This window comes from Gymnogyps californianus, chromosome Z (genome assembly GCF_018139145.2).
Source record: "Gymnogyps californianus isolate 813 chromosome Z, ASM1813914v2, whole genome shotgun sequence".
In the NCBI taxonomy this organism is placed as follows: Eukaryota; Metazoa; Chordata; class Aves; order Accipitriformes; family Cathartidae; genus Gymnogyps; species Gymnogyps californianus.
This window is the reverse complement of record NC_059500.1, coordinates 41,657,125-41,729,213: the sequence shown is the minus strand read 5'-3', so window position 1 is coordinate 41,729,213 and position 72,089 is coordinate 41,657,125.

Here is a 72,089-nt window from a genome sequence, read left to right as displayed (position 1 = left end):
GGCATGGTCCTCCACAACATCCTTCTCTCTAAATTGGAGAGATATGGATTTGATGGGTGGATGAAGAATTGGTTGGATGGTTGCATCTAGAGGGTAGTGGTCAACAGCTCAATGCCAGATGGAGACTGGTGACAAGTGGTGGCCCTCAGAGGTCTGCATAGGGACCAGTACTGTTTAATATCTTCATCAATGACATAGACAGTGGGATCGAGTGCACCCTCAGGAAGTTTGCAGATGACACCAAGCTGAGTGGTGTGGTTGACACGCCTGAGGGACGGGGTGCCATCCAGAGGGACCTGGACAAGCTCGAGAAGTGGGCCCATGTGAGCCTCATGAGGTTCAACAAGGCCAAGTGCAAGGTCCTGCACCTGGGTCCAGGCAACCCCCAGTATCAATACAGGCTGGGGGATGAAGGGATTGAGAGCAGCCCTGCAGAGAAGGACTTGGGTGTACTGGTGGATAAAAAGCTGGACATGAGCCGTCAATGTGCACTCACAGCCCAGAAGGCCAACCATATCCTGGGCTGCATGAAAAGAAGTGTGGTCAGCAGGTTGAGGGAGGTGATTCTGCCCCTCTACTCCGCTCTCGTGAGACCCCACCTGGAGTACTGCGTCCAGCTCTGGAGTCCTCAGCACAGGAAAGACATGGACCTGTTGGAGCAGGTCCACAGGAGGGCCACAAAAATGGTCAGAGGGCTGGAACACCTCTCCTATGAGGACAGGCCAAGGGAGTTGGTGTTGTTCAGCCTGGAGAAGAGAAGGCTCCGGGGAGACCCTATTGCAGCCTTTCAATACTTAAGGGGGGCTTACAAGAAAGATGGGGACAGACTTTTTAGTAGGCCCTGCTGCGATAGGACAAGGGATAATGGTTTTAAACTAAAAGAGGGTAGATTTAGGCTAGATATAAGGAAGAAATTTTTTACAGTGAGGATGGTGAAACACTGGAACAGGTTGCCCAGAGAGGTGGTAGATGCTCCATCCCTGGAAACATTCAAGGTCAGGCTGGACAGGGCTCTGAGCAATCTGATCTAGTTGAAGATGTCTCTGCTCATTGCAGGGGGAGTTGGACTAGACGACCTTTAAAGGTGCCTTCCAACCCAAACTATTCTATGATTCTATGACTTTACACATTTAAATACTACTCTTGCAGCTGCCTTCTTGGTTAGATTCTTATAATGACGTCTGCAAAAATTAATCTCAAAGAAGAATTAAGTCCAATGAGAGGAAGCACATATACTTATTAATACATGGAGTAATATTTACAACATCTACAACTCTCCAGATACCTGTGTATGTTTCAAAGAGATTTTTGAATTTTTTTTCAATGCTCTGAAATGAGGAGCAGATCTGTGGGACCACAGGATGTCAGCTCATGCTGTGCTGACCATGACTAAAAGACTTGGAATAACTCTGAGCATGCTAATCTGAAACCCCAATCTGAAAAACATGAAAACCTTCCAGCATCTTTGAGAGATTTACAAGACCTGCATATGTAAGAGTATTTCATCCATCAGATTCTTCAAAGTAAATGACACTTGGATGCATCTTAAAACATGCATGTTACTTCAGGACAAATTTTTAAATTTCTGTTCAGTTAGCTGATATTATTTTGTAGTAAGCAAAGTTACTCTTCAATTAATTTCAATTACTGTTAATAATATTCATACCTAATATAAATAGGTGCAACTTCACAGTTGTTCCTAACTTTAACCACCTGAAATCCTGGTTAAATAAAGTAAACCTCCCATTAGACACTGCAATCTGAAATCTCCTTGCTTCAGAAGTTAGAAGTCCACAGTAAACCTTGCAAAGAGGACAACAGTATACACTTTGATCTGCTAACTCTTCTGAAAAAAATAAAATGCTTTATCTTCATTAGGAATCAATAATGAATGACGTATACATGTCTCTCCCTTTTCCAAAGATCGGATCAATCTTAGATCCCTGAAACTTAGAGAATTTCTGACAGAACAATAATTATTTGATATTGGCATAGGAAGAGCAAGCTTGGATAATATTATTTCAGTCTTGCAACCAAAGCCAAAGCAAACTTTCCCAAAGCTTCAGTCTTACTCTCCTGGTCTACTTTTAACTGTAATTCAAAGTCCTACACTGTTTATTTCTGTTTGAATGGATACTGAATTGCGAATGTGTCATGAGAAAGCCTGATTCTCAAGCTGAGAAAGGGTGTTCCGCTAAATTTCTCTAATCACAGTGAGTAGTTTTGCCCAATATGAAGCAGATTTGACTTATCCAAAACCAAGCATCACACAAAAAAATGAAACAAGGAAAGCTCTTTTCCTAACTCTCTTTTTTTTAATGTACATACACAGCACCATTAAAAAAAAAATTCAGAAGTTATTTTTTTATAATGGTTTCCTGATGATGAAGAAATTGAGATTTCAGTTTTGATCCCACATGAAAGACAATTCCAGTCTTTGCTGCATATTAAGAAAAGTGACACTCCTACCAAACCTGAAGTGAAAATTTTTTTGGAGGTAATAACATTGCATGTAATTTAAAAAGGAAAAAATATATTTCTACATCTTTTGTAGGATCAAATCTCCAAAATCCCTTCCAGTTAAACAGACAAATAATGGGAGGGCAAAGCATTGCTCTTCGCACAGTAACAGGTTGCCCAGAGGTGGACTCTCCATCCTTGGAGACCTTCAAAAGCTGTCTGGACACGTTCCTGGGCAACCTACTGTACGTGAACATGCTTGAGCGGGGACCTTGGACATGGTGACCTCGGACATAATGACCTCCAGAGGTCCCTTCCAACCTCAACTGTTCTGTCGTCTCGGGGGCTTTCCCTCCAGTGACAAGGGGCAGGTCCTTCTGCCTTCAGAGGAGCCCTCGGAGGAGCTGAGTTGGGGCACTCCGTTGGCACCAAGGAGCTCACCAGGGCTCCTGCCCTGCATTGCTGGGCTGTCCATTGCCAGGTCTTTGTGCTCGGGGCATCAGCCTCTCATCACAGGACCTGACAAGCCTGAGGTTAAAACCCACTCACAAGGCCACAAGAAGGCGGCAAGCGTCCTGCAGAGCAGGCTTTACCACTATGAAAGGGTGTCAGCCTTCCTGGCTGGGTGGCTGTTAGGGGGCAGGCCCTGACACCCCGTGATGTCACCGGGGAGCGGCTGTGACTGCCCGTGACCTCACTGCTTTTCAGCAGCTGCAGGCTCTGTCCCCACGCATTTTGTCCAGAGCTCCTGCAGGTGCACACGCAAGGCGTGCAGGCTCCAGCAGGACCTTTGGCTTGCTCTTTGAGCTTTGGCATGGGGGAAAGCAGCAGCTGTGGCCGCTGAGCAAAGGCAGCCCCTTCCAGTGCTCCTCTCTCCTGTACCTGGCTGCACGGTGCTGCGGGGCCCGTCGGTGCCTGTCCCGGGGCTGTGGGAGTGACGAGAGTGCCAGGGACGTCAGCAGTGATGAACACCCCTGAGAGTTCCTCCACCTTCCCTGACCGCCTCCTGCATGTACCCTGTGCTAACCCAGGTGGTGTTTGAGGGAGAGCACAGGGACTCTAAGGGACCAGGCACACCACCTCTTCCCCCAGGGCCCACCAACAGCTCACGAGAGCTCACCCCAGGCGGCTTGAGGACTGGGGAGGTGCGGAGGAGATCCAGGTGGGCTTCCCCTCCTGCTCTCCATCCCTCCCTCCCTGGAGCCCACCTCCAAGGGGGTGCAGAGATAGGTGCACATCCCGGCCCGGCCCCACATCTCTCTGCCCTGCCCCAGCTCCTACTAAGCCCCAGCTGGAGCCTCTACTACCCAGAGACACACATGCTCCCCCTGCCCAGGGCCCTTTGCCCAAGCTGCCATGGACGCAGGCCATGCTGACAGCCCCAGCCCTGATGTGTCCTCCTGCTGGTGCCTCCGCAGGCAGACGTCCCCTATCATTCTCCAGTCACACCAGTCTCAGCCTTTCTCTCTCACTCCACTACAACAGCAGCCTGACTCCTCCAGCCCAAGACCCCATGGCTGTGCCTGGCAGGCAGGTGGGGCATGCTCTGCTCTTCTGGGGACATGCTGGCTGCCTAGCAACACCCGTTCCAGGGGAACGAGGCCCTCTTGCCGATGCACATGCCTTGGCTTGATCTCTGTCAGGAGAGCAAAGCTCCAGACTACCAGCCTCCCGGGTTTCCAGGGGCAGCCCAGAAGCAGACTGCCATGCAAGCCCAGCAATTTGGCCACAGGCAGAAGCACTTCATGAGTGGGCGTTCAGGAGCAGTGCCTGAGAGCCTGCGTTGAATGGGAACCCTGGGCAGCCTCTTTCCAAAAAGAAGCCACTGGCAAATTCCCAGTAAATAGCTTTGGCCAATCACGCCCTCACCAGAAGTTGCGCACACGTGCAGAGGCACTGAGTAGCCCTGAGCAAAAATGCTTCTGTAGGTTTAAGAAAGTATGGATCCACAAATTCTCCAAACTTGAGTCTCCCTTCTAAAAAACTTGCAAGGGATGTAAGCCCCCAGGCACTGACATGGAGGTGAAGCTGGAAGCAAGGAGCAACAAGACACGGTTCTCCTCGAACTGTGGCTGCAGACAAAGCCTGCTATGAAACCGCTAATACAATTTTTAAGTAATCATTACTTAGTATAATCCCTTGTGATTTTTGTCAGCATCTGGTCGTCGTTAACAGGATTTAATTTATCAGACGAGTCATTTTGCTTAATTAGGTGGCTAACTGGTGAGGCTATCCTACAGAAAACCTGTGATATCATCAGCAATATCCTCAAAAATATCTTGTGTGTACAGGCAAAGCTCTTTTATCAGGCTTTCCTAGCATTGTTAAGCAGTAAGTTTTACCTTTAACAGGTGAATGATTCTGTTTCTATTGTTATCAGATATAGCATAAAATAGGCTACAGAATTTTTAAACAAAGGAAATCGTGCATTTCTTTACCTTGAACTGACTTTAGAAGTCTAATCCTTAATATTATGTGCAGACGATTTCTATTTGCATTCCTCATTCTTCATTTTCAAGGCACAGAACACTGGTCAAAAGCTACTCTTGAAATGTGTTTCATAAATATTTGCATAATTTAAATGAGCAAGTGGACTTTATTCTAGATTTTGAAGTAAACATCCAAGGTTTTTCCTACATTTTCTCTAGGGACCTTAACACTCAGTGACATGTGTGTTTCTCCTAAAGTAAATGGATAAAGGATAGAATGCAGAACTTTTATCTAATTAACATAAGATCAATGTAACAGGAAGGATGACTAAACCACAAAAAAAGAAAATTTAAATCATTTTTTAAGAAGTCTAAGTTTTGCTGAGCAAACCTGATGTGGCTCTGACTTACCAGAACTGTCTTCTATAAAAGGCAGCTGATAGTCCATGGTCTCTCTCCTCTCATACTATCCTTTGAACTGTCCTCATTCTATCCAAAACAATGAATAATTTCTTCAAAGAGTAGGGAGAAAAGAGAGTTTTCTTCAGCATCAGCATTGAATGACTCCTTGTTTCTATCTGTTTTCTTAAAGAAGAGCACAATGCAGTCTATAAATCAAATGTTTGGTTCCCCCTACAGACTGCTTATGATGTTATTTTCCTTCCTGAAAAAAAAAGTGATCCCAAGCCAACTAAACTGAAGTCTACATTCCCCAGAGTTCTATTTCCAAGGTATTATGTGTTTTGAAACTCACTTAGCTTTACAGACAGATTATGCTGTCAATGTCAGGACAACAAAACTCGTACATTATTTGTCAGGTTACTGTGAGCAACTCAAATCCAGTCAGTGAGATTCAATACAGAGGGACAAAGTTCTGAAGTTGTCAGCAGTGCATCAGTGGCATGCAGTGCGGTCCTCATGTGGACAAGTATATAACCTGCAAAGGAACTCTTTGGTAGCAATATGTTTCTCTGTTCCAGAATCCTTATAAAATAAGTATATCATACAGCAGTTGTATGGTAATAGTACAACTGCTACAGGACATTATTCAGTGAAAGTTATACCACTTCTGTGCTATTTTAGAGGGATTTTTCTCACAAAAAGTGTGTTTGGGGGAGTGTTTTTTCTCTCAGAGCATGATACTGCAGCATGTTGTGCTCTTCCCTGTTGCCCAAGGGCCCATCAGCAGTACCATGGGAATTGAAGTGAGCATGGGAATTGAAGTGTAAGGAATCAGAGAGAGAAAAACAAGCAATGTCTACATGCAACACTCATTACTAAACATTCTCAAGCTGTTGCTAAGTTGCTTAGTGTAAAAAATGTTCAACATGAAGATTGTTAACCTCCACTTGGGAGAAAAAGTCTCTAGTGCCCATTTATAACTCCACCTATAAAGAATGTAGGTGGCTGAACTTGACACAGATACTGTTCATGGGTGAAAACAATTGACATTTTGAAGACATTGTGCTGTCTGGTAGATTAAGCAGATGTAAATCTTGGAATTTAGAACTCCCACCAGAGTCTGAATCACCCTGAGCAAACTTTGCAACAGATCCCCCCAAAGTTCTTGAGATCCTAATTCCCAAAGTCAAGTACCTGGAAAGCTGAGTCACTGACAGCTGGAGAACTAAACCCCTTTGAGGATCTAAGCCTTTATCTCTGGTCTATATTCTGACTTAATATAACACAAGTCTCACTGAGAGCAGTAGAAATAGCATGCACCCGCTTCTAAAAGGCCCTTCTCTCTTGTGCCTCCACTAGCAGTTAGGCAGCTGTGTGATGGACCATATTAGAGAGATGATCTGGCTGACAGCAAAGACTTGTTTTCCTAGAGTTAATTTTAATTTGGAGCTGTTCCCTGATCTAATTCACTGTGTGACTGCACTCAAGTCATGAATGAGCATCTAGAGATGCTGAGCAGAATGGAATCACCTCTTTTGTTCACAGCAATGAGTTATACAAGACTAAACTGCTAACGGAACTGCAAAGCTATGCATCCCCCTCTAAGGTGGATAAGATATTTTTGTTATTTAAGGGATAGACAGAGAAAATTAATACACATCTTTATCACTTTGAGCACATGAAATAATGCAAGCAAAAAAAATATTACCATTAGAAGTTACAGCTAAATTAATTGCTGAAAAAGAATTTATCAGAATCCATGTCTTCAAGAAACTGACATATATTCTCTAGTTCCTCACTTTAAATTAATAAATACATGAAATCAATAAAAACTTGGGGTTTATTTTCATATTATGTAAATGCATAACGTGAAAAACACTGCCCAAAAATGTGTTTCATTAATGCACCCTTCATCCCATTAATTCTATAATTCAGTGATTTCGTTGTTTATATTTCAGGTCTCCTTTTGCAATAATAAATTTGAACAGGCTTTTACTGTAAGGGAGAGACATATCTGAAAATAAGGCTTGAAGATCAAATACCTTTCCCTGTTTCATAGAGAATCCTGAAGTCAATGCAAGTATATACAACTTTTTGCAGAACAGGTGCTTCTCTGTTTTGTTAGCTCAGCATTTTTTATCCATATGCTTCATACCTATTCAACTAAATTTGTATTCTGCTAAGAGCAGTCAGGTGTAGTTAGATGCAGCGAGGTACATTCAATCAGATGCAATAAGGTAAATTACACCGCATAATACAATTTACAAGATACTCAGTAACTAAAATCAAACTTTTTCCTTTTGCTGTTTCTCTGTGGACCACTGCAATTTTCACACATTCAAACAGAGAGAAAAAATGTTAGCCATAAAACAGGAGCACTGTGAATCCACAGCCTCATGTGCCTTAGTTTCATCTTAATCCTACCATATAAACCAAAATTAAATTTGTAAACAGCATGAAGGCAACTACAGAAATAATATTGGGCTGTCATGGTTCATCTCATTACTGGCAGCATTGGCTGGGACCCCTTCCATTTTTGCAGATGTGTCAGCTAACACAGTCCTCCAAAGAGGAGAGATTTCAGACTTTCAGGGCTACTACACCTGTGTTGTGCGTGAGGTATCTATGAAAAGATCAAAAGCTTGCCAACACTTTCTAATGTTTGTAAAATGTTTGCATTTCTGGACATCAAACAATCAAGAATGTAAAGTACATCATAAGTATGTCATATGAATAACTCCCTAGCAATAAATCATTGTAATCATAAATTATTTGAATTTATTGAATTAATTTCTAAGATTTCCTCTGTTATTTTCCTGAGCACTTTTCATTGGTCTAGACTCAAAGTTTCTAGCAGGCATTCAACAATTAATTACAGTAAGCATACTCTTGAGCCTGTGCCAGCCGGCCCAATCTCTTTGCTGAAAAAATGGAAAACTTTGGTAGTTTGCTAATGGATCAATTTAAGATGGAGCCTCTTGTAAGATGCAGAAGTGGTGGCTGGTAGCAGGGGACTAGGCTGTTTTTAAACAATTTTTTTAAAATAAAAAAAATGAAGAAAAATACTTTAATCTTCTCAGATACAATGAAATTTATTTTCTGCTTTACTGGGGGTTTTTTGCTTGGTTGACTATTTTGTTCAAATCAACCCCAAATTTTTTCTTAACCTTTTGCCATTAATATTTTTTCATTTTTGTGGTACTCTATAAATCTAAGTTTTATAAGAAAAATACCATTTCAAGAAGTTTTGCCGCACAAATGAAACTTTGTAGCAATTGTGAAACAATGCCTTAATTAGGAAAGTAAGTATTTTGACATTTTGAGATCACCAGTTTGAGTGCTTTGAATTTACTAATTGTTTCAATCTCCTGAAGCTGATAAAAGTTTAAAGAAATGGAAATACTTCTAAAAAAACTGATGGCAAAGGATGTAAAATGACCGACAAGGAGAAGTTTATCAAAGACGCTTTGCATAAAGAGTAAAGCTGCACCTTTACTCCCACAGTAAAGCTAGAGAGATTTTGCACCAGAACCAACCAAGGTTAAATAAGGCACTGTCAAGTCAGCTGAGATGGAAAGATTTCATGCAGCAACACTCACACACTTTTTTTTTTTTTTTTTTTTTACTTATATCTACAAATTTACACTTGCTCAGAAAATGTGTTGGAAGCCTGTTGGCATCTGTGTTTACATCCAATACATCTCTTCTGTGCTTTTGATGGATAAACAACAGGCAGAGAGTGAATGTATAATTAGAATTCTCATAGGCAAAAGGATACTGCCACTGTATCTTCAGGGTCAGCACTGATCACAGGGACCCATTTTTGTGTAATGGTAACAGAGTACCATGTTCCTTGAAAATGCCAGAGCAAACCCAGGGAGGAAGATTACTCCTATTCTTTCCAATTCTGAGAAGTTTAGAGCTTAAGAGCCTAAGGAAACATCCATACAAAGCAAGTGACCCTTGCTTTCTAAACTCCTTTTGGGGCCTAGGTGCAGCTGGATCCAATCTCAGTCTCAGACTAGGTCAAAGGTTTATGTCTAATGGAATTATCCATACAATGTTTATAATGATATTGAGTAGCTACATGGATTAGTAATGTTTCACAGTATTAATTCAGCATGCTATCAGTCACGTACCAAGGATCTGTCATGGATAAGAGATCTCTCTGCCTTGGGTAAGGAAGGGTCTCTTAGTCTCAGGTAAGGAATCTCTAACCTTGAGAGGCATCCCTGCTCAAGGGGAGAGTCACCTAGCATGCAGGACAGCTGCAGTTCAGGGAGAGCTCCAATTGGGCCCATCCTGATGGTAACGTTTATAGAGTGAAGAAGTTGGCTGCTAGTCAACAATACAGACAAGACAGATGTCTTCGTTTTAGCTCTGGTATCTTGTTCTGTACTTTGGTTACCTTGCAGTTTGGAGTTTCCAAACCACCTTTCAAAATGTTTTTAAAGACACCTTCACTCCCTTGTACATGAGCCAGGGGCTTTCCAGCTCACAAGTTCACCCCAAGGCTGTGAGGCCTGTTGCTCCTTAGTCAGCCTGGAACTGAAATACAGCTAGGAGTCAGGTGTATCCATCACAGACCCTTGTTACACATTCATATAGCATTTACCATGATGGAACTTCAGATCCTTGAAATAAGTGAAAAGTAAGCATATAAACCAAATTGAGGCTTTTGACCTCCTACAAAAATTGATTTTCAGACAGCTGTGCTTCCTAGTCGATCTTCATCACTATTTTGACCTTTTAAAGCACTTAAATAAAGCATTTTTCACCCCTGCACATTAATCACTCAACTTTTATCATTTAGCTGAAAACATTATATTCAGATTTTCATGATGCAATAAAAAGCTGGGTCCTACCAGGAGTAAAAATGCTATTCTTAAACTTATTTTCCTAGAGGATTTGATGGAGGAGGAGGCAGTTTACCTGCTCTGAAGAGAATAAAGACTTAAGCCTACAATTCATTTCTACAGCTGGGTTATAGATCAATGAAAATCTAAATTGGCAGTGAAGATGTTAACAGACACAAAGTATAGATCCAGCACTACTAGAGATAAACAGTTGGTATTTACATTTGCAAATATTCATGCTGCATTCTAGATTATGTTTGCCCTATTTACTTCTTTGGCAGTAATGCATCAAATATCCTATAACATAATCCTTCTCTCAGCACTTACCAATGAACTATGAAATAGTATTAAATAGAATTAATTAGAAGTTTTAATGAATCATGTCTGTCCTCATTTATTATACAATGTAATTTTCAAGGAGTGATTAATTATAAGCTACAGATGAGTGAATGGTTAATGTAGTTTGTTAACCTTACTAAGGAGCTACAGTACACAGTGCAAGTTAGTTCTCCTCTGTTATTAGCACACTTATGTGCTTGCCATCACTTCAAGTGAACAAGATTTTCATGACTTTGCCATTAAGATGCAGAATCGGCGAGTTGTTGACCTTCCTCCTATATTATTTTTACAGCCTCTGATAGACCAATACCTTTTCCTTCTCCTTCCTTTCCTTTCAATCCTAATTTTCAAAGCAGATGGAAGCCATATGCCAAAAATCCTCCCTCCCATCAAAGTGAATTTGTATGCTTAATTTCCAATACACCATTTAGCCCATTTTACCTAACAGTGTCCAAAATTGCTAGGTTATGCTATGTTCTCAGCATGCAATATTACCATAACTATAATTTCAGCATGTGCTTTTCCTCACAACTGGGGTTGATAACATACCAGTGTCTCAGGTATTGCTGAACAGTTTTTTCACAGCATCAAGGTCTTTTCTTTTTCCTGCTCTGCCCTGCAGTGAGTAGGCTGGGAGTCCACAAGAAGCTGGGTGGGGACACAGCTGGGACAGCTGAACTCAACAGACCAAAGGGATATCCCATGCCATACGACATTGTGCTCAGCGATAAAAACTCAGGGAAAGGAGGAGGAAGAGGGAAATAACCCTTTTGGGGTTATAGCATTTGTCTTCCCAAGTACCTGTTATGTGTACTGAGGCCCTGCTTTCCAGGAAGCAGCTAAACATCTGCCTGCCCATGGGAAGCAGTGAATGAATTCCTTATCTTGCTTTGCTTGCATGTGTAGCTTTGCTTCACTTGTTAAGCTGCCTATCTTGACCCACAAGTTTTTCTTGCTTTTGTCCTTCCTATTCTCTCCCCCACCTCGCTGGGGGGGAATGAGCGAGCGACTGGGTGGAGGTTTACCTACCAGCTGGGATCAGCTCACTACAGTTCCCACTTGGACTTCTTTAAAAAGAAATCATACAGCATGGGTGACACTTCTGTGGATATATGTTTGAGGCAATTCTCTTTTCCTTTTATTACCTGGGAAGGATGATGGCATTTTCTGATGCCCAAGTTCTCAATAACAATATAAGTTAATGAGACCCCATATTTGTCATACAAACAGAAATCAAGGAAGGACTGCTCCACTTATCCTTTTTGTTGTTGTTGTTCATTCACCATAAAAGTTTTCCTCATTATTTTGGAGTCTTGAAGAGGCTCGTACTTCTTTTTATTTACCAAATGGTATTAGCAGTAAGCTCATGAATATGCAAAACCATCAAAATACAGGGGTCATCTTTTTAAACTCTGCAAGTAGTCATAGACATGGATCTGGCCCTCAGCAGAGCAGGTTTCCTTAGTATGCTTGATTCAGAAATGACTGCTTAGAACATGGCTTGAAAGGACTCTTTCTACACATACCTTCTTCCCATGGTAGGATCCAATCCTCCATGTCCACTGTTTGCCTACAGCAATACCCTGATCTTTCGCTAGCTCTCAGAAGTCCTCTCCGTACCTGAGAGCTTGAGGTCACAGAATAGGACTAGTCCTGAGCAGGACAGCTCAAGGCAGCCAAGACTCCACTGGACCCTTGGGGCACAAAGTAGTTACTGGGGTTCTTCATGTCTAGAGTTGGCCTTACATTGAGTTCCAGGACAAAATGAATCCCAGAACTGCTCTTAACCAATAAACTGCAGAAGGCAACAGAAGTTCACCCATTTTTGCAAATCAGGAGGAAGAAAGAAATACATTCTCTCTTCTTCAATATACAAGGACCATGAAGTTTCTGACAGGGCAGAGACATTTTCCATCTGAACACACAAAACAGAAAGCCACTTTACTTGGATTGCCCCTAGATTTACATAAGTAAGCCTTGATATTAAGTTTAAACAAAATCAGTGGAAAGATAAGAGTTCAAGTCCTTGCTTCAATGATAATATGAAGTGGATCTTATACACATTCTCAGTCAACTGCAAATGTATTATGGCTCTTGTAAGATATTCAACAGCTCAAACTTTAGAAAAGCAGACATACACCTTACTAAAATGTTTCTGTTGATGTATAAATGTGTTCAACGGTGTTTTCTTTTCCTTAGCCATACTAAAAGCATAGCAAGATAGTTGTGATTCAATGCTTAAATTCCTAGACTTGGAACAGCAGACAGAAAAAGTCATTTTTTTCCTTTAACAAAATAAATAACTGGGGTTTTATAACAGCTTATGTATTCAATGATGTCGAGGCAGACAGGGTTAGCCACATGTTGATATATTTTTGCCCAGGTTGAATGATTTGAGCAGGACCTTTATTAGATGGCAGCCCTCAAATACTGGTTAGATTATTTGCACTGAAGTCAAAAGACTTATCCATAAATAATTTCTTTGTGTTTGTGTGTGTGGTATGCATGTATTATTCTTAAAAGCAAAGGGATTCTATCATGAAATTTATCCCAGACACTTCCAACTTTGCGTTCTTATCCTATTAATATCAAGGTAACTTAGTCAGTGACAGTTCCTTTCATTGATTCATAATTCATATCCATACTAAGGGGTATCTGATCAAATGAGTTATACATATTTCACTGTGTATTTGCTAACACAGTCAATTTAAACAGCCACCAAAACAAAACAATGTTTCATTTCTTCTCCGCATTAGAAAGTTTAAAAAACATCGCTTTTTGAGAAATTAGATGCCCAAAATACTCCTGGTGATCACAGAAGATCCATTTGAACCGAATTTTATGGCTATTTGTCACCACTTGTTGCCTGGTCATGTTAATGTTTAGTGTCTCCCCTCTGGCAATATATAATATATCTCAGGTGTTAACTTGGCAGAAGTCATTGTAAGCGTAGTTCTGAACTTCAGGAGAGTCAACCTGAAAATACATTTCGATAATTAAATAAATGCAACACAGAATAACCTCATGGCATGAACAGGACACATCAGTCACAAAACTTAAGTCAGATGGAAGGATTTCATTAAAGCAAAAGAAATATCTGTGGCATGAAGCTCAATTTGTGAAGAGCTCAAACCGCAGGACTCCTGTTAAAGAAAGGCTGCTGCTGAGACACATCAAAAGATCATCTTTATTGAAGAACAATTGCATGACCTAGTTTCCTGGTCAGCAACAAGCTTTTGTAGAAACTTCAGGAGCTGATAAAAAGCTCCATAAAGTTAGCATGTGTACTTTTATCTTTACTCCAGTAGGAAGGAGGGATTTGAAAAGATTTTCTGCCATCTTACCTTACATTTAATTCTAAAAGTTACATAAACTTAGGAACAAAGGAAGAAACAAAAGTAGTATAAACTAGATGTTCAAAAATATTTACTGTACTAGGTAGAAGAAGTTTAAGATCTAGTTGGTATGTGTGAAAATATTTTTCTGTTTGTGTAAGTAGTAGAACAGTAGAGTAGTAACAGTTTACAGCAGAACAGTAAAGTATAAGGAAGATATGATTTGACTCAACTGTTAATATCCACAAAGCAGGCTTAAATGATACAAAAATGGTCGACAAGATTCTTTGAAAGGCATTTATGACATGTAGTGGCTGTACCTAAGCTGTATGAAAAGAAAACAGAAGTGTGGGATTTTGTGACCTGTCTAGGTTTTTTTTTAGTGCTTATGCAGTTCCACCTACCCATTCTAAGATCCAGTCCCTAATACCCAGCTAGTTAAATCAACATACCTTTAGGCTACACTGCTTACTTAACTCTCAGTTCTGTCCTGCTTTGCCACATATTCACTTTATCTCCCCACGCAAGCCCAGCTTTCTAAGGTACATCTAGACTGACAGACATACACTGTAGAGGATGGGCTCCAGAAACAGGCAGCAGACCAGAGCAGTAACTCTGGATCAGACTTGAGAGAGGTTTCAGTAGGTGATGAATTTTGCAATTGCTTGTCCCCCAACTAGGGAGAGTAAATGTGGAGGTGGTTGGAGAGGGAGAAGGAAGAAACACTTCTTTGCAGTTCTGACTTTTTTCCTGAGAAAGACTAGATAGGAGAGTGAAAATTTTCAAGTCTAGAGCATGCTTTTAACGAGATACTTAAAAGCTTTAAAGTGCACTCTATATATGAGTATACACTACAAATCTTCTCCCTACCACTCCACAGAGGACGTGAGATAGTATAAACACCCAGCTCTACTATTCCCTAACCCCAGCGTGCTAGTTCAGAAAGCTCATTTGTTTTCTTTAATTCCTCATCTGTTAGCCGAGGCAGTTCACATGGGGTATTTGTAAATGGCATGTGTGCTTGCAATGATGTTGGTGATTCAGTATTCCTGAGCAGCAAAGCTTACATTTCTCAAGGCATTACAAAAGTCATCCTAGTAGCCCTGGTTGCCTAGAACTGCTGGTTTCGGAATCCAGAATCTCCTGAATACAATTGAGTAGCTTTATACCTTTTTATCAGACGCTTCTCAAATAAACAAGTGGAATGTCAGTAAAAATAGAAAGCAAATTAAAAAAAAAGATTAACAAAAGCAGATATTAATAGGAAAAAAATCTCAGATTTATAACAAAAAAAAGTTTTATAAAACTATTTAATCCACTTTTTTTGTCAAATGCACCAGTTTTGCTTTCACTATGAAGCATGTGGTGCATGATCTCTTCTTGATATTAACTGTTCAGGTATTTTCTTCATGATCCTGTACGTTCTTTGGCACTGGAACCGTCCAATAGCATTTTTTGTTGTTCCAGATAGACTTTTCCCACCTTGTGTACAAGTAATAGGATACTTCAGAGCAGTGCTCTCAGGCACTTTTGTAGGGAAAAGTATTAGATCATCAGATGGATTAATAGTAGAATCAGTAATAGATTTGGCAAGACTAACACCTTGGGAGCAAAAGATTTTAGTTCATATGAAGAAAATTGCCAGGAGGGAACCACATGATTTTAAAAGCAAGCAAAGACAGAGGCTGATGTTTGCACAGCTTACCATACTTTTCAATGCCATTCAGAATCTCAATTGTTTTACGGAGATAATTGTAACTGAGAGGCCTGTCCTACAATAAAGTCAGACCAAAGCTCACTTTTATAACACATTAAGAGTTGTAAAGTATGTTTGCAATGAAAGTCCAAACAGGTTTAAAAATTTCATAAATGTCCCACTGGCACCACCAGGAGTGCAACAACAGAGACAGAGACACAACTTTCACATCCTCCTCAATCTTTGGGTGAGTGGAAAGGCAAGTTTGTACCTGGCAGCCATGAAAACAACATTTCCAAAAAACATTAAACTGAATGCATATCAGAAGATCACACCATGTTGTCCTTCATATCCACTCTGTCGGTCATATCCACTCTGTGTCACTGGGTATGCTTCAGGGCAAGACTGAAGGGAAACATAGTCTTGGTAGGCACCATAATACGGTTCACTGAATTCAGACACACTCTTTCCAAAAGAAAGATTGCAAAGAAAGTTACAAAGGAACTGTTTCTGCCTTTATGTGATCACAGAAATGGCCAGTACGCACCATCATCAAGAATTAGACTGCTGGTCTGTGACAAGAAGACAGGGTCCACAGATGTTCATCTTTCTTGTACCTGTAAGGAATGTTAGAAGCTATGGTGGAGGACAGAGTCGCCACCACCACCACTGTTTTAAGAGGCATATAGCCACTTATAGAAAAAGATATTAAGTTCTTCCTTAGGTAGAAAATTTCTTAGTAAGTTTGGTTTTGTGTGATGGGACAAATCTTGAGTTTTCTTCTCAGCTCTAGCAACAACTGCCTAGGAACATTCTTATGAAAAACATGCACCACATTGTAACTGGTGCTAGTTCATTTCTTTCAGATTGTGGTACATAATAAAATATGGAATACATAAAAATTATTGATATTCCCTGTCATGGTTTAACCCCAGCCAGCAACTAAGCACCACGCAGCCGCTTCCCCCTCCCCCCTCCCAGTGGGGTGAGGAGGAGGAAATAAAAGTGAAACTCATGGGTTGAGATAAGAACAGTTTAATAACTAAAGTAGAATAAAATACACTACTAAGAATAGTAATAATAATATAATCATAATAATTTTAATGAAAAGGAATATAACAACAAAAAAAAAGAAATAACACCCAAGAAAAGACAAGTGATGCACAATGCAATTGCTCACCACTTGCTGACTGATGCCCAAGCAGCGATCTGTCCCTCCCGGCCAACTCCCCCCTGTTTATACACTGGGCATGACATTCTATGGTATGGAATACCCCTCCGGCTAGTTCGGGTCAGCTGTCCTGGCTATGCTTCCTCCCAGCTTCTTGTACACCTGCTTGCTGGCAGAGCATGGGAAACCAAAAAATCCTTGACTTAAGATAAGCACTACTTAGCAACAACTAAAACATCAGCGTTATCAACATTATTCTCACACTAAATCCAAAACACAGCACTATACCAGCTACTAAGAAGAAAATGAACTCTATCCCAGCCAAAACCAGGACACTCCCTCATCAAGTGTTAAAAGCCAGTTATTCTCAGTCACTGACCAACAAAAAAGTGAAACACCACTGTTGATCTTAATTATAAAATCACCCATACTTGGATGTTACTGCCTCAACCTTGGCAGCTCCACAGTTAAAATTTGTAAAACAAAATATCTACAGCACCGCATGTGTGTCTCATGAAACCTGGCAGGCAGGGGCTGCAGACTACTGAGGATTAAGCAAAAGGCAAGTCCTGCTGGAACTGCATCACTGCAAAATCTTAGCTCTCAGCTCTTGCACGCAAACTCACAACCACCAGAATGCTGCATACGTGCTTATTTTATAAGGTAAAAGGTTGCTTCAATAACTGGACACCAAAACCACTATGAAATTAGAGAGGGAAATCAAATCAATAGTAGGTCCAGGAGGAGACTGTGTTCTATCCTTGGATCTGTTAGCAGGCGTGCTGGGTGCATACAGATTAGCTGATAAATGGCTGATTCAATAGACTGGTAGCAAACACATGCTTTGCTAGAGATGACTTTTTAAGTCACCATACATCAAACAGACAGTGTCAGCCTTTGAGGATAAACCAGTGATGGTTTGTTGTGCTCTTTGAACTGCCTCGGAGACCCAGAGACTAAAAATGTGCCTGAATGTTCCCCTGAATCCACTGGGAGGATTGAAACCTTCAAAGAGGAACACTATCACATCCAAGGGGAAATGCATTGATTGAAGGAACCAGTGTGAAATAGTCTTTAATAATTACCAGAATGCTGGAATCGACTGGTGTTTTGCTGAGCTATATTTTATCTTTATTGGATTAACTGTGACACAGTAGGTTATGTCAAAGGGAATCTGCATGAATATTAAAAGTAAATGTGGTGTGAATAATAGATAACTTACATTAGATGCAACAGCATGCAGCAATTTTTATTCACCTATGTAATTAGATTAAAACAAATCTGCTGAATAAAGTATATTGTCTTATTATAATTCAAATTCAAAAGTATCAAGAAGTTATGAAACGGGGATAATTGCTGGTCTTTAGAAGATGTGTGTGGTTATACACATATGCACACGACAGGGAATAATTTTGAGAAGAGTTCTAGAGAAAATGGTTTGGTAATGAACAGAAAACTGATTTAGTCTCAAATTGTTAATAAGTGTTCCACATATCTACTTAGAACTTTGGCAGCAGGTATTTGCTGTTTATTTAAAAAAAAAAATCATTTCAGGGGAAATGTAAGGAACAGAAATTAGGTAAGGCAGCTGAGCTTAGTGGTAGGTTAGTACATTAAATCCTTCTGGACATTTTAAATTTGTATACTCAGCATTGGGTCTTCCAGTTTCTTAAATGACCAGTTATATGTTCTTTAACACAACGTTTTCTTATGTATGCCACAGAAATATACATTGGTTTGGAATATTTAAGCAGAGAGTCCAATTTTTGCAAAGCTGAGCACTTGAAAATATGAATTTCAGTGATATCTGTGGAATCACAGCATAATTTAGCTTGGAAGGGACCTCCAGAGGTCATTAGACAAGCTCTTGCTCAAAGCAGATCTAATTAGATCAGACTGCTCGGGGGCGTGTCTAGTGGAGTCTTGAACACCTCCAAGGACAAATTTTCTACAATCCAACTTGTGTCTGTTGCTTCTCAACCTACTAGTATGCACTTCCAAAAAGAGCCTGGCTCCATCTTCTCTCTATCCTTACATTACATAGTTATAAAACAGCAATAAGGTCTCCCCTTTGCCTTCTCTTCTCTGAGCTGAACAGACTCAGTTCTCTCAGCGTCTTCTCCTATGTTGTGTGCTCAAGCCCCCTGACCATCTTGGTGGCCTCCACTGGACTCACTTGAGTACGTCAATATTCTTCTTGTACTGGGGAGCCCAAAACCAGACACAGCATTGTAGACATAGTCTCACAAGTGCCAAATAGAGGATCACTTCCCCAGACCTGCTGGCTGCACTTTTCTCATATATCTCAGGATGCAAGTGGGCTTCTCTGACTCACGTTCAACTTATTGTCCACTAGGACCCCCAGGTCCTCTTCTGTAGAACAGTTTCCCCACCAACTGGTCCTCAGCCTGTATTGTTGCATGGGATTATTCCATCCCAGATGCAGGACTCGGCATTTGTTACACTCCATAAGACGCCTGCCAGCCCATGTCTCCAGCCTGTCCAGGTTTCTTTGGCTAGGGGCCCTGCCTGCTGGTGTACTGACCACTGAAGTAATTTGGTTTTGTCCACAAACTTTCTGAGGATGCACTCCATCTTATCATCCAAGACGTTAATGAAGACATCAAACAGTTTTGTTCACAGTATTGATCCCTGAGGGATGCCACTATTTACTGGCTGCCAACTGGAGTTTGTGCCGCTGGTATCAACTCTTTGAGTTCAGCAGTCCAGCCAATTTTCCAATCACCTATCATTCACTTCACCAGCTTGTATCTCACCAAGTTGGTGATAATGAGACTGGGAGACTGACAAAAGTTTTGGTAAAATCAAAGTATACAACACTCACTGCCTTGTTCATGGTGCCAGTCACATCATCATAGAAAGCAGTCAGGTTGGTCAGGCATTATTTACCCTTGGTAAATCCATGTTGGCATATGACAATAGCCCTCTTGATCCTCAAGTGTTTAGAAATTACTTCTAAGAAGATTTGCTCCTTAACCTTTCCAGGTTGCCTGTAGTTGCCTGGATCCTACATCTTGCCTTTCTTGAAAGTGGTTGCAACATTTGCCTTCTTTCAGTCATCAGGAACCTCCCTTCAAAGGGTTGCTTTATCCTTTTGAAGATGACAGAGAGCCACCTCACAATGACCTCAGCTAGCTCCTTCATCACCCTTGAATGCATCCCATCTTGTCCCATGGAGTTGTGTATCTCTAATTGACTTAGGTGATCCCTAGCTTGCTTCACTCCCACAGACTTTGCTAATAGGCCTAGGGGCCCGGGAGGCAGGTAGGTAAACCTTACCAGTGAAAACTGAGACTGAAAAGGCATTGGAGCATTACAATGAGGAAAGAAGGGCCCACTTGCTTTGAAAATTCTAGCTTTTTTTGACATATGTATTTATACATACATACATGCACACATACAGACGTGTACTGCCTGTGAAAAAGACAGGGCAAGGATAGAACAAGTTTTAAGGAGCGTCTGCTCTGCGTAGTCTTAGCTATGTGTCTAATGCTTTAGATTTTGTAGAAAGCCATCAAATAAGTCAAAGTTGTGGCAGGGTTTTATTTTATTCTTAATCTAATCACTCTTTCCCCTACATAGTAGCAGTTAAAGATGAAGTCAGTCTTCATTTACCTTTAAATGTGTCAGTATATGCTGAATAAGTCCCTTTCATTTTCAGGCTTTATCGATCAAATCAAGCTATTCACCAAGTGCTGAAGAGCTAGCATTACATAGCTGCTGAGGCAAACTCATTTTTGACAATGGTGCATTTAAAGTCAATGAACACAGTCCACACAGACCAAACATAGCCCATAGTTTCTTTCCAACACTGTTTGCATCACATCACACTTAGAATGATTCAGAGTTTGACATTTTAGCCGTTAAAGGAGCCATGAAAGTGCAGAGTGGGCAACCATTTTTGCTACACAGATTGTAGAAGAAAGAAGGAATATTCCCTATTGTCTTCAAAGCTACCATTGGGGAAAAAGGAAAAGGTTTTATGCCATTTCCCCTTCTTCCCAAAGAGCTGACCTATGTTTAAAAAGTTTTATTGTAAGATTTGTGTTTGACATGTCCTGGTTTTGGCTGGAATAGAGTTAATTTTCTTCCTAGTAGCTGGTATAGTGCAGTGTTTTGCATTTAGTAGGAAAATAATGTTGATAACACACTGATGTTTTTAGTTGTGGCTAAGCGGTGTTTATACCAAGTCAAGGATTTTTCAGCTTCTCATACCCAGCCAGCAAGAAGGCTGGAGGGGCACAAGAAGCTGGGAGGGGACACAGCCAGGACAGCTGACCCAAACTGGCCAAAGGAATATACCATACCATATGACGTCATGCCCAGTATCTAAACTGGGGGCAGTTGGCCAGGAGGGGCGGACTGCTGCTCGGGAACTAACTGGGCATCGGTCGGCGAGTGGTGAGCAACTGCATTGTACATCACTTGTTTTGCATATTCTAATTCTTTTAGTATTATTATTGTCATTTTTAAATTATTACTATTTTCATTATTATTATTATTTTCTTCCTTTCTGTCCTATTAAACTGTCTTTATCTCAACCCACGAGGTGGGTTTTTTTCGATTATCTCCCTCATCCCACTGGGTGGGCAGAGTGAGCAAGCATCTGCGTGGTGTTCGGTTGCCGGCTGGGGTTAAACCATGACACATGTATAGTGTTATTTTTAAATATACACAGAACTCTCAAGATGACACAAAAGAGGCAACAAGCACCAGAACTGCCTATAGCAATGCAGAAAGCGTACCTAGAGATTACCTCTTCCAGCCCCAACTCTTAAAGGCACTTCCAAATAAGGTAGTACACAAAATACATGAATCTCATATGACAACAAAAGGCAATTTTAGTGTGTCAACTAATACTTTGAAGAAGTCCAAACTCTTCATTTAGCAATGTTATGAGCACAAGCATGCTTGACTGTCCTGAGAAGAAGGGCACTAGTAGGACAAATCAATAACCAGCTGCAGAACTGGTGTTGGTGACAGGGTTTTGGGTTCTATGACCATGAGACCCTGTTTGTGGATCAGTGTCTGCTTGGGAGAGATGAGATTCACCTCACTGATCTGGGCAAAGCTATTGTCACCAATGAGATGGCTGAATGTCACCAATGAAGATGACTTTGAACTAAGAGTGGCAGGGAAGGGGGAGAGTAACCAGGAGTCCTGTGAGGGAGAGACCAACAGGATCACTAAGCAAAGGGCATGGGGTGATGTGACAGCAAGGGATCACAAAATCAACAAAAAGGGGCTTTTTGCATGTAACCAAGGAAGTGCCTATAAGGCACCATTGTGGAGAAACCCCCAAACCCTCTCCAGACACTTAACATGCTGGGGTGCCTTTCTGAAGTGCCAGTACACTAACGCGTGAAGTATGGGGAATAAACATGACAAATTAAAGGCTGTGTGCAGTTGCAGCGCTACGATCTTATTGGGATAACGGAGATGTGTTGGGATGGCTTCCATGACTGGAGTCTTGCAATGGAGGGTTACAGGCTCTTTAGGAAGGACAGGATGGGAAGAGAAGGAGGAGGAGTTGCCCTTTATGTGAGAGAGCAGCTGGAGTGCATGGAGCTCTGCCTGGGGATTGATGAAGAATCAACTGAGAGTTTATAGGTTAGGATTAAAGAGAGGATAGGTAAAGGTGACATTATAGTGGGTGTCTGCTGTAGGTCTCCTGACCAGGAAGAACAAGTGAATCAGGCCCTCTGCAGATAGGAGTAGTCTCACATTCACAGGCCTTACTCCTCTTGGGGGACTTCAACCACTGCCCCACTGCCCCACTGCTGGGGGGACAACACAGCAGGGCAATATCAAACCAGGAGGTTCCTGGAGTGCATTGATGATAACTTCCTCCTCCAAGCAATAGAGGAGCCAACAAGGAGAGGTGTTCTGCTGGACCTCATACTCACCAACAAGGAGGAACTCATTGGCAATGTGAAAGTCAAAGACAGCCTTGGCTGCAGGGACCATTACATGGTGGCGTTCAGGATCCTGAGGACAGGGACAAGGGTGAAAAGCAAGCTCACAACCCTGCACTTCGGTAGAGCAGACTTTGACCTCTTTGGGGATCTGCTTGGAAGAGTTCCCTGGGATGAGGCCATGGAGGGAAGAGGGGCCTAAGAAAGTTGGTTAATATTCAAAACTCACCTGCTCTAAGCTCAAGAGCAGTCCATCCCAACAAATATGAAGTCAGGCAAAAATGCCAGGAGGCCCGCATGGATGAACAAGGAGCTCCTGGCCAAACTCAAACACAAAAAGGAAGCGTACAGAGGGTGGAAGCAACAACAGGTAACCTGGGAGGAATAGAGAAACTTCATCCAAGGATGAAGTTAACGAAAGCTAAAGCCCACATAGAATTGAATTTGCCAGGATGTCAAAGACAAAAAGAAGGGCTTATATAAGTACATAGGTCATAAAAGGAAGATCAGGGAAAAGTAGGGCTATTGCTCTACAAGACAGAGGACCTGGTTACACAGGACATGGAAAAGGCTGAGGTACTGAATACCTTCTTCACCTTAGTTTTAACTAGCAAGACTGATTTTCAGGAGTCCCAGGCCCCAGAGACCTGGAGGATAGTCTGGAGCAAGGAAGACTTACCCCTGGTGAAAGAGGATCAGGTTAGAGAATACTCAGGCAGACTGGACATAGATAAGTCCATGGGACCTGATGGGCTGAACTCAGGAGTACTGAAGGAGCGGACTGGTCCCACTTCGAGGTCACTCTCAATAATCTTTGAGTGATCATGGCAACTGGGAGAGGTGTGTGAAGACTGGAGGAAAGCAAATGTCACTCCTGTCTTCAAGAATGTCAAGGAGGACCCAGGGAACTACAGGCTGGTCAGCCTCACCTTGATCCCTGGGAAAGTTATGAAACAACTGGAAACAATCCTGGAAACCATTTTCAGGCACGTGAAGGAGAAGATGGTAATCAGTAGTAGTCAGCATGTATTCACAAAGAAGATGTCATCCTTGACCAACCTGATAACCTTCTACGATGAAATGACTGGCCTGGTAGACGGGTGGAGAGGAGAGCAGTGGATATTGTCTACCTCAACTTATAAATGTGTATAAACACCTGAAGGGAGGGTGCAAAGAGGACAGAGCCAGGCTCTTTCCAGTGCTGCCCAGTGACAGTACCAAAGGCAATGGGCACAGGCTGATACATGGGGTGTTCCTCCTGAACATCAGGAAACACTTTTTTACTGTGATGGTGACTGAGCACTGGCACAGGTTGCCCAGGGAGGTTTTGGAGTCTCCATTGCTGGAGATACTCAAAAGCCATCTAGACACTGTCCTGGGCAACCAGCTCTAGGCAGTCCTGCTTGAGCAGGGGTTTGGATCACATGACCTCCAGAGGTCCCTTCCAACCTCGACCATTCTGTGATTCTGTCATAACCTTTTATGATGAAATGATTGGCTTGCTAGACAAAGGGAGGGAAGCACATATTTCCTACCTAGATTTCAGTAAAGCTTGCGACACTGTCTCCCATAAAATCCTCACAGAGAAGTTGATGAAGTATTAGCTGGATGAGCAGGCAGTGAGGTAGATTGAAAACTGGCTGAACAACTGGGCCCAGAGGATGGTGATCAGTGGCATGAAGTCTTGATGGAAGCCAGTAACTAGTGCAATACCCAGGGGTCAGTACTGTTTCCAATCCTGTTTAACATCTTTATTAATGATCTGGATGATGGGACAGAGTATACCCTCAGCAAGTTCGCTGATGACAAAAAACTGGGAAGAGTGGCTGATATGCCAGAGGGTCGTGCTGCCTTCCAGAGAGACCTTGACAGGCTGGAGAAATGGACTGACAGAAAGCTCATCAAGTTTAACAAAGGAAAGTCCAAAGTCCTGCCTCTAGGGAGGAACAATCCCCTGCAGCAAGTATGCTAGCAGACAACCAGTTGGAAAACAGCTCCACAGAAAATGACATGGAGGTGGTGGCAGACAGCAAGTTGAACAAGAGGCAGCACTGTGCCCATATGGCAAAGAATGCCAGAGATATGCTGGGCTGCATAAGAAGTCTTACCAGCAGGTGAGGGGGGCGATCCTTCCCCTTTCCTTAGCAGTGGTGAGGCCACTGTTGGAGTACTGCGTTCAGTTCAGGGTTCCCCACTACAAGAGAGACATGGGGCTTCTAGAGAGAGTCCAACAAGAGGCCGCACAGATGATGAAGGGACTGGAGCATCTCCTATAGGAGAAAAGACGGGGAAAGCAGGGACTGTCTAGCCTGGAGAAGAGAAGACTCAGGGAGGGATCTCATCAAGGTTTCCAAATAGCTGAAGGGAGGCTGTAAAGAAGACAGAGTCAGGCTCTTTCCAGTGGCACCCAGTGACAGGGCAAGAGGCAATGGGCACAAACTGAAACAAGGGGGGTTCCTCCTCAACAGGAAGAGATACTCTTTTACTTTGAGGGCGACCGAGCACAGCAACAGGTTGCCCAGAGAGATGGTGGACTCTCTGTCCTTGGAGACCTTCAAAAGCCATCTGGACAGGTTCCTGGGCAACCTGCTCTATGTGAACATGCTTGAGTGGGGACCTGGGACATGGTGACCTCCAGAGGTCCCTTCCAACCTCAACTATTCTGTTGTCTCGGGGGCTTTCCCTCCAGTGACAAGGGGCAGGTCCTTCTCCCCTGAGAGAAGCCCCCAGAGGAGCGGAGTCAGGGCATTCCGTTGGCACCAAGGAGCTCACTAGGGCTAACCCCCTGCATTGCTGGGCCTTTGTGCTCAGGGCACCAGACTCCCATCGCAAGACCCGACAGGCCTGAGATTAAAACCCACTCGCAAGGCCATAAGAAGGCGGCAATCATCCTGTGAAACTGGCTTTCCCCGTTTGAAAGGATGTTAGCCTTCCTAGCTGGGAAACAGCTGTAACTACCCATGACCTTGCTGCTCTTCAGCAGCTGCAGGCTCTGTCCCCACACATTTTGTCCAGAGCTCCTGCAGGTGCACACGCAAGGCGTGCAGGCTCCAGCAGGACCTTTGGCTTGCTCTTTGAGCTTTGGTGTGAGGGAAAGCAGCAGCTGTGGCCACTGAGCAAAGGCAGCCCCTTCCAGCACTCATCTCTTGAACAGGGGGGTTGTACAAGATGACCGCCAGAGGTCTCTTCCAGTTTCAACCATTCTGTGATTCTGTGAATGGGGCAGCATATAAAAATCTTAATAGTTATTGAGTGTTCTTATGTACAACTGGATCGACAGTTGTAATCATCAAGTAGCAATACTTGCAAAACACAAGTTTAAAAAGTAACTACTGAAGGACCTTCAGTTTTTGATTCCGAGTTCATGGACTCTTTGAAAGGCCTTATTCTCGGTTTTACTGGGCTCACATTTCCTACCTTAGAGGCTGAAGTAAGGGAAGAACAACAGAGCTACAAGGTCTTTTTACAGTACTCTGAGTATAAAGTTTAAACAGCCAAATCAACGTGAAAAATGCATACATTACAAAATGAGGCAAACTCATATTTTTCCCATTCCAAATGTGAAATTGTGCAACAAAGCAAGTGAGCTAAAATAATTCCATGATTCATTAAAATCAGTAGTCAAAAGCTGTTTCTCTTTACAAGTGTGAAATACTACAGTAAAGATATATTTTCTTCAGCTTTCTCTTACACGTTAACATGGAATTGTCCATAACTACTCATTAAGCAAAGCATCATACTCCAGATTCATTTGTGAAAACTAATAAAATTGCCATTAGTTTCCTGATAATGCTGTTCTCATGGAGGATACAAGTTCATAAATTTAAATGCTGCTAGCCCTGGAGTATTCACATAGATCTTCCTTTTAATGTTTCCCTTTGTCCTAAAAGCTGACATTTAGCTGTGTAAGAGAAAAAAGGTTCTATGTTGTAGCTGATCAGAAATTCTTATTAAGAGTTTCAAGGGAAATGAAGTTATTCCAAGAAGGAAAGAAGGAAACTGTTGATAAAAGTGATATTTTAAAGCAAAAATGAAAAAAAAAAAAAAGGAAAGAAAAAAAGTAAATAACTGGAATATATTTGTTTTAACATTCCCCTTCACCTTGTAAACACAAGTTCTACATCATCTCCAAAATGTAAAATATATGACAGTCTTTGTCACAGTTTTCACATGTTCAGATTCACATTATCTAGTTGCTGGAAACACCTGAGAACTTTCCTGTGTTTAAAAAAGGAAGAATATATAAGTTACTAGAGGAAAAATTAAAGCTACAATCACATACTGACTTCATATCTGATCTTTAATATTTCTACATTTCTCTTAAGGTCTAACTTAATTCTGGATATAGAGATAAGGTCCTGGGAAAAAAATGTTACACGTTTTACAAAACATGGACAATATTAAAAGTTAAGTCTATTCAAGTTTTTCATATGTGTTACAAACCTGGTCACAGACCAACACCTCACAGCACAATCTGCATCATAAATACAATATATGCAAACAAGCTGCAAGGGGCATAGTAATCTTACAACTGCCACAGCTCTCAAAATCTGTGGCCGAAAATTACCCTTCTTAATCAAGGAAAAAAATGTCATGGGAATGTAGTAATGAGAGTAGAATAGAACAGAATAGAAAAGAATAGAATAGTTCCAGCTGGAAGGGACCTACAGCAGTCATCTAGTCCAACTGCCTGACCAATTCAGGGATGACCAAAAGCTAAAGCATATTAGGAAGGGCATTGTCCAAATGCCTATTAAAAACTGACAGGCTTGGGGCAGCAACCACCTCTCTAGGGAGCCTGTTCCAGTGTTTGATTGCCCTCTCATCAAAAAAATGATTCCTAATACCTAGTCTGAACCTCCTCTGTTGCAGCTTTGGACCATTCCCATGAGTTCTATCACTGGATCCCAGGGAGAAGAAATCAACACCTCCCTCTCCACTTCCCCTGCTCAGGAAGCTGTAGAAAGCAATGAGGTCACCCCTCAGCCTCCTTCTCTCCAAACTAGACAAATCCAGAGTCCTTAGCCACTCATCATAGGACATGCCTTCCAGCCCTTCCACCAGCTTTGTTCCCCTCCTCGGGATGCATTGAAGGATGTTGACATCCTTTTAAAATTGTGGGGCCCAGAACTGCACACAGTATCCAAGGTGAGGCCGCACCAACACTGAATACAGCAGGATAATCACCTCACTTGACCAGCTGGTTATGCTGTGGTTGATGCACCCCAGGATGCGGTTTGCTCTCTTGGCTGCCAGGGCACACTGCTGACTCACATTGAGCCTGCAGTCAGCCAGCACCCCCAGATCCTTTTCTGCAGGGCTGCTCCCCAGCCACTCCTCTCCCAGTTTATACTTGCGCCCAGCGTTACTCCATCCCAGGTGCAGAATCTGGCATGTGTTCTTGTTAAATTTCATGCCATTGATGATTGCCCAATGCTCCAATCTATCTAGATCCCTCTGCAAGGCCTCTTGTCCCTCAAGAGAGTCAACAGCACCTCCCAGTTTGGTATCATCAGCAAACTTGCTAATGGTGCATTCAACTCCTGCATCCAGAGCATTGATAAATATATTGAACACAACTGGCCCTAGAATTGAACCCTGAGGAATGGCACAGGTGACCAGTTGCCAGCCAGATGTAGCCCCATTCACTACAACCCTTTAAGCTCTGCCGCTCAGCCAGTTCTTCACCCAGCGCACCGTAAACCCGCTCATCCCACAGCTGGACAACTTGTCCTGTCCAGAAGGATGCTGTGAGGGACAGTATCAAAAGCCTTACTAAAATCCAGAAAAACTACATCCACTGCTTTAACTTCATCCACTAGGCAGGTGACCTTATCATAGAAGGATATCAAACTAGTTAGATAGGACTTTCCCTTTGTGAACCTACATTGACTGTGCCTGATGATTGCATTATTCTTTAAATGCCTTTCAACAGCACGCAGTACAATCATCTTCTCCATAATTTTTCCAGGAACTGAGGTTAGACTAACAGGTCTGTAGTGCCCTAGGTCTTCCCTCACACCCTTTTTGTAGATTGGAATAACATTGGCTAGCTTCCAGTCAGTGGGGACCTCCCCAGGCTCCCAAGACCTTTGGTAGATGATCAAGAAGGGTCCTGCCATAACATCCGCTAGCTCCTTCAGAACTCTGGGATGAATCCCATCAGGCCCTATGGACTTGTGAACTTTCAGCTAATACAGCTGGTCCCTTACAATTTCAGTGTCCACAAATGGCAAATCACTGTTCCCACACTCGTAGTCCTCTGACTCAAAGGAGTGGGCAGCCCAATGTCTATTATCAGTATTAAACACTGAGGCAAAAAAACATTGAATGCTTTCCCTTTTTCTTCATCTTCATTGCCAGATGACCGTCTTCATCAAGTATCAGTCCAACATTTTCTTTAGTCCTCCTCTTGCTATTTACATACTTAAAAGAGACTTTTTTGTTGTCTGCCACAACACCGGCCAGTTTCAAGTCTAGTTGAGCTTTGTCCTTTCATGTTTTCTGCCTTCATATGTGAACCACTGTTCTGTAAACTTCCAGCGAAGCCTGACCTTGCTTCCAGAGATCATACAATTTCTTTTTCCTCCTGAGCTCCGTGAGGAGTTCCCTGTCCAGCCAAGCCGATCTTCTGCCCTGCTTTTTTCACTTACAATACAGTGGGATTGCCTGCTCCTGTGCTTCTAAAAGGTGGGTCTTAAAGACTGACCAGCACTCATGGACCTCTTAGCCCTCGAGAGTAGGTTCCCAGGGCACACTGCTAACTAGCTTCCTGAGTAGCTTAAGGTTTACTCTCTTAAAATCCCAGGTAGCAACTGTACTGAACTTTTTTCTCATTACACCAAAAATTTTAAACTCAACCATTTCATGATCAGTGTGGCCAAGACAGCCACTTACCATTACATCTCCCATGAGTCCTTTTCTATTCACAAATAACAAGTCTAGGAGAGCATCTTTTCTAGTTGGCTCACTGAGCTGTCCTGACAAGAAATTATCTTCAACATACTTCAGGAATTTCCCAGACTTGCTTGTCACAGCAGTATGTTATTCTCAGTTGATGTCTGGGAAGTTGAGAAACCCCCAAAAATGCTGGTGTGTGGCATTTTAATTATTTGAAGATATGAAATAGCAGTTTTAACCTTTCTTCATTTTAATTCTAAAGGCTAAAATAACTGGCGTTATATGGGTATACTGAGTAAGTGAACTGGATTTTCAATTTATTTGCACTGACAGAACCATGCAATACAACAGGAATGCGTGCTCTTGGCTGCCCTTTCTCCATAACCATTGCCTTCTCCTGAAGGCCCCCTTTGGCACCCTCCAGTCTGAAGCAGATTCAACAGTCTCCAAACAGCACCAGGTCATTTCTAGTTGCACCAGGCTGCAATTATTCCCAAAGCTGATGAGCAATGACACTCAATAGCGGCCAGAAAACCCAAGGCCTTTCTGCCAGTGAACTCCATTTCCAGAGGAAAGGGCCAAAACAGGGCCAAGTTATTCCAGTCTTGTTGGTTAGTGGACGATTCCCCTATGCCACAGAATAGCTAAACAGAAATATCTAACTGACTTTGACTGTTATGCTTGAAAAGATCAAAGCAGCTGTATCAGGCTTAGGATCTGGCCAATAATGTAAAACAAATTTATTTTGCTTATATAGTGAACAGCAGTTACTGCATGTTACATTAACTGATGACCTGTAATTATAGAGTTTTCATAAAATTGGTTTATTGGTCAATAATGTGTCCAAAGTACCTGTTCTGATTACACAAAAAAAGTAAAGCCCATCACCCTGTTAGGTGTTGTAGAGAACCATAATCAATTTTGAAGCATGCGGATAATAAAATGCAAATGACTCTTGTTTACATGAATTTAAGATTATAGCAAAGGCCAACAACCAGTGAATTCACTAGCAAGGCAGAAGAATCTATTTCGAACTCTTTGTGGAGATAAGGTGGAAGGGTTCAAGGCACATGTGAAGAATTAGCCATTATTTGGAATTCACTAGATTGTGCTGCTTCTGTCACCCTTGCAACTTAAATAGCCACTCATACTCAGGAAAACAGTCAAGCACAGCATATTTTCCCAAAAGCTCATTATGCTGCCATTTAATTATTTCTCACTCTCTCTTTTAATCTATGTTCATTACAGAGGATATTTATGTGAAAAACAGTGCCTGCTTTCCAATCAACCTTCTCCTTCCTGCCTGGTCTATTCAGTGATGACAATAACCCAGTGACATATGCATTGAATGACAGATTATGACATCAGAATCACCTCAAGGGTGAATCTCACAGAAGCAGTTAAAGTTACATGAGCACTTAGAAACACTTATAATGGTTATTATATAGAAAAGCTAGCCACTTAGATATTTGAATGGGAGCTCAGCTCTCTGGAGAACCTGGTTGTATAGGCCCATCTCTGCAAGACACTGAATGCCCTCCTTTCCTCCCCACCCCAAAAGCAGCATAGAGGAGTCTTTTTCTCAAAAGCAGCGTTTGCTGCTCCTCAGCTTAAGTGCCAGGTTTCTGTGCATTGGTACATGTGGGCTCATACAGCGTCTGAGCAGGATCCTCAGCAAATGCAAATTATTATAGCTTCAGTCACACCAATGAAGCTATGCCTATTTAGAACAGACATGGATCTGGTCCACTTTGTAAAATAAATAAATAAATCATGAAAATTAAATAACAAACTGAAAGGGTTTGCAAGGAAATTTCCAGCTCAAAGCAGATTTTTTTTGTCATGCAAGTTATAAACCCTTGAAAGTAGCAGGTCTATAATGGAAATGCTGACACAACTTTAACTATAGCGTTGCAAATGGCGATGCTATAATTAAGCTTCGATCTTCTTTGGAAAAAAGGAAGAGGGAGGTTATTGTTCAATGAACTGCTCTGTCATTTGCTGCAGCGATTCTTAATTGTGTCTCATTACTGCAAGATGATCATTACTCTACTTGTCTATCTGATTTAGAGACCACTAAAAGTGTCTTGTAACAAGCAGCCGTCTCCTATGCAACAGTCCTTTGGCTCTCACCCTCATTACTCAGAATCTGTCCAATTATTTGTCATTAAAGTAATAAAAAGGACTGCAGCAGAAAATGTGGGAGGTAATTGTTGGAGGCCTGCCGAGGAAAAAATGAAAACTGTTTTCAAGGCACTGGGAAAGTGACATCGTTAATTAAGTGTTAGAGAATATGCAAATCAGTCACAATCTCAAGAGACTGTAATAAAATAGAGAAAACATTATTATCATTTGAAGTAAAAGAAGGCAGAGTTACCCAGTCAGTGTTAGGTTTAGTCACTTTCTAAGAATGGCAATGGCAAAAGGGTGCAAGCTCCAAACAAAATGAGCAGATGGGTGTATTTCAGCATAAGCTGGCCTTCTAACATTCTATAGCTCAGAGCTAGGGAGGAAGGCAGTGGTAGTATGGGATCCCAAATTAGGATTTCCCATGAATGCTGTTTATTTAATTGCTGGATATACACACTCCATTTCCATCACAAAATAGCAGAAAAAAAATTGAACAAGTGCATGTTCATTGTTTGTTTATATTATGGAATTTGTTGTAATTTACACTCCACCTTCATGGGTTCATTTATTTAAGCAGAAAGAGAGAGAAAGGGAAAGAAGGAGAGGGGGAGAGAGAAGCAGCCAGAAAGGAAAAGGAATATAAGGAGCCCTGTGCAACTAATTAAAAAGAAAAACATTGCATGAGTCTTTTCAGCTAATTATTTACACAAAAAATTGATACAGCAGTTCCAAATCACATACTCCTTAAGGGAAGATTACTGAAAGAAACTGTAATTTGGGTGGATCATCAGCACACACAAAGGTGTTGCCCATCACTTCAAAATAATCAAGCCCAAAAGAATTAATCTTCCCTTATGCTGAGCTTTAGATAGGAAAAGGATATCCAAATTTGGGAGGAAAACAGTTGAAATATGAATTAATTGACTTAACTGAACTTAGCTGGACTATAAAAGGTTGCTTTCCAAAGCAGAAACGCGTGCACAGGGAGGAGGAATATACACTCAGGAAGCCTCTCTGTGGCATCCTGATGGGCATCTTGTCTGGGGTGGGGAGGGAAGACAGAGTCACCTTTCAAAGCATCATAGATTCATACAATACATCTTGTGCAAGCACCATCAAGAAGCTGTTTGGCCCATGGTCACTCCATATTCAAGTGTGTGCTGAGGTTTCTCAGGTCAGCTGAGAACAACCTCAAGAGTAAAGATTCCCTGTCCCTTGCATATATCTCTGCTTTCCTGCCTGCTGATACAAGTCCTGCTTAACATGCAGTTTTGAGTCTTACAGGAAAGAACCACTCCTTTGGAAAGATATGTGTATGGAAGCAAGCTGGTAGACAAATTGTGGCTTTGGGCCAGCCTTGGTAAGGTAAATACTGGCAAGCAAAGTGTTGGACTTTGTGCTTTAGGAAAAGAGAAAGGCGTATTTAGATTTACATAGACCAGATGTCTTCCTTTTTTACCCACTCAGGTCTAACAGAGGATGATCAGGCAGAAAACACAGGATAAGCTGATACTCCAGCAATAGTAGAGTCAATGAAAGCTTGACCACTGTGTAGAGAACTAGGCTGTAGCAAAGTTTAGTCTCCTTTAACTGGTAAGCAACCAAGGTAAATTATACTAAGCAGATAAATCTAATTATTTTCAAATAATCAGAATCCATTTCAGAAGTTTTGATTAACTTGAAGAGATGATTATATTTCTTAGTGTGATGTATCGTCATACTTCCTGTGTTTGAGAGGCTCCAAGTAATGACATATAATGTCTGCACCACTAAGTGAAACTGTTTACATGATAAGCATGTTCTCAGGAAAGAAGAAAATCGGCTGAGCAGCTGAGCAGCCACTAGCCTTTCATGTTATAGGCACTTCTTTCTGAAATGAGTTTTGAGATGATTAAATGAACTTAATGCTCTCTCAAAGAAATAAGCCTGGTGATCTCAGTGCAGCTTCCTGGGGGTCACAAAATCTGTTTCCCGTTGGTTGCCTGGGCTGAGGAAAAGAGGAAGAGTGGCAAGGAAAAAAATATAACAACATCTGACTCTTTAGGGTTTATGCAAAATACACTATGTCTAGGGACATTTATCTGTTCTGTATTTGGCTACTATCCATTTCTTTAGGAACTGAGAAACATTTTACGACAGTAGCAACAGAATACAGAAAGTGAAGAAAAATAGAAAGTAAGTTTTAGTGAATTCACAAAGGAGCAGAATGGTAATATGAAATAGGCATAGCTACACCTTTGACCTCAGCATTCTGCACGTGAGCATTTAAAACTTATATTGTAGGTATTGTGAAAATACATAGCACTAGTTATTTGAGGATTGGGAGTTTAAGGAAAAACAGTCTAAAGCAGATATTAACTCTCTAAGCTTTGAAGCTGTCTTCCTGGAAAGCAAAATAAAATTTATAAACACTGTATATAATTTTAAATTGTCATTGTGGGCAGTTCTCCAGATAATTACAGCTGGAATACTTTGTCCTAAGACAGAGAGGAAATCTCCATCCTACAATCAGGTAGGATGGTGACTGCAAAATGCACAAAACAATACCTCTAGGATACAAAGCTGGTTCCAGAAAGTAGCAGCAAGTTGACATCAGGATGTTCTCCCCAGTAGCACAGGAGAAGAATAGATTTTTTTTTTTGCTTATATTGCTGAGGTGTCTAGAACATGTTTTGTCAGTCTGTTCAGAAATTGCCAAACTATCCTGAATGTGTTTGGTTAGAATGGAAGTTCATACAGCTAGTGTAACCTTACATGCCCAGTAAACTCATTTTTAAATGGTACACAATGAACAAACCCCCACTGCACACAGCCAGTATTTTCAGAGGCTCACATCTCAGTCAAATCAAAACCAGTTTTTTTGAGTGACAGCGTTCACTATATTTCAGTTTATCCCTTTTATATCCTACATACCACTTTTGAAGTCTCAAATATTTTAGAGACATTGAAGTAAGACTGCAAACATAATTCAGAAACAGAGGAAGTGTTTTATCTGTCTTTTCCTGTGCTAACACATACTGAAACATTTTTCTGTCCTTCTACCACTCCTAAAGACTCACGAGAAGAGCTACACTGGAATACAGACAAGTTCAAGAACACAAAAAAATAGGAAAAGTTCCAAAAATAAGCATAAAAGAATTCTTAATCTATTTTAATTACAAAACATTAAAATATAAGCATGTGTGTCATGTTTGTAATTACTTGTAAGGAATAAGCACACTTTTTTGTATAGCCAGTCTTGGCTTCTTTCTAGAAGTTGCGTTGTGCATTTTTTCCATTTTCCCAGTTTTCAAACCCAACTATAGGTTATAAAAATAGAAAATAAAAATAAAAATATAATCAAATTGTGAAGTTGTAGTGTAGTAAGTTTCATTTGATTTTTAGGACATGTAAAGTATCCTTTTTTAGGGTATGATAAATTACAGAAGGTGTTTTTTTTTTCCAATTTGCCAGTTCTCACAGGGTAAGGTTATGATCTCCAATGTAAATGTAGGCCACTTCAACGTAACACTTGTCTTTCATTTGCCATTTCTCTGCCTCTCATCCTTTGCCTTTCTCCCATTTGCCTTCATTATATCCTTTTTATTATTATTATTTTAGACGTGGTGTAAAACAATGCACATTAAATGTACGGCTCTCCATCCTCCTATTTTCCCAAGATGCCTTTTTTCAGCATTAAGTGGACAGTACACCAGTACTGCAGCCGATGTCATTTGCAGATTGATTTTTTTCCTAGTGCTTGGAAACTCAGAGAGGAGGCAATTTTATCAGTCCTGTGAATTCTAACAGCCTGAAAATAAGACTCTCCTCAGTCTCTGTTCTAAGCTTTTCATTAGATCCAAATCCCTGGCTTCCTTCTGAAAATTAAATGAAGAAAATTGGAAATACTGATATCCCATTCTGTCTTCAACAAGTTAAAGTGCAAGGTTTGTGTATTCACTCTCCTAGCTCTATAATTTAAACTTGACTAAGCTGGGTAGAAGGTTCATTTACTCTTTGTCAAAATACTTTTGATAAGCTGGATAAAAATGAAAAATACGGAAGCAAGTTTCTATTCATCTAACACATTGCAAACATTTTTCACTACCTGTTGCCTTTTTGCTTTTTCAAATTAAGCATATAATTAGTTTGACTATATTCTTTCCTTGGAGATAGACAGGGAAATCTATGACTTGTGAAGGCAGAAAACAAAGAAATCAATAGGTGTCTGCCTCAGTGGGAACCTGAGGGGATTTGTAAGTGTGTCAGCGGGAGCTACCAGTTGTGCTATCTAAGGAGCTATTATATGTTCTCCCTTAATTTTACTGAGTTTGTCACAGATTATCTGTTGATTCTGATTGAAGAATCAGTAAAAAATAAAATAAAACAAACTCTGCTCTACTTAGAGCAGAGCGAATACACTGGGAATCTACTCAACCGTTTCTCATCAGTGAGTTTTGATTCATATTCATCTACCCAAACAAATACTCCCCACACCCACACACAGGCTCAAGGAAGCTTACAAATAAAGCTTATCTATACAAGAGGCTGGAAATGTTAAAGTTATAAAGGGGTTGGGGAAGAAAATTAAGGAAACCTTGGGTGAAAGAAAGGCTCTGTCAAACTATTTGTCAATTTTCACTCTTCATCTCTTCTGATTAAAATCTTTTTTGCCTTTTTTTTTTTTAAGTACTGTGCATCTCAGAAGAATTTGTTATACATATAGATCTTTAAGATGAAAATGTTACCTTCCAGTGAGTGTACGTTTTTTCAGCACAAATATGCTTTGCTATAAACTAGTAGCCTAAAGCCAGTAGAGGAAATGAACAATATCATTTATTTCAGTTTCTTTGATTTACTGTAGCAGAGAACTAGCACTCCTGGGTTTTAAGCAGAGGTTCAATTATTTGCTTCTATAGGAAAATACTATTAATTAAAGATAGGGTACCTTACTTCAAATACAATTTTATAAATCTTCTGTCAACTTACATTAGAAATGAGCTCAGCTTTGAGATCTGAACAGGTCCAAGCCCACAGGATACACATATCCAGAGCCAAACTTCATGTGGGCAAACATTCTGTTCCAGTTGTTTGCTGATCTCAAGTATCGTGAAAGGCCTTCTTTATGTTATAGCTGGGAAGTGTAGCCTGGGCTAGTAATCTGCATTCTTGTTTAGTCACAGTTTTATTAAATAATTTTAAGATGCAAAAAAATAACCGTATGAAAAAGATTAAATAATGCACTAACTGGCTATGGGAAGACACGTACACTCATCTGGAAGGGATCTTCTGGATCGTATTTACCTGTTTATTAATGGATAGCAAGCTATATGATTTTAAAAGTAAGATAAGACACTCCTCAACTTTTCTAAAAAATAATAATAGAATTAAAGCATGGTCCTGATGATGAACATCAACTGGACCACGTGTCTGGATAATAATGAATTTTGTTTAGAGCATATACATAACCACCACTGATAATACTAAACTGAAAAAAGAAATAAAGAATAAGATATAGCAAGGAGGAGCATCTTGATCAATTAAAAGACTTGCTGAGCTGGATAGGAAGTCAGGAGGATTAAATGGAAGAGGCATGTGAGAATTTTAAGAGCTAAGAGAACCATGAAAACTGGGATTGTGAAACAGTGTTGAGATAAATGATAGGAGAAAGATTATCACACTCTCTCAAGGATGCACTGCATCTGGCCCTTTGCAATTATTTTCTAGCATTCCCACAGTGGGTAATGCACTATGTGTGCACAGAAACAGTCCTTGCTATTAGTAGCTATAAATAAGTACTTTTAAAAAAACCCTGAAAACAGAGCCATTCCCCTCTCTCCTCCATTACTCCCCCCCTAAGGTATAGCTAACTTCCCACACCTTCAGTGAGACAGCTGACGGGAGCAAAACAGCAAAAAGGCACATTGTCTGGTTTTGGACCCCTCCAGTGCCACCCCCTACCATTAGTTGTGAGACTTAAACAGTAAGTTGCAGGCACTTACATATCTAATTATTTTATGAGATCTGTATTCTGGTTGTAACTTCTTATTACTGCATCTTGTGTAGGTCAAACATTAGCTCACAGTCTAATTATTATACTCTTATGATCTACTTCTATGAGTTCTGCCAACAGAATTTGACCCAAGGAGATCTTGTTGTTCACACCACTTTGCAGTAAAACAGGAGTCATTTAGAAATACGTAAATAATTCTTTTGCACTGTAAAACTGAAGATAACTGTAAAGGATTTGTATGTATACTTTCATGTGTACAATGTTCTGAAAATGGGAATCTAAATAGCATAACAATGTGTCTTCGATACATCGTGTTGGAACAACTCTGATGCCCTCATGTGGGAAAAAGATATTTTAACACCTGCCAACTTGGCTGAAAATTCATGCTGGGAAACAAATGAAATCTTGCACAAAATTTGGGGACAAGATTTTGATATTAAGAACAGAATAAATTTTATTTCCATTTCAAATTGAGCAGGAATATGTTCCAAATACACACAAACAAAAGGCATAGAAATTATTTGATGCAAGAAGCCTTTTAGAATCTTGAAAAAAATCATGTAACAAACACATAAAATATGCATCATTCCTATGAAAGTCTTTACTTCCTGTAATTTCTTATCTAAGGCTCTAGATAAGGCTAGTCAGGCTCTAAGTGTCCTGAATTGTATTTTAGTTATCTGTTTAATGAAAAACTGCTTTCAATAGTGAAAGAGTCATTAATGTCTCACTGCTTTGGTCTTTTCAAGTGGGAAGCCCAAATGCTGTGTTTAGGGGGTAGGAGATTAATTAAAGAGTGAAAAATAAAATCTAGTTTTCTTTTGTTTAAATTCACTCACACCTACATCCTGGGGTAGAATAAAATTGTAAAAAACTTGCCATTTTACTGATTATCTGTCTGTAGCTTATTCTTCATGTCACACTGAACATGAATAGAAAGCAGATCTGTTGAAACTGATTATGTCTGGATTTGGAAATGTAGCATTATTACATATTTGTACTGAAATTGTAGCAAGTTTTTTCAGGAATAACCTACACTTCTAGACATATTAAAAACACCCAGCAAAAAGGATTCCCCATGTGCCAAAGACTTCAGAATTTGTGTATTCTTATGACCTGACTACATCAGAGCCTGTGAAAAAGAAAGATATAAGGGCTACCTGATTTAAACCAATGGCCATTCCTTGGGTTTCCTCCCCGAGACTGTCTAGATAAATGTGATTATATTCCCTATGGAACCCCTTTGTTTCTTTTTCCATGATAAAATACATATGGCAAAAATTACTTAAAGAACTCGGGTTTTTCTTCTGTTAAATGATCTGTGAACAGTTTATTTTCTGAGTGTATTCATTATTTCACCATAAATACTTTATGTGAACATATCTGCCCAAGGGTCTACTGAAAACTATTCACTTTGGTTACTGTATTTCTTTGACTATTTTTTTATTCATCATTTGTGCTTTGTGACTAAATCACATGAGTTACATGGCATTGTTTCTGCTTGCCAATTACTTGACTGAAGAAAACCTTTGTAAAACAGAAGGCAGATCATTTCAGCATGAATAGCATATTGCCAAACAAATGTCATTGGTTTTATATGTATATGAATATTCTTCTGAAGAACAGTAATTCCTCAATATTCATTTAAACAAAAGTATCTTCAGAGCAAATGTTTGCAGCAAAAACCAAAAGTGTAAACAGAAGCCTACATTTTGGCCAGGTCAAAACCAATCAGATTTTTAGGCCATGAACATACTTTTTTCCAATTAGTTACTCTGCTTTGGTCTCTTTTCTTAAAAAAATGCTACAATTTCTAAGTCAGAAAACAGACAAATACAACACAAAAAAAATATTCACAGTGATGCTGCAACCAGCATGAATAAGCTCTTCAACTTTATACACAAGTTTTAGACTGGTCATTTAAGTTATCATTTGTAAGGAGAAGGAGAGAGGACCATTAAGGTCCTTTTTTCCTATGGGCTGCATGATTTCCCATTTGAAGAGATGCTAGAGATAGTACTGACAGTAGCTGATCCATCAACAAACTGCCTTAGCCTGGGGCAGACTGTTACCTGTAGGAATAGAAAGCAATAGAGTCTACGTAATTTAAAATTTTACAATATTTCCCACGTTTTGATATTTAAGTGTCATTTATTGAATACCATTGGAAGATGCATCTCTTCAAAGGATTATGGTAGACCCCCACCTCTCAGTGCATCTCAAGAAACAGATACAAAGAAATTGAATTCTGCTCCAATAACCAGGAGACTCAGACATGGCCTGAAAGGCAGCCTTCAAAATATCACACCTCTTGTCTCCACATTCACAGAAGCTTCTGTGTGAGTATTGTATGGCCAGAGCTTTATTTCTTTGGGGAATCCTTGTCAGACAGTGAAGCAAACTATGGAGGGTAAAAAAAATCTGCAAAGCAACAAGCATCTTGAAGCAATATCATAGGATTATCCCTTTAAGGGTAAATATTGGTGCTGTCATAGTTTAATTCCTATAGAGCATTTTCCATGTACTGTGTGGGTTTCCCTGTAAGGCTAAGGGTGACACAAGGACAGACAGAAACAGCCTTGGAATAAGATCAATGAACCATACTCTAGTTTTGAAGATAGGCTTTCAAATTCACACTGAAAATCTCAGAAGCTTTGAGTACTCAAGCTGACTTTTCTTTAGCACATTTTTTTCTGGATAGCCGCCTGACTTTGACTCCAGCTCTCAGATATCCTAGGAAAAAGATTGTTCCTTTCTCCTACATCATGGGGAGGCAGTCACCAGCTTAGGACAGACCCTAAGATCACAACAGATCTGATCCATAATGTTCCCACATTACTTTCTGTCAAACTGGAACTTACAGCTCCTTGCTTACAAGCAACCTGATAAATGTTAGTCTCCTCATCTGTTAAAACTAATGCTTTTCTTAATGACCAATATAATTTTATTATATGCCTGAATCTAACACTTTTTATATTTGCACTTTTGCTCTTTGTTTCAAGACCTATCTTTTTGTTCTATCTTTGCACAGTGCAAATAGTTCAGTGGAATTCTGAACTTTGAATTTTGAGCAGTTCGGTATTGTAAATTATACTTCAAGAGTGAAAGCAAATCTTCAGACATTTTTGCACATAAATTACACAGTAAAAGGAGAAACTGGGCCAGGGAAGAAGGTATACTCACCAATAGCACTATATCACTATAAACAAATCAGATTTAAGTGGCAGTTATAGTCTTTCAGACAACTGTGAAATCAATCAGTATATTATGATATTTTGGACATCTCACTTCATATTCTGTATGGAGATCCATCCCATGCCCATAGAGAAGAAGCACTAAAAACTTGATAAGCATCCAAAGGACATAGCTATGAGAAAGTTGCATGAAATATTAAATGCAAGATAATCAGCATATTTAGCAGGAGAAGGACTTAGGTCAGGCTAGCTAAAAAGTGCTTTTGACTGAGAAATATTGTATGATTAACTAAGAAACTCAAATGTGGGGACAGGAGCAGAGTTGTGTCATAAGAATAAGATGTCCAGCTCTCAACACACTTCAGTATTTTCATTACTAATGGGGCAGGTTGTATGAATAATGCTAATGGTGCTCCTGAGAAATAAGATCTGAAGTTGGGAAAGAGCAAATACTCTAAAAGTCAGCACTAGAGGATACTAAAATGTAGAACTTCAGTAAGACCAGTAATATGAAATTTGATAAGGATAACAAGTAAAGCAATTCATCTGGGAAAGGAGAACCAAAAGGAGATAAATCGGGGTAAACAAGCTAGTTGGTAGCATTACAGAGCCGTATGGAGCAATATAAAAGGATTAAAAATAAATTAGTATGAATATACTATATAAAAAATGTCAAATCCTGCAGTGCTCTATAGTTCTAAGAATTGTGTAATAAACAAATAAGCTAACTATTGCATTTTGAACTGGTTAGGCCTCAGCTAGAGCATTGGATTCAACCACGGGTGATTCATTTTTTATTGCCAAATGCTTAGGCAAAAATAAGAAATTTGGAGCATTCAAAGGAAAGTAAGAAACGGTGTAAACTATTTGGAAAATACGTTACAACAATGAGAACTTAAGTCCACAGAAGGTGACAGTGGAGGATGCAGTAACTACCAGTACATAAAGGAATGTTCTAAAATGAAGGGCAATCGATTAGTCTCATCAGCCAATGATCATGCAACAAACATTATCCTAAATACTCCATAAACAGCAAACTTAAAACTGTCAGTACTATGAGCTTCTAGGGCAGCCTAGGGGAGGTGTGAAGTTGCTGCCTGTAGAAATAAGACTGAACAAGAATTGGTCTATAAATTACTAAATCAGCTTGATCAAATGCAAACACATTAGACTAGACTCATCACTGGTGTTGGTTTTTTAATAGCAGTGAGCAACAAGACATTTATTCATGATCCAAAAATACATTGTTACAGTTGTGAGTATGCTAGTGTTTGCATAGTCTGTGTGGAAAACTATTAGAGCAGCTAGTTTGCAATGACATAACAGTTCTTTAATACATTCTCTTTTTTGGGGGGGTAAAATGAAGCTAACCTATTTTAAGTTACATAGTGACAAACACTGTTACTGCAAATGAGCTTAAAGGCATCATACCAAAGAGCAGTGGTGAGTTTGGTTTCCAAAAGACTTGTACAAAGAAATTAATTTAGTATAGTGCATCGAGAATTAACTTGTCTTTTATTATTAATAAGAATTAGTATCTACCTGCTTAACTCCATGTGTGCTGTGTGGAAAAAGTATTTCAGAGCTCACAAAGAGCTCAACTTTCAACAGAACAGAAATATGAATCAGTTTTGGCTCAAAGATCACTTGAACTGCTGTCTAGTGATTCTGCTTTGAAGTACCAGCCTTTAGATAAAAGTGTGTAGCATGAATAAGTTAAGGCCTTTCAAAAACAAACAAACAAAAAGCTTCCTGAGCCCTCTAAGTCATTGTTCTGAACTTCTGCATCTACAAGGAGTTTTAGATCATGGTTCACTTAGAAAAAGGAAGGAAAAACAAATATTATTTATGTTTCTTAAGGCCAACATCACCTGCCTGTTCACATGCCCCCTTCAGTGTTTCACTAAGGAGTCTCAGTACACTTCCCCAGAAGCTCATTTAAAATCACCACCAAAAAAACCAGAAACAAAACAAGTAAAAAGCCCAACCCTCCAAAATAATGCTAAAGTTATCCTGTGAGAGCCAAAATTCTGGTGTTTTCCTTTAATGGTCTAACAACTTTGGAGAAGGATCTTAAAATTGCTTAGAGGTTGCTTGTCAGGAACTCCCCTTTTGCTGTCACTCAAAATCTCCTTAAATTTGGCAGAATTCAGGAAAAAATCCTGGTGCTCAGTAAAGACTTGGAATTTAGCTCAGATTTAGTTAAAACTAAGTTTAGTATGACTGAACATACACTACTCCTTTTCAGATTCTAATGCAAACTACAGACGAGCTCTCCCTGTAGCATTTAATGCCTTCCAGGCCCGAAAGCAAGCAGGGTTTTTCTTGCTACTCCAAGCCAAGTCTGAGATGAACACTGGAACTAAGACCGAGGAACCTCTTCTCAACCCAGTGCCTTCCAAACATGCCTTCTTCTGGCACCTCATCACCCCTGAAATGGAAATTGGCGGATGTGAACACACAGGAGACCAAAAATGGTTGGTTGACAGCAAAAATGAATGGAGTAGACAGGAATGAACAGTATGCTAAAAAAGAGAATGAAGGAGGTGAGAGAAGTTAGGGTTAGCAGTGAGAGGAACAGAAAAGTCTCAAAATGATGAGGACAGACTGAGGAATACCCCAGCCAGAAGCCAGCACTGTGAAAGAAACAGTTTTGGAAAGACTATGATCTGAGAGGAAAGGGTAAGTGTGGATGGGCTTTTCAGAGACACAGAGCATAAACCCAGTAACAGGTAGGTCAGGAAAAAAACCAAATTCATTCTTTCCTACAGTGTTGCATCTGTAAAGCTACACCTAGAAACCCAAGTCAGCAACTCTTACAAGCACTAGCAGTTTTGGAGCAATTCCCTTAAGGGTATTCAGTACAGCTGGACACCGAACAGCTGCCTACCAAACAACCACTGAGTCTAAAACTGCTTGTTTGGAAGATTATTCCAGATCAGCAACCCTGCTGAAGCTTATACAACTAAACCTAATTTTAGTTTTAATCAATGAACTTGTATTTACAGGTTCAAAACCAAATATGCCCAAAGCTTGACATAAGGAAATAAAATACTTTGGTAAAAACTTATGAATTAAATGCTGCGAAAAGAATGTAGACTTAGCATTTTATTTAAAATCAGCTGTTAAAAATGGGAAGAATGCCTACTAATAGTGCATTCATTTTTATGCTGTGTACAAGTGATTTGTGCTAGACAACCTCATTTACAATGTGGATCAGACACAGTCTGCCCAGTAGTTGGCCTTGGATCCCAGTCTCCCTAGTTAGACATAAAGACAGACAGATGGACACAACACGGGGACACACACACACACACACACACACACAGAGTTGGCCAGGACCCCCCTGCTCCATAGCAGACCCCCATCCCCCATGTACTCTCACCCTTAGAGACACATGGGCACTCTCACACCCAGAGCCGGCTCTTAAGAGACCCACTCACCCCTTGCTCCCAGGTCCCTTCACCTACTCACCAGCTGGTGCAGCTTGATCTTCGTTGGCCATCACTCTCTCTCTCTCTCTCTCTGAATAGAGTCCCTTACCTAGGAAAGAATTTAAAAGGAATTTAGTAAGAAGATAGGACAGACTGCACTGATCAGGCACAGGGGAAGGCCAGACAAGCATTTTGACCACACATGACCACCACTTTTTATCCCCTTACCCTTCTGTTTTCCCATACTTCTTCCTCCCCAGATTACCCAGGTCCCTCTCTTTTTCCACCTTCGGTTCCTCCCCTAAATATCCCATAGTAAGTCTGGTGCAATCCTGAAATGCTCTTCCCCTTCATGCCATAATGTTTCTCACACCCCTGGACAGCAACCACCCTTAGTACAAAAGGTTATCGAGAGGGCTGCTCCTGATGACTCATCTTGGTGGGTTTCACACCTGGACGTGGGGGCTGAAGGTCTCCTGGGTCAGCTCTGGAAGGACCTGGACAAGGTGTTCGTTCCTCAGGAGTCTGTAGTTTGAGTTCCCATCTGCAATTGTGCGCCCCCGTGCTTCTCTGGGCTTGTGGAGATGGGCCTTTGATAGGCTGATGGCTCCTGGGATGGGCCTAGGGGTAGCTGGGGCAGGGTATTATTTGGTCTCTCAGATAATATTCACATTGTCTCTCCATGCTCCTTCATGGGCATGCAGAGGAGCTTTTATCGCATAACCTAACAAGGTTTATTTCAATTATGAACCATAGTTCAATACTTTGTATTAGTGCTAGCAACTAAATAGTGGCTAATATTTCCCTGCTCATATTTTCCAGAGAGAATATTTGAGTGTTTTGAAAGCTTCGAGTAGTAGCTTAAAGTGAAATATAAAGATATAGAAGGCTTCTTTTAGGCCAATGTCTATTTTATCAGATGGTTTGTAAATTATTTATCCTTGAGAGTTGCCCAGTCTCATTAGATATAATTATTCCTTTGAAATGCTTGACTAAAATCCACTTATTGTTCAACTCAGTACTCTGAGTTTGTCTTGAGTAGATCACACCTGACAAACAGCTTATGCTTTAGAAGTCTTTCTAAGATACAAGTTATAGTGATGATACTGAACTGTCACTGAACAGTTGGTGCTGAATGGGCACCAGATATTTCCCGATTTAAAGTTAGGCTGTTGATTGCAAATACAACACTTCTTTTTTTAGAAGGTCTACAGTTTGATTTGATGGTACCAATGACAGAGTATTTCCATGCTCCAATTTAAGTAAAACTCCTTCCAAAAAAGAGCCTACATAAACTTTTCAATAAAATTAGTGATTTCTCAATCAGCTGGCGATTTTTTTTTTTTATCAGTTGATTGTAATTCTATTCTAACCCCATGCTCCCTGAGTAACCAAGGTCAAAACTGAAAATCAAATAGGTGAGTTTTTTCCCCTAACGAGGAGGAAGAGCTTCCAATAATGCTAATACTACTGGTTGCCTTTTTTTTCCTTTTACACGATTTTACATTTTTATTATACTTACTGTAATATTTTATAATATCGCATTTTATTAGTTTTTTCAATGTTTGTGGTATTTACACTCATGTGCTCAGCATAGGCTTTTATGCTTACCCAAACTAGAGTTGTGCATTTTAACTTTAAACATCCCACAACAGTAGACCTAATTAAAAAGGAGTATGTGGTAGAACTTTTTTGGTAAAAATATTGAAATATACTAATGACCACAATGTATGTTTGTTTATGCCAATATATTTTATTGGCCAAAACTCAACAATATTCTGCAAAAGCTGATGAAGTGTCATATGAGGTAAGGGAGTAAGAGAAAAGGGGGAGAAAGGGTTCTGCTCTCATCACACAATATATACAACTCACATTAAAGCTCCTTAGAAGTACTGATAAAGCCCTGCATCAGGTGTCCAGGAAAAAAGAAAAAGCTACCTCTGAACTACAGACTGGAGTTTCTGCAATTTATAGAAAGGAAGATTCCATAAACCAGATAAAATAAAAAGTAAAAGTTGAAAAGACATGAGTACAGTTCTCCCATTTGTAGGGTTCAAAATATTTCCTTCACTTCAAAAATGAGAATTGAGTGAATGAAACAAATTAAAACCCCCATAATTATAGTGGAGTTTTCCTTTTTTCTTCTACATGAGCAACAGAACTTGTATTCTGGCTCAGTAAATTGCACTGTGTTCTGACACAATAAAATGCCGTACTGATGCTGCCATTGCACTGGATTTCCATTCTGATCTGTTTTGGTTTTCCCACCACAGCTTTCACAAGCGAATGCTAACGCCCTTTCTCATGACTCATTACTAGAAGCTAATATCCTCTATCCAGAGGAGACAGCAGCCCTTAAATATGGAGCAGCATTGCTGATGACACTGTATTTATACAGACCATCTCACACTAGCTACCTCTAAGGTAAAATACAGTACAGGCTTTTGTATTGTAAATTCATACAAGAACTATTGCAGAGATTTAGCAATATTTAGTAGGTGCTTACATATGGAGTACAACTAAAATCATGTTGACTATTAGACCAATACCAGTACTCAGAAAATTCTACACTGTCCCCAAGTTTTGCCATACTGAAGAAGTAAAAGCCAGGATTTTTTTCTTTCCTTGTTAAGCTTTGCCTTGGCAGTTTTTGGCCTTTTAATCCCCCAAAAGCATTTTCATAATCCCATCATAATAAAACTAGTCTTCTTTTAAACAGTACAAGTCTTCCTCCACTGTTATTTAAAACATTGTACTCCCTGCCAGCTACAGATGAAAGGTAACTGTGATTTCCTAGCCATCTAGAATGGCTTTTATATGGGAATATTCTACAGAAGGGCTTCTTTCAGCTAATACCTTATCAGTACAGTCACAGCAAAAAATATTTGTATTCTTCAATATCATATACAACATCAGTTAAGAAACACTGCCAGATGCTTAAATAATTAACCGGCTGGATGTATGTAGCATCTGCTTGTGTTTGTACACCTCTGTATCAGGCAGAAAACAGGGATCTCCAAGTTGCATAAAAACTTCTGGTCAAGCACTGCAAAGGAGTGACTATAATCACAGAGCGAGGCATATTGTTCACATTATCTCCTTTACAATAAAAGCAATAAAATATCTAATAACACATGAAAGTCAAGCTTTATTTCAGCAACACTAGAAGATTCCTATGGTAGCCTTTTAGTCTCTTCACTTTGGAGTCCCAGTTTAGGCAATAACTAGTTTTCTTTAAAGTCTATCTATTCTTTACACATAATCTTTTACTGAAAGCTCATATTATTTTTGTCTGAATTAAACTTATTCCTCAACTAATTGCTCTGCTATTTGAAAAATTATAGGGTCTTCTTGGTAATCCCAGTAAGGAAACTTGCAATTTTTAAATTCTATCCAATAACCGGTAAGTTTAAGGAAAATTATGGAAAGTTTTAACTTCTAGTGCAGAAAGGTTAAATTTTACTTAATTCATTTCCATTTAGACATTCAAAACTCCAAAGCAGTGGGGGTGTGAGTTATACTAAAGTCTGTCTGCCTGTCTTTATGACCAGTACACATATTATCCAAAGTTAAGATCGTTTAAAAAATACATGAAGATATAACATATACTGTCAGATATCCGAAAGATTCATTATTTAGAATGCATACATTATCTGTCTGCACTTGTATGCAGAATGTCAGCGCTGGGCAGAAGGCAGGTATCTCTAAAATCATGTGAGAAAGCTCTGGTCCAGTGAAAACAAATTTTTTTTTAATGATCTTACTCCTAAGACAGTGCATCCTTGACATGTCACATAGAAAAGACATCACCAAGAAATACAGCCGAGCAGTAATTTTATAAAAAGGAACTTATTGGTGAAATTATTTGCTGCTGAATGAGAAATCCCACACTGATTTTATGCAGTGTTGTGTTACGTACTTGGTAATAGAGAAAGTCAACCCAGGGGAATCTTGAAAGAATGTCTTCCCACTGCTAGTGCCAGACATGGATGAGTTTCCTCTATAAATTTAAGTACTTGAAGAGGTAACAAGTTGACTCAGAGTCCCCCAAATGACATCAAACCTAATATGATGTACTAAAGAGATTATTCTGAAGAGAAAATATTTTGAGCAGAAAAGGACCTCAGCTCTGAATATTTCATAACAGAACAAAAAAAAGTCATTTTTGCTAAATGTACATTAGAAAATCTTCCAAAAAATGAACTGCTTGTATTCTACTCTTTAAAACAGGTTTAGTAATTTCAAGAAAAAAATAAAGTTCTCCCTGTTCTAATGTCCACAAGGCAAAAGCAGAAAAGGAACAACTGTAAAAAGCTCGTTGGAAAGTATTCGCCATTCCTGCTCCCATCTTTGTTCTGTAATTCTAGATGATGCCAACAAATGCACATTTGTTATGCTGTAACCACGTGCGCTATGGTCACAGCATCTGGAAAAACATACAATGCCTCCCAGCAACTTGGAAGCTTCCAAAGGTATTTTTTGTCATTGTTCTTGTTTAATTATGCAGAGATAAGGAGGAGTTCAGAAAGGCCACATCATAACACATCACTCTAGTAGAAAGCTGGGCTAGGATGTTCACATGCCGTCCTTCACAATAAGTTCAATCACTCAGTGAATTCTTTTGTTTCCCTCATACAATTGGCATCGTTGTGTTTTTATGACTGTTTATTAACTTTTTGTAGCAGAACTTTGGGTTCCCATGCAGAGAGATCTGGAAATTCAAATAATTTTCAGCCAACTGACCTCTAAGCTTATTGTCTATTTGGTCCACCAGGAACCCAAGATTTGTTTCTCTTCCACAGAAATGAACATTATCAATGTATAAATGTAAAACCTCGGTATGGATATTACATAATTTTACAGGCTGGAAAACCAATAAAAGATTTGATGTATGTTCAAAATGGTCAAATATATAATTTTTACTTTAAATCATACTACATAACGAGTGCTATAGATTAAAGGTTAAATATTCTTACCTTCTCCGGTGTGAAGATTTACGTTAAAATACTCTTCTGTTTTAGACCTACAAACTAGTATCCACACAGTTCAGTGTGCAGAGCTGATTTCAGCTGGCTGTGTTATTCAGTCGCTGCTTTATAGCTGATGTCAAAGCGGTCAAATTTGTGTTTCATTTTGCAGCCAATTATGTCTTCATAATTCATTTGAAAACAAAGAAATTACAACTAGAAATCACTTTTCAAAGATACACTGCTTTTGCAAGAAATAAACTTCTTATTCTAATAGTCAGTGATTCTACCACCTGGAATTCCCAAAGGTTTTGCTTGCCAGTTTAGCAGAGAATTTCAGGAAATCCCCAACTGTCCACAAATTCTCCAGACACATCAAAAACAGAAACAGTGTTAAACACCACATGATCCTGAATAACTTTCTATCTTAGAAACATTAAACTTCTTTTTGTGTTTCACTAAAAGTCTGACATAATTTGGGCTTTGTTCCTCTTCTATACTGCCAAATATGCCAATAACATTTTACTCATTCTTCTGGAAAAGACTAGGGAAGCTCAGGATTTTTGTTGTTTTGTTGGGTTTTTTTAAGAAAATGAACTTATTTATTCATGTTCAATGATATTCCGGCACCAGGAAAAATAAATACGCTTAACAAATACTAATAAAACATGTACTCCTTGTCTTAAAATACTGTGGCAAAACATGCAGCTGATTACCTACAAGTACTTATCAGTGAAATTTGAACTATTGTAACTTAGAACAATGTGTTGCACATTTTTTAAATAATTTGCTAAGCAAACATTTAGGCTATGTTACCTATGATGTGAATAAGTTTACATGTATCCACTACTTAATACTGTTAAAATCATTTTTTCTAAATACATACAGCTCTTTCCAATTAAGTGCTGCAATATGTGGAGAACTATAAGCAAAAAGAATGGAAAAGACAGACTTCCTGACAGCAGAGTTAAGCATATGGAAAGAGATAATCACCTTCCCCCACCACCACCATCCTTCCTTCCATTATATTAGGATGTATATATAAAGTCAAATGTAAAGTCATTTACAAAGTTCTTTTGAAGAGCTCAGACCTATGTTATGAACACCATTACAATACTTCCTTCTTTCTTATTAGTTTCTTCTAAATGGAACAGTATTAGTTATTGTAGAAAATGTCTTAAGACAGGCTTCAAAAGAAAGGCAAAGAACACCAAGTCACAGTGTCACAGTGATATGTCCCATGCAATTTTTCAGATTTGCTCTCTTGATGTCTTTGCCTCCTTCCTTTCCCAGCTCTCTGGAATTACCCCTTTAACATGGAAGTCATCACTATCTAAAGTTTTCCTGAAAGTTTTTCCATCAGAACCCAGTTTTTCTTCAGAAAGCAGGATTTCCTGACAAATAACTGGGCCATAACTGTTCCTTCAAACTTTAGATTTGTCTTTATAATCCATTAAATGTCTCCCTTCCTTTTGAAACTATCATAGATTTGATTTATTTTCAGAAATTGCTGAAAGTAATTCAGAAACAAGCAAGATGACTGAAATAGCCTTACTAGGCTTTTTTCTGTTGCATTGGTTGAATTCAAGGGCAGTACAAATTCAGAAACAAGAAACTTATGAAGTTGCCTAAACGAAGAGAAAGAATACTTAGATCATCAGTAGTATTCTGAAAATGAAAAAGATAAATAAAAGTTATCAGACCTCATCCCGGAATACAAATTTTTTTTGGATCAGTTTGCAACAGGTGATGTTTGGAAGTAAACACAAGAATTTTTTCTGGAGTAGAAGAGTATTGTGCAGAGGAACATGTAAGTCTTTTTTTGATTATCCAACCCACATGATCTCTGTCTATTTTCTTTTATTGTACTTCATCAAATGATATTTGGAGTTCATTTTACTTACCCTCCACTGCTTTTACCCAAGGTAATACAAGCAGCTGCCCTTGTCCCAGACCACCTGTTGCTGAATCACTACTAAAATTGGCTGTTAGATGTTCCTTCAAAGTTTGTCTCTCTAGAGAATCTCATTAGACTTCAGCAGCAGCTCCATACAGATTGGCAATTGTATTCTCTTTCCACATTTATTGTATGGCAGTTACCAGCCACAACAGGTCAGAAATACAGATTATTTAAGAAAAGATTGTTCATCTTTTCTTGAAATAGCAACTCAGAATACTGATCCCTACTGAGACAGTGATTGGTATTTTGCACCAGTGATCACAGAAACCTGGTGGAGCATGAAAGCCCATATTGCTCTTACTGCTATGCTCATTGATCTGTTTGAATCACACCAACAAGAAATGTTTCATGCTTTATCTCCGGGACCCCCCGACCTGCACAAATTCTAATTCTTAACCACATTATTTCTTGGTCACATGGTGTTTAGTGGCCTGCAGAGATGAAACATAGTTGTTATATCGCACTCGCACAAGTTGCACTTCAACACACGTCATGATGTCGTAGACACTTGTGATGAGCATCTATTTAATCACTTCACTTTCTTTCCTGAGAGCCAGCTTTGGTTCCTTCCAAAATGACCCTTGAGTCTTTGCACCAGCAATTTTGATCTTACATGACTTCCTCAAGCAGTTGCCATTCTCCAAGTGAAAAAAAGTATCTTCTTGGAACAAGTTGGTTTTTCTCCTCCTGTAACTTCTCAGTTCCTACCATATGGAAACTAAGCATACTGATTTTACCTACAGGTTTGGGGCTTTTGAAAACTTCAGTTAAATCTCCTTCTGTGAATTATTCCCATCAACAGTATTTGTTAGGATTCTTTACCTCTCTTATACACCAAACCACTTGATGCTAAGTTCAGCAGCATTGCCTAGTTGCTACTCTTAATATTGTTGCCTCTGGCGCAGAGTGTGTACACAGCAGATTTAATTTCTCATAGCCTTATGTTCTCTAGTATTGCCACCTCCATCTAGCAGGCATTTTATCATTTAATGGCCTTATTTTCAACAGAGATGAACACCTGCATCTTCCCCTGAAGCAGTCTATAATCATTAAGTGCGTATAGTATTATTTGGCTACATACCCTCTTTATTTTCTCTTAATCGTATGGGGAATATTAATAGATACTTTAAATAACCTCAGCACCTTATTTTTGTTCACCATTGTCATCTCATGTTCTTGTATATAGTTTTGTTTTCCTTAGCTCTTAAGATTATCAGTGCTGTCTAGAATTATCTTAATTTCTAGTCTCTAAAGTATGTTTCAAGCTTGCTTTTTCCTTATTTGCCATTAAGGATATTTCAAATGTATAAAAACAAGAATTTGCACTTATTCCTGAAATGATGGTAAAAGGTATTTCTTTTTACTTTGTTACTCACAGGTTCCTTACACAGTAAGAGCAGGAAACACAACCCCAAACCCAAATAAGGGGGGGGGGGGGTGTGGGGGGGGTGGGGGGTGAAAGTAAGCAATAGAGAAAGTAGATTATTCAAATTTTAAAGATGGCTTATTCAGTAACACCAAGAAAATATACACAAATCAAAATAAATAAAATCTCAACTGAACAGGCACACATTGCAGGACAGCTAAAATCCACAATCACTGCACACCTTCAAGCAAAACGTCAAAGGACAAAATTCATAATGATGTGGAAGGTTCACACAATGACAATCATATCACTTAAACCGAAGTCTGATTCTGCTTTCAGACTAATTTGCTTCATATTAAATTCGTTATATGATCCCAGGATTCAATGCTCAATATATGTGGAAGAGTGACCAGAAGATATCAGCACTTATAAATTCACTAAGCTGGGAGCTTAATTTTACTCTTGTAACCTTTCCACAGTTCATTGACACAAAACCAGATAATCTCCATTTTATACCACTAAAAATAATACTAAGGGAACTGATGGACGTACTTTCTATCCAAGAATTCTATGTTAGTAGATAAGGATAGATAATACCATGATGGATTCAAAGGCTATTTAGTTTTCAAAAAATTTTATATTGTGTCATTATTGAATTTTAGATTACGTTAATGTGTTACTAATGCAATAATTAACAAGAAACTAAACAATATGGGATTTATAGAAGCTTCATAAAAATTAGTGATATTACAGATGAAAAAACTTGTGTTCTTCTGCTGTACATATGTTCCAAAATGCTAGACTACAAATTACAATTCGCTATGGTTAGTTGCAGTATGAGCCAAACTAACTAGTTCTCAGCTCATTAGTTCTTCCTTCACACAAAATTAATCAAAATTTAAAGCTGTATATGTAAGCAGTTTAGTAGTCTGATTACAGATCAGCAGAGTGTTTTTATTCTAATGTATGGGTTTGAGTTTAAATCATATGTTTAATCATCTATTAATTTGCAGATTCATAAAATCTTACAATTAACTCAAGCTAAGAGGTATTTTTTCCATTACACTTGTGTTAAGTGCTTGCACACATATGCATGCATATATATGTAAATTTCTGTTGCTTTTTAAGAGCAAGAGCTTCATTTTTACATACTTATATTCCCGTAATCTGATTTACAGGTTCCATGTGTCATCTTACATAAAAGTTTTACTGCATATTTGACATTATATTTTCCAGTGAAGAGCCACAAAGATAGTTAAGGGACTGGAGCATCTCACATATGAGGAAAGGCTGAGAGAGCTGGGACTGTTCAGCCTAGAGAAGAGCAGGCTCAGGGGGGATCTTACTAATGTATATAAATACCTGAAGGGACAGTGTAGAGAGGACAGAGCCAGGCTCTTTCCAGTGCTGCCCAGCAACAGGACCAAAGGCAATGGGCACAGACTGAAACATGAAGGGTTCCTCCTGAACATCAGGAAACACTTTTTTGTGACTGAGCACTGGCACAGATTGTCCAGGGAAGTTGTGGAGTCTCCATCCTTGGAGATATTCAAAAACCATACGAACATGGTCCTGGGCAACCTGTTCTAGGCGGTCCTGCTTGGAGCAGGGGGGTTGAACCAGATGACCTCCAGAGGTCCTTTCCAATCTCAACCATTCTGTGATTCTGTGATCTGGTGATTCTGTGACATCGTAAGTATTAAAGCTTTGTTGCTTCAGTTTGGTCACTAATGGTTTCTGATGACTTTCAAGCTGTTTACCCACAAGAAAAACCAAACAGGCTTAAACAATGTATTTTTAGATATGCCACAATCTACTTGATTAACTTTTGAAAGTATTTATTTCTTATTTTCTGTATGAATTTCACCCCAAACCCCCCAAACCTGCAACTATTTCCAAGAAACACACTTTAATGGTCACCTTTTCCTTCAAGTGTTTTACATAAGTACTCTGCTGGTAAAAGGCAGGATCCATTTACAAGGAGAAGGGACCTCTTTTTAAAAGGTTCTCCCACCACAAATGAAAGCTATGGGGCATCATATAAACCATAAAGAAAATACTTATCTACATAGACACAGAAGAGAAAAGAGACACTCAGACACATTATCCAAAGATCCCAGGTCAACAGTGCAGACGTTGAGGACGATGCTGTCTAGAACTCCCTTTTCCACACAGCACAAGCCTCCTTTCACTATAAGAAAATGAAATCCCATTGCTGGTATCTCATCCACTGAATGACCTACTGGTTGTTCTGCTGTATCTCCGTCTCATTATAGGCCTGGATCAGGAGACGTACAAAGTACTGTCCTATCACTGGCTATTTAACACCAGACCAATGCGGGGAGGGAGGACAGGCCTTAGTGCGCTGCAGTGGAAATGACAATAAATAATTCCACCTTCCTTGATCTTGCCAGCAAGCACAAAAGAAGACACCATCAGACTCAACTGAGAAATACGCTTGTAAATTAGTTAGTTTCACCATTAAAAATTTGAGGTTTATTTCAAGCCTGACTTTTTCCATCAGTCACTGAGTCTCTTTAAGCCATAGGATGATAGGCCAGAAAATGCTCTGTTCACAGGTATCTTTTCTTCACACACATTCTTCTACACTGCAGCTGTAGAAAGCAGACCAAAAGGTCTGCCTGACCCTGTCTCTGACAGTGGGCCCGCAGCAGATGCCTGGGGAGAAGAGTAAGCGTTGCTTGCTCTCCCAGACCTCCGTAGTTTGCAGATCAAGACTTTCCTGATTCTGAGGTGATTTTGTTTTGTTTTGTTTTAGCTTCAGTTTTCAATGCATTTTTTTCATAAGTTCATTCAGATGCTTTTTCAACCCACATATTACTTTTCTGCATCTACATCTTATAAGGAGTTCTACTGCTTAATTCTGCATACTGTAAAGAAACCTCATTTGTTTTTAAGTAGGCATTTGTTAATTTTGCTTGAAATTCTCTAGTTTTTAAATGAGAGTAGACAGCCCACAGTCACTCCTTATTTTCCCCTTCCACGTTCTTGTATTTTCTAGGCACCTACTGTATCTGCTCTTGCTCATGTCTCTTCCAGTCTGAAAGATCTCACTGGCTTTAATTCCCAGCAGCACACACACTGCCCGTACCTTTGATGTTGCCACCTTTCTACAAAGGCGGAACGTTTTCCAGTTTGACTTCCAGCTTGGCTCCTCCTTGCTGAGATGGTAGAGGAATGAGGACTACACACACAATTCAAGATGCAGCCTTATTAGCTGCTATGCCAGATGTTGGGATACCTGAGACTTCTTTTACAGTTTTGGGGCATTCCCATAGCTCTTCTTTAAAGCCTCTTCAAGCTTTCAGCATCCATACTGAGTTGTTGGTACCTGGCCACGATGCACTAGTCCAACAATAATCACATGGGTGCCAACCAAACACAGAAATAATGGCAAACCATTCCCGACAGTATTTCTTTGGCCACAGCGCTATCCTCACATTCAGTTCATGATCCACAATGAGTTGTGAGTCTTTCTCAGAGCTACTGCTTTCTGTCACAGGAACCTCTGACATACAGGAGGTGACTGGACCGTATTAGTTCAGGAGGATCCTGATGACAGAACAATAGGTATGCAAAAGCAGTCTGCAGTATTCATTTCTCCCTGTATGATGTATGTATCGCTGGTTACACACAGCTTACAGAAGGCTCTAGACTGTTTGGTATCAGTGCTCTGACTTCTTTTTTATTGATCCTCCAGCTTTCACATCATTAGTGAATTGATCAGTAATGATTTTATGCCATAGATAAAAATGTTAAACAACTCTGGGTCCACAGAACTCAATCCAGCGAAACATCCACTCAGCGATGTTTCCCCCGCAATTGTTTCTCAGAGGACATAATTTACATAATGTTTTCACCTGACTGATATATATTGATTTGGTATTGGTTTTGCTCCTTAGTCAAAATGCTTTGCAAATACCAAGTTAAAATACCTTACAGATCCCTAATTGTATTACATCAACACTTTTAGCAACCAAGCTGCAGTGACAATTTTTTTTTTCTAAATTAGCTTAACAAGATCAATTTTCAATAAATCTATGCCTATTGGCATTAATTAACATTTCTTAACTCCTAAAAAATGTCACGTCTATTATCCACCATTCCAATTGTCCACAATCTACACAAGACAGACAAGCTTATAATTACTTGAGCACGCTATTTCCTCTCTTTAAATATTGTCATAGCATTAGTTTTCTTTTGATCCCCCAGAACTGTCCCAGCATTCCACAACACATAGAGAGTCCAGAAAGTTTAGCAGCTCAGATATAGGTTATAAAATTCAGAAGCTAAAATACTCAACTTTAAAAAACTCTTTGAGTTTACTATGTAACATCTTTCTGAAAGCATTTGATCATCATCTTCACATCATGCAAATACATTTTCTGGCTTTTTCTCAAATGTATAACAGAAACATTTATTCCACCATTTTCATGTACTAGTGCACATGAATACTGTTGCCAGGATTTCCTTTGACACCCAAACACTCAAACACCCATCTTTATAAATTCTGCTTGTCATTTACGTCTCCTTAAAAACAGGGAAAAACCCCACAGGATCAGATGAAAGGCCCATCTTGCCCAGTAGAGGTAGTGACAAAAGGAAATGCCGTTTACAGACAGTGCACAAACTGGTCACTTTGAGGTCCATCCCCTAGTACTCCTCTGGCATCTGCAGCTGCTGTATTAACAGTTCTGGAGGGTATGTATGTTCCCTCCTAGGAATTACGCTTTTTTTTTTTTTTCCCTGCAGTTCAGGAACAGATATAAAAAGCTATCAACTCTCCACTTTTATTATGCTTTTGGCTGTTGAGATTTTTACTTTTATGGATGCTTTCAACCTATATCCCTTCCAATTAAATGAATAACAAAATCATCTTATTCTTCCTGACTGTGGCTTTTTGAGTATATCTTCAAAACCTCTCCATTACTCTTATTTTTCATGGCCAGGTGATCTTGTTTCTGTCTGAAAGAGGTTCTGTAAGGCTACTGTCCTTTACATTCATACTCAAGCTAACAGATTTGTTTTTTATTTTGAAGCATGAAGCAAGTCATCATTTCTTGTTAGGTGCTGGATTTTTAGATATATGTTTATCAGTGTAAAATCTGTACAGAAAGTTCTCATGAAATCACTCACACATAGAAAAGAAAACGTAAAGTCCTTATTTCTATTTTCTTAAAGAAATCAGTGTGTGTCATCATGAGCATTTTAACACAAAAATGTTTAGACAGAATTTCCCCTAAACTAGTTTATTGTCTCCAGACACTGTGGACAGTGTTCAAAAGGCATACCATCAAAACACTAGATCTCCATTTCTATGATTCCTCCCTAAAGCCTGTTGATCCACATGTATTGAAGATTGTATTGCATCATGCGATTTTCATCATTTAAAACAAAAGAGAAAGCTTTTTAATTCATAATCATTTTAAAAAGGAATGTAAAGAAAGCATAGCTGGAGTTGTAATGGGGTAATGGTGTTGTCCAAACTCTAAGCCTAACATTGTTGACACCAAAAAAAACTTCAAAAAGCCTGCCAAAACTCTATTGAGAATGGTTGTTTGATGATCACCTGTGGTTAAAAAGCTGTACTATAAGGAATATGTTCTGAAAGCTGGCTTGCAAGCACTTGGATATCATCCACATCAGCTCTGGTACTACTCAGCAGAGACTAGCATCTAGAAGGTGGCTCTAAATTTATGCTGCATTTTCATAGCCCAGTGGGACATATATGAGAGCAACAGAGTCTGAGATACAGAGATGTTGACGTTATTGCTCCCTTCTCCAGCCATGCAACTTGTACCTTAAGTTGGGAAAGATGCTGCAACAAGAATAAACATTTCAGACACACACCAGCCAAAGCTGCACTTACAGATGGAGTTTATGTGTTTCAAAGATGATGCTGGGTACTTCCTAGGGGGGCTAGTAATGTTACATACTCCAATAAGTGCATCCTTCCTTAGAATCACTTTTGTCTTTGCTGCACAGAACTCTCAGCAGTAAAATTTATTTCAGAAAGATTCATTCAGTCACTCTTGCAACAATACTCTTCCTTGAATAAAATTCATGTGACCTGGTAACAAATACATGCAGATAAACTCATTTCCTGTTTCAGTGATTATGAAGCAACACCAAGATTTTCAGTTGTGTGCACACCATCAGATATATGTACATTACAGTACAGGACACATTTTTTCCTAGATTGATAGATGTTCTTTTTGGACATTATCTTCTGTGTGTTTCCTTCCGCTTGGTATGTTCTGACAGTTTTTCTTGATTGCACTATAGATACAACATGTTGGTTTTTTTCCTGGAAGTACAACAATATGGCCACTCAAAATCACCTCAGCAGCAAGTTATTCTGTTTTTTTTTCCACACAGTAGTTTTGAGATAGGCTAGACAAGATCACTGCAGACAGCTACCTTATCAAAACTGCAAGCCTCCCTTAACTCTGTGACCCTGCCCAGGGAGTCTTTCAGAGTCTATTTTTTCCATCTGAAAATTATAGACAATAGCTACACATATTTAACAGCTACATGTGTATGTTGTTCTTGTGCATACTGGGGATCCTAATAGTTTTTAAATACCACATGTGATAGCATATACTAGTCCTGCAAGATACTGTGCTACAGAGCAAAAGGAAAAATCTGGCATATTTAGTTTTATAAATCAACTCACTCCAATTCAGATTTTTACCTGAAAGAAGTTAAAAAGACAGTACTCTTAATTCTGCTTTTATCCACAAAAATAAAGCAATGTGGTATCAAGCTTTGGAGGATAAACGCCACATAAAACAATGGATTTTGCATGACTGAAGTGTGGAATGGACAAAAAGCCATGGCTCCATACCCATTAATGCTGAAAATACCCACTACTTGCTTTCTGTCAAATTACTCAGTGTTCACACTAGATTTATTCCTTCAAAACAGCTTCATGGCAAGTGCAGGAAACAGAAAGTACACATAGTACAAGGTTCGAGGCTTAATCTGTTAAACCATAAATATTTTTTTAACAAATTTGAACCAGTAGAATGAGTTTATGCTTCAGGACTGCTTTGTGTTACGTGTCCAAAGTGCTTCTATTCCTGCAGTGCTGTCCAAGTTGGAAAACAAAACATGAAAGTTTCTGGCTCCGCCTGGAAGCTCTGGTGCTTTCCAAGGTTCGCACCCTCTCCAGGCTTCCCCTGGTGGCTCTCATACAAATGAAGCTGTACCTATACCGTAGTAGATCTGCATAGGTAATATTTCTATTACTTTTCCCACAAAGTAAATCTCCACTCGGGGGAAAAAAAAAAAAAAAAGATTTGCCAAATCAAATGCAAGCATCAAAATAGAGATTTTTTGATACTTCCTACCTTTGCATACACATTATGGTCACCTCATATCACAAGATCTCATATTAGCTCTCCTGATGATCTTGGTAGGTATATAACCAACCAGGTAATGATACTAAATACAGCAAGATGGATTTAGAAAAGAGGGGAGAAATAATGAACAGGAACTAACCTAGAGCTAAGAGCATAAACAGCCTTATCAATGTAGGCATAGATCTTATTTTAAGAAGGCAGATAAAGTACAATTTTTTTTCCCCCCAGACTTTCAGGGATTTTACGTTTGGATCGATATACACCTTCTCCTTTGTTGCTGCATCTGCTAACCCCGACATCATGATACCCTGCCAATTAAACTCTACTCTCATTTGAACAGTCAAATTAATTGCAGGTTCATATGCTGTGTTCACACAGGGCTGATGATGTTTGCTCAGTTGAGATAACTTAGACCTCCATTTCCAGCATATTGAAGTTCATGATACTATAGAGTTCCATGCCAAAGAGCAAAGTCTTGCTGGTTTTTTTTCCAATTATCTTTCAACATACCATTTGAACGTTTGTCTATTTAAATAAGTTATTTACTTGTCTGGACACAGCCGTAAGATATTTCAGTAGTAGCCACATGTCCCAAAATAATTTTAAAGGATCTTTGCCTCACATGGCTCTAATGGAATAGGAAGTTATTATCAATTTGAAAGAGAGAAATGAGGCAATGATTAAATTAATGTAACTGTTAAGAACAGAGTGAAGGTCTCCAGCTGGACCTGTGCCTCCCAAGTTTCATTGTGCTGTCTGATATAACACTTTTCTGCCCTAGCCTCCAGATTGATGTCACACTTTTTTTCCCCCTCGCTGTACTCCATAGCGTAAAGAAGGCTAACGACATCATAGGAAAATGAGATATGTAGCTATGTTTGTCTTCTGTGTTCAAGTTATTGAAAAATATAATAAGACCATATTTCTCAATGCCACCAGCCTATGCCAACAGTTTTTTGATGAAATATACCCATAAGCACAGCGGTATACTATGAGTCCCAAAGAAACCTGGACTTGGATGAACAGGAGGTGATAAATATACACTGAAATTTCATGAAAATTATTGATTCCATACAGTCACACATAGAAATCTACTATAAAGTGTTTTGTTTGTAAGGTTGCAAATTATACACGTTGCACTGAACTGAATAAAATCATGTTTGAGTGAACTCTAATAAACTGAAATGTCACTTCATACATTTGAATTAAAGTCCAGTTACTTAAATGAATCAGGCTGTGCAAATTGCAATTTTAATAATAATGAACCTTTAAGTAGTGATGTTATGCTGTGGGGGAAAGACTTTTGAAATGAGCATTCACATGACACACCTGTCTTTGATTGCTAAATTAATGAATGCTGCTTAAAACTGTCCCCTCTCATTTTCACAGCTTAGAGACTTCTTAAAAGTAACACCAGCTTTGAGCAATATGAAAAACATCAGTAATACACTTGTTTGTAGGCACTGTATAAGAAATATGCCAATCTGATTATAAATATGAATAAATAAATAAAATTAGACAGCAAATTTATTCTAAGGCTGTCACTTTTTAAAGTTTAAGATTTTCTAGTTTGAAGGATTTGCCTGGGGTTTTTTTCCCTTTTTTTCCCCCCCCATGTCAGGAGAGATGTTATTTTACCAGTCGCAGCTTGTGCCTTTAAAAACTTGAAAAGATCTTACACAGCTTGGAATAGTTCAACTACAATGAATAGATCATGACTGTATTTGGTTTAAACTGTCCCTAACTGACTCTCCAACATCTCGACGAAACTCAGAGACTTGAAATATTTTAATTGACCTGGAAAGGGTCTGGATTTTTTTTTTCCCCCCCTAATCTGGAAAGACTCAGCGGGGCTTAGACAAGATACTCACTGACCTGGAAAGACTGCTATTTCAGCCTTGCTTGCTATGGAATGATCGTAAAAGACTTTTAGCAACTTTGCTCTTTCTAACAGGTATTCTATTTTGCTGACCAATGTGGCTGTTTGTTACCCATATTGCCTTCATTTCTAAAAGCACTTTAAGGGACCACACATTAATTAAGAGAATTACATGTACATTGCATGCACAACTTCTATTGGGTGAATTATTTGGCACAGAATATTTCTAGTGCTTTAACATGGTTTTATTCAGTCTCTGTTACTGAAATACAATCTGTTATCTGAGACCACTTCGCTAGTGCTAGGACTTTTCAAGGAACTATTTATTCTTAGCCAGAAAAGACCAGTTCAACGAAACAAAAATTTATTGGGAACATATGACAAAGTCATTATCCAGAAAGGTTTCTTGATTTACAATAATATTTCTGAATACAATCAACTGTAGTGAGAGATCAGGGATTTGGGATGTGTTTTTAATGCTGTAAGTGAATGACCTGATGTAAAGAACCTAAAAACATTTTGTAATATTTTACATTGATTGTGCACGCTTTTGTTTCCCATCGTTCAGTACACTGTTTATAGAGGAAAAGATACTTAAACTTTTTTTCCTGGATGAAAAGAAGAGTTGAGTTCATAGGTTGCTACCTGAGACATCATTTACGAGGTGAAAATATCAGGGCCACTAACAGAGCATCAGTCACCAATCAGGTTTTAAGCAGCCAACTTGCTTGCTTTTTCTTAAACTGCTATTGTTAGAGGTGTTTTAAGTAGGTGTGCACATTAATTCACTAGAGAGCTGACAATACCTCGGCAGGAAAGAATTGAAGGACAATGACAGTCCTGCTGTTAAAAAAAATGGGCTTGTGCCCTATATGTTTTGGTTTTATAGCAAAGGACCAATGTATGTCTTTTATTTCAGAAAAGCTGTCTTTGCAAGCTACGTATGCCTTGCTATCATCTAAGGTGCACCCTGTTTAAAATGAACTTACGTTCAAGGACAGATGTAGTTCATTCTTACAGGGTAAGAGGTTTAAATAATGGCACTGTGACTTTCTTAAAGTCAGAAGAGTAAGTACAAGGGGCTTTGAGGATTCCAAGAGAAATTATGCAAGATCATGGCCTAGAGAAAAAAATATGTTGGTCCTTGACCTTAAGTCTATCAGGTATTCTAGATACTCTGTCCCCAAAACCAACAAAAGATCTGAAGTCCACGATGACATCAGCAGTATTTTTTCTAATAAAACTTGTTTAGAACAACATAAACTGAGTTGAAAATAATGAATTATGCAGAATGGTAGATAGCATCCAAGTCCTACATGCACCCTGTGGTTCCAGTTTTCAGTTGTGAGTGCCCATACCACATCAGAAAGGACTGCAAAAATAATTTTCTCACAATCAGTTCCTGCATATTTAAAATATATAAAGGGAATTGATTGCATTAATATATAAAGAGCATTAATTGTCTTCAGGCAGGGAAGGTTGCTTCATGGTACAACTTGAGGATCATGGCCTATATGTTTGTCTTGATGGTAGCAAACAGTGTCACCAGCACAAGGAAATGTATGAGTTACCAATAAGAACAATGCAGGATCATCATGTAACCAGACCATAAATATCTGATGTAGTTTCTGAAGCAGTAATTTTGTCTTATTTGAGGTGAAAAAGGAGAGAAGAAACACAACTCAGTCCCTATATAAAGAACTTCGTTTTAAGTTACAACAGTTTCTCCTCAGACCTTTTGTCTCAGAACTGACAGACCTGCAGTCATTTTTACTCAGAGAAATGAACATATATCAGTCTTATTATTCCACCCCAGCAAGCAGCTATTACAGGGATTAAACCTTTTTTGTATCATATTCTGTGATGAGGGAAAGGTAAGTGTCTGCAGGATTACTCCAAAGGAAAAAAGGCAAAGATTCCTGAACAATCAGATGACCATACCTTCCAGAGAAAAACAACCTGGCCTGGTGTGGTGGTTCAGCAACTTTTTCCTGCATGGGGGAAGACAAGCCACGTCTCCACACTCTGAGCAAGTGTCATAACCAAAGCAAGTGCGATGTGAGTGAAGGGTGTTTGCAATTCTCTCTCTCCTCTTGTTTTTCCAAATATTATCTAATTCATTGCTTTTTCTTCTGTTAAAAGGGCCTGATATGGAAATGAAACTTTGTTTCATTTCTTTCAAAAATATATCATCCCATCTAGATATTCATCTTAGCATTTCATCAAGAACAAAACAAGAGCAAAGACTTCTTCCTCTCTGCATAGGTCAAAAGGTAACAACAACAACAAAAAAATCACAATTCCATTTTTTCTTCCTTTAAAAGATGAGACCATCAGTGATTTTTGAAGGTTCCTGAATTCCACAACATCACATAAGTGAGAATATGCAAAAGCAATAGACCAAGGAAATGCATTCACTATGGTGAGGAAACATTTTCTTTCAGAGTGTCAATTTAAAAACTTGAATGACTACTAAAATTATTTTAATTTTCTTTGAAATTAAAAATTGAATCCCTTATTACAAATAAAGACAAGAGAAAAAGCAGAGATAGAAATTATCTATTAATCACATGTATTTTTATTTTCTCCAAAAGACCTGGTTTTGATTAAATTCTTTAATCAAAGGAGAGAAGTTTTTATAATAGTAGAAAAGAAAGCTAAAGTAGATATAATATAAAGCATGTGGTTAAAATAATTGACAGTCTATACATGGTAATTGCTTGGTATCCAGCGTGATCACTGTCAAACTATTTGTGAAGAAAAGTAGGACTCCCTAGAGAGAATGCTATTCGTGAACATTTTTATGGGAGCTTTACTTTTTACCAAGGAATACAATAAAGCAGCTTATTATCAGAAGAAGTTCAGGGTCTTGCTGCTTTGAAATAGTCTAAGATAATTACGATTGTCTAGTTATAGTGGGCCAAATCCTTGCATGTCATTTTAAATGTACCTACCTCAATTTACAAGAACTATGTATTTGACCCAGACATTTTCTCTTTAAAGAGATAGGTTGCAAATTGAACCAGGCTAGCTATAGCAAGCTTTTTTATTGAACTGGTAAGTTTTAATGCAATTATAAGGGGGATGCCTGGAGGAGAAATAGGTTAAATATGGGTTAAAAGTTGAAGAAAGAGAACATTAAAACAAAGCTTGGTTTTGAATTCAGCAGGATATTTATAGAAAATTTGTTTCCAATGTCTGACTGCATTGTTGCTAGGAAGTGGGAAAAAAAGCGTGCTTTAGAAAGGTACGTAGAAACAACTGGGAGGCAATAGATTGGTTATGTTTGTGATGAGAAGTCCAGACTCAAAAGCGAATTGGAATTGTTTTTCGTGCACGATAGGGAAAGTACCAGTAATCCTCTTTACAGCAGTAAAGGCTGCAAAATCACACTATGCTTTGACAAGGTGTAAAGTTCAGTAACATGATTAGTTACTGGAGGAGGTGATCCAGAGAAATTTGTCAAACTATGCAATAATTTAGATGGAAAGGACCTCTGGATGTCATTTAGTCCAACCTGGTTTGCACCCTCATTCAAAGTACGGACAACTTAATTTTCTTGGGCCCTTGTTCAGTTAAGTTTTGGTTGTCTCCATGGATGGAGATTCATGGTACATATCCTGACGACTAAACCAAAGGTTGCAAGCCATGCAGTTAACTGATTTTTTTCTTAATTAGCAATTTTCCGTTCTTGCTAACCACAGTGCTAATAAATGCAAACTAGAAAATGTTGTAAAATAACTCAGTGACTCACTTTTACCAAGACTAATTATTTTTGTATGCGATTGCACTGAGGACTCACTTGCATTTTTGTATACATATACAGTTGTTGGAATCTATTTTCAACAACTTTTAAAACAAAGTCAGGGAAACTGTAAGTTCAAGAAACAAACAACAACCAAAAAAACAAAAAAAAGGAAAACAGAAGGTCTGACTCAAAATTTTATTTTAATTTCAGCAAATTGTCCAGAAAAGCTCTATATTTAATTTATAATTTGCTTCAAGTCATTAGATTCTGGACAGATCGATTTTTTTTTTTTTTTTTTTTTTTTTATTCGGGGAAGAAAGAAAAAAAGGATAAATTAATTTTCAGAGGGTGGGTTTTTTTAATGTTCCCTCTGACCTGCTGTTTTCATGAAGTTCCCCCTCCTCCAAGGTAATCTAATAGCTTTATTTCTTGGAGATGTTGTCTGTTACAACTGACAAAATATAAAAACGAAATGAAAGAAAAGAAACATCCCCATTAGTGACAAACTTCATAGTCAAAGGTTACATTAAAATTTCCCAAAGTTTTGACATCTCATACATGTAGTATAAGTTGTTCATAGGATCCTTGTATTATTTTTTTTCTGTGCAACACCACTCATGTCACATCAAGGCACCCTTTGCACTCTGTTAAAGAGTGGTTGTGGTAGTGAATGTCCATAGTCTCACTCAGACAGTCTTTGGGAAGTACTCAAGACAGTCACTTGCTTAATTCAACAACCCTGTCTCTGTTCTAATTTTTTGGAACTGGTGCACAGCTCAGTCACTGTCCACTACTATACAGCAAGGCCCTCTCCAATAAATAACAGTTCTCTCATTTATTTAACGAGTGTTAATAGAAGTGTCTTAGGTATTGAATGACCCTTTTTCCATTAACTTCAGCACTAAAAATACACATAAGCAACACAGCACAGACAAAAAAACTGTGCATTGCTCAGTTAAGAAGAAAATGCTACCATATTATGCAATTGTTCCCCAGTGTAATAATCTTAATTTCCTTCTTTCTTCTCCATTTGATCACATTATAAAAACATTTTTCCAGTTTAGACAGATTTTTTTTTTTTTTTTGCTTCATTACATTAGCTTTTTCCTTTCCCTCAATTCTGCAGTGAGCAGACCGCGTGCACACACACATGCACACACACACACACACACACCCCTTCTCAGTCTCTCTGCTTTTAGCAATAATTTGCACATAATGGAACAGCCAGAGGGGGGCTTGATCAATGACCTCTGTCTCGGAGATGCTGTTCCAAGGGAAACACATCTGCCAACATAAAGTATTGGAGCAATCATAGCTCAGTGAGCGCCGTAATAAGCAACTGTTACACTGGAGCCATCAGTCATGTTCAGTTACAGACCTGAAAGGATATGGCACCTCAGGGAGCAATGTCCTTCCATAAATTTGGGCAGCAATGAAGAATGATTTGCAATCAAGTAATAAAAGGCCTAAAAAAGGTCCACCATGCATACTAACATCCAATACAGCTGACAAAGAAAATAAAAAACCTTGGCATTGTTTGCTCGTTATGTAAACTACACAGCTGTCCAAGCAATTAAGATATGATTTTGGGAATTCTCTCGTAAAAATTTGCTAACAGCGCTTCCACTTGTGAAAGTGACATTCTTCTTTATCAGTAAAGTGCATTTCATTAAGGTAATGCAATTTCATCTAGCTTAATAGTAGGAATTGCTTAACCTTATGGCAAGAGTACGTAAACAACATAAAATTAATGACACTCCGTGCATTGTGGGAATAGATTTACATTAGTGACAGCATTGATCAAGTAATAGAGAAACTAACATGCACTTCCAATTGTTGGTACTCTAGGGATTTCTGTTCACTATCTGCAAAGTCATATTTCTGGTCTTCTGTTTGCAAAACTGTTAGAAAAGATAAAATTCACAGTAAGCTTTGCAATTTTTCAGTACTAATGAAATAAGCATGATAAAAAGGGTATAGGTCTGAGAGGATCCATCTTCACAGGCAGGCTAAAAATATAAATGAAAGAGAAGAGACACACAAGGGTCTTTTAGATGTGGTGATTCACTTTAAATGTGCAACACCCGCATGATTCAAAAGGGTTTTTTCTTCCATTCCCTCAGATGAGAAAATTTGTAAGTCCTACAGCCACCACTTCATGTTCTGATACTTTTATGGATCCAGCTACAGGAATGCTTATTCTGCTTTATGCGCTGTACTTCCACCATTAATGGTATGGCTGTGTGTTGTTGCACAGTATTATGGGTAGGAAGATCTAGTATGTGAGATTTTTCATATGCCAAAGTCAAGAAAAAATACCAAGGGCATCTAAAGTCACGTCTGCTCCCAGCAGGATCTTCAATGTTTTGTACTTCCTTTCTCCAGTGATGAGACTTTACAGATACATACGACTGTGCAAGCATACCAGCAAAGCCTGTTGTGGGTAGTCTGACCCCTTTCTTATCAGGAGGTGCTTTTCTCTGGCCCCTCTTGATGCCCAAGATTAAGAAATCTATGACTTCTTAGAGAGGTTTGGGGACTTGCTGAAAAGTCTCTCTTAGGTCAGCACAAACATATGCAACCATAGGAGTAACCCCTGTTAATGCAGTTGAATCTTGATTGCTAGTATTTATATACAACACTAAAGACTTGCTTTCAGCTCCTCTTTGTTCCAAAGGAACTACTTAATAAAACTCATCTGAAATGCTCTCATTTTATTAATTTCAGTGCCAGGAGTATGAGCAAGAAACTCATCATGGAGATGGTGGGAAGTAGGCAGATGGGGAGTGCTTTAGCAGAGATCAGCAAGTCACCTCTGTCAAGGAACACTACTTCTGCTGGGGCTTTTATTTTGGTTTGTTTTGCCCTTTTTCAGTTTATTGCTTATTTTAGAGCTTTTAATTTAAAAGATAAAAACTAATTCTATCTCTCTTCCAGACGAAGGACGTAAATGAAATTATTAACTGTAAATCTCCTTCACTTAAATAACTTCTTGACAGAAAAAACGCCTCAGGCTGCAGAGATTCCTACTAAAGCAACATACACATAGTAGACAAGCTGAGGAAAAAACAGTATTGGTCTCAAATCTCCTTAAGCAATAGCAATCCAAGGTGTTATTTGAAACAATAGTGGGTGATACTTTCAGATAATATTGGGTTAGACTCTTTGTTCAAAGTGTCCTTTTCATATCAAAGTCGTTCCTCAACAGGAAAAAGATTCAAAGTTATGAAAACAAGAGCCATGCAACTAGAGGGAAAGGACATTTTACCAGCGATCAGCAGGCTCTTTGATTATACAGACCCAGAGTGGAAAATCTAACAAAGGGCAAATTGCTCTTACTTAGGATGTGCCAGGATGTCATTCCAGATGGCAGGCCAGACACATTGCTGGATTAATGAGAGTAGGGTAGAATGAACATTATAAATCTCAAGCCTAAAAAGCCTAAATCGGTATAATTCCTAAACCCATCAACAGGACAATTTCTAGGTAGAGAACAAGCAGGTCTCTGCATGGATGATCTCTAAGCCAAGTAAGAAGGGGATTAAGAGGATGCAATATGCAAGTCCCTAAAGGCATTTTAGTCTTAACCAGTTTACTGCACATCACAGTAGACTCCAGGATACTGTAAGTAGTTAACAGGGTTAACTTATGACAGGGGAACTGATCCCAAGCAATGCTAAACAAGTCCTGCAGGATTTTAGAAGTCTGAGACTCAGACTTACAAAATAAGCCTTTCTACAATTACTCAAAATTTTTTTTTCTTTTTTTTGCAAGTCAGCCTACAGCAAGGCTGGGAAAGCTAGGCAAAGATCCCATTATCTTTATTTGCTGTTATCCATCATGGAGTGCTTTTTAGAGGGGAAAAATACACTTCAGAATAAATCTGGACAAGAAACTACTGCCTCTTTCACAAATTAGTGGCCCATTATTAGAGGAAGGAAATAAGCCTGACAGTAGGCATTACAAGTAGTGCCAAACAGCTCTCCAGAAACTGTTAGTTTCTAAGGGAAGTCCTGCAGTCATTGCTCATTTCTAAATATGAAACCATTATATTGTTTTATAGTTTTTCCAGTTACAGCTCCCAGGGCTTACAAAAAGCATTGATATACCAAAGACAACATCAGGGAAAAAAAGCCATGGATTTAAACAGAGACCTATTCCCATGCACCAAAACAGAAGAAAATTTCTGAAGTTCTCCTGGAAAGGATTATTGAATCAGAGGAGGGCCACTATGTCTTAATTCCTCTAACTCTTTGATTTCATTGATCCCATTCTTCTACGATTTGGACTCAAAAAGCTCTACTCTCCACCTGTGGTTCTCCAGTTTCCATGGGATTGTTTATTGCTCTTTACACAGCAAAGCACCTTTTTCTTAGAAGATGATCTATCAATACTGACCTCAGTCATGAATGGAAACCTACTAATCATTGAATGAACACAGTAGATCTGAGGGAAGATGAGGTAGATTTGAATGCTTTGCTTTCTTCTCATTTTTTAGAAGATTTATTTGAAGCAGATAATTGTGTCCATCATATCATGCTTTTTAATCTGTGCCCCCAACACAGGATTCTGATTTCTGTGAGTAATTAGAACTTATTATTTCTGCCTCCTTGTTTCCCTCTCAAACACCTTTTAGTAAAAATCACTACTGTTGTCATTTTCTAAGTGAGAACACATGGTCTCCTTTGCACTGGCTGAGACTTTTTGCAGCCCAGAGGACTCTACAGCTCATGTAATGCAAATGATTACATGTTCCGAATCATAGTTAGCACAGTAGCCAAAAGAAAGGTACCTCTTCTCTTTTAGGTTTGACAAAATATAAACACCTAATGACAGAATTTAATCTGTGAGTAGCGGGCTGACATAAAACCCTCTTGGACCTCCAGGCACTCGTGGTAAATTGCACCATTTGAAAATAAGGCTGAGATTTTTAAAGAGTTCATGCCAACAACTGTGTATTTTATGTCATAATTAAAGTGTTCAATTTAGTAGAAAGCCACCTATATCACATATAACTTGCCCTGATTAGACTCTCACTTATCTCAGCAACAAATCAGCCTCAACACTAGCTTCAAACTCAAGAAAGCAAATATTGGACTGCTTAATGTCCAGTACTTTGCACCAGAACTATGAAGATGTTGCCTCACCTAATACAACATAACTATCATGAAATGGAAATCAATTAACAAAAGTGTTCCTTTTATTCCTCTTTCCCTTCCCTCCAGCTCTCATACAAATCTAACATAGTCTGAATGTTTAAGGTAGAAAAGCACATGAAAAACATACAGTTCACATATGCTTGTATCACCACAGACAGACAATAGTCTCAACCATATTTCCCTGATGCGTAAGATTAAGGGGAGCTGCCATGTAATGGGAGATGCTCAAATTTCCTGAATGCTGAATATCTGCTTTACATGAGACAGTGATTAAGCAAGGTTTTGTTATTTAAAAATGTTTAATAGAACAGATCCTAGACCTGCTGAAGACCTAGCCTTTCTGCTTTGTCCAGGAGAACCTACAAACTCTCTATGTCATGCCTCAAACTTCAGTACCTTATCTTTGGCATTCATTTCATTTAAATATAAGACCAATAAGGACTTATACTTGAAGATACTCTAAAGATCTGTCTTTTATAATTGTGATACTCTAATTTAATTCAAAACAGGAAATAGACTGCATTCAATATCATCTCCCCACTACCACAACAACACTCCTGGTCTGCTCTAAAATATTTTATGAGAAGATATAAAGATAAAAAGTGTTTACACTAGCCATTTGTCATCTAGTAAAGTTATTGTTCACTCCAAGTGACTTCATAACTGGATATGCATTGACAGCCAATACCTATTCTTTTGTAAGCATACCCTGCCTATTTAATTACTATTGAGCTGCAATTAAAAGCTTTCTCTCCCTTTCCCTGAACAATTGTTATTTGCTACATAATTTGGGCCAGACTCATACAAACTTGAAGGTTTCAGGGGCGGGGGGGGAAAGCAAGCAATGTTTTGGCATTACTTTTTGGCTTTCAAATAGCAAGGTTGAGTGAAAAAAGCCACAATTAATACATCAGAGAGCTCTGCCAGTCTTTTATAGCATTACAGGATTTTTCAGCTATAAAGAAACATATTGAATCTTTAGAACACAGCCCATTCTTCACTGCTTCAGTTGTCTTCTTTTGTTTACAACTCCCTGCCATCCTTCTCTGTGAATTGAATGCTAAACTGTCTCTGGAGAGACGTTATATTGCTTACAGAATGCCTCAGCAGATGGTGCTTCCTGTTGCAACAGAAGGCTGTGATTACACCTGAACTCTTCAAGAACTCTAACTTAAACAGAAAAACAAGATAAATGAAAGTCTTAAAGCTCTATCCTTTTCCTCCTTTGTTCTCCCACATTCAGGAAAAAAAATTCTAGATTTGGAAACTGCTAACATTTTACTAGAATAGTTTGTCCCAACCTCCATTTCTGGCATTTGGTCACTCCATACCTTGTTATAGCACCACTCTT